Below are 70,690 nucleotides of genomic sequence, written 5' to 3' on the forward strand. Positions count from 1 at the left end.
TCCACCTACAGGTCAACTAAACAAAAGAGCTGCAATTACAGTCTGTATGATGATCCATAAAACAGGAACAAACACTGACTCACTGACTGTCTTTTACATTTTTACCCATCTTTCTTGCTTTATATCTGCTTCATCCTTTGTGAAATACTTCACTTATTTTAGATGGACAATCAAGCTTAAGTTAACCTACACCATGTCGACTGAAACATTTTCCCTTTTCTTTAGGCACTTTTTTGAAAGGACAATGGCAGAGAAGGACGGTTCATATGAAGTGATGGCAATGCGCAAACAGTGATGCACGAGCGTGTTTTTATGGCGTTAATGTGAGAGAAACTGGATTCGCAGGTGTATGTTGAATATACACATAAATAGCCAGTTTTTTCCACGTTTGGGAATTTTCCCACATCAGTTCATACAGTCCAAAACTTGTGAAGTCTTATTTCTTATGTGCATTCCTCAGATCAGATGATGTCTGCATGTCAGTGATCTCCAGTTGCAGGGCACCTTCATCAACGTCAAGTTTAGTGACTAACTCTTGCACCCTTGGGGAAATATTTGCATTGGAAAATGGGTCCCTTACAAAATGCAGCAACTCTTTGGGCATATCAAAGTCATTGCATCTTGTTGCAAAGTTTTCACTCAAGTATTTATAAAAATCAGACATTACTTGAGTGACTGTGGCCCTTGTTGATAGTTTAATAAAATTAAAGAGTGTGGGAAAATGGGGCATCCTGTAAGTGAGATCAGTCCAGAAAAGAACTAGTTTCTTTTGAAACATAGTTAGTTTTTCAATGAGATCAACCAGAGTTGTATCCTTCACCTGCAGTCACAGATTAAGTGCATTCAAATGCTGAAAGATGTCCAAAAAGCACATATTTGATACAAATTCATCATCCAGCATTTGAGACAAAAACATGGCTGCTTTCTTGAGCTTCCTGTTGCAGAGAAAACGAACAATTTATTTCATAAAATAATAATAATTTAATTTATGAAACAGTCTGTGCTGAAGACCGGATGTTGATCTGATGAAAATAATAATGGACATAGCTGAGTCCATTATTTCTTTCAACTCACCGCTGAGCCGAGCGCACAGTATGCTCTGCTGGATGAGGCAGTGGTGCAACAGCAGACCGTCGCGCTGCCAGTCCGCTCACTTTGCCAGACTGTGCGCCGTCTGTGACCAGCGTGTTGACGGGCGCCAAATCAAGTCCAACAATCCTCTGGAAAATCATTTCACCAGTCGTATGTCCCTCCAGTGGTATTAGGCCCAGGATGTCCTCTCTTGCCATCAAAAAAACAAATAAACAAAGTTGAGCTGTGTCGGAGTTGTCAGTTGATTCATCCACAGCCAGCGACATAACTTCCGCTTTCCTCAAGTCAGCCAAAAGACATTCAAAAACATCTGTGGCTAACACATCGGTTCTTCTTCCAGTTGATGCATCTAACATTGGTATTGACCTGATGCATGATATCACCTGGTCTCTCGCTTGAGTGTCCCTAACCACCTCCTCGACAGCAGCGAGCATGCAGTCTTGTACCTTGTCAGCGTCCGTGAACGGCCGCCTCTTTTTGCCAAGGATCCACGCCACGTGGAGAGAAGCCGCAGGTGCCTTCTGCTGGCGTGAGCAGGGTCGACTGAAGATAACACGGCTTCACTTGTAGTTTGTAGTTTGGGCTTTGGTTTTAAGTTTCAACAGCGGTGCGCTCATTGCAGAGCAAACACATTGGCTTGCCCTCAGCAGTTTTGGTGTAAACATATTTCTCGGCCTAATCGCTGTTAAACTTAAGATTTTCTGCATCAACCTTTCTTTTCTTCAATGTTGACAATGACATTTTGCCACAGCAGTTTAATGGAAATTACAGCTAACCAGCAACACAACAGTGCGGTGCGCAAAGGTAGTTTACGCTTCTGGTAGGCTGATACTTATGACACAAGACCAAAGATGTACTACATGACAGGAGCTCTGTAGTTCCAAGGATTTATTGTGATAAAACGCCAGTCATTCACAAGTTTTTTCCCCAGTTTCTAATTTTTAAATAAAACTGTAAATACAACTGATCGGCAGACCGGTCTGATATCATCCACGGCCCGGAGTTGGCCCGCGGGCCGCCAGTTGAATAAGCCTGGCTGCAGACTGTAAAAGACTGTAAAAAAAAAATTAAATCTTTATACACCGCCTATGGTATCCAGTAGATGGCGTTAATGCGACTTTTGGATGCAAACGTCCATGAAACACCAAAGAAGAAGAAGCTCACCGGAAGGTAAGTGAAAAAGTTGAAGCTAAATAATACACAAATTAGAAAGGACTCAAAGATGATTTAAATGCTTTGGACAGACAGGTTTGTTATGTATCGTCGTAACTAATTATATGCGAAATACAGCTAATGCCAGTGTTGCGTTGAAACGTCTTTTCGGGTGTGTTTACTTTACGTGTTCTCATAAATTAGCTAACCAGCCAGCTAACTGTCATGTTTTGTGATTGTAGAAATTGTAGAAATGACCCCAACAACAAACATCTGAAACCCGGTGAATGAGAGCACGTGTTTGTGTTAATATTGTATTTTAGTACCACTCAAAGTACCACTCAGTGGCGTAATATAATATAATGCTACCCTCTTCTTTTATTTTGTTACATCTCTAAGTATTGTAGTTTTTACTTTAACACATTAGACAATTTAGAATATAAATTAGATGATAAACTCCAGCAGTTTATAAAGCGGTTAAAATAAGCTCCACTGCAACCAGCTGCAACATTAAAGTGATAAGCACGGAAATTCATCACTGATTGTAATTCAATAAAAGGCAATATTATTCTGAAGAAATTCTGCAAAATGAGTACTTCCTTTGGTGATGTAAGTATATTTTGATGCTAATACTTAAAGTTCCCCTCCAGACTTATTGTTTAAAGTCTGTAAAAATACTCTTGTGATTAATATGTTTTTAGGCATAATTTTTAAAAAGTAAAAAGAAATCACTGGCTGGCAATCAGACTGACAATACACCCCTTTTCTGGGGAAAACAATCCAGCAAAGTCAGCAGCATAAACAAAACAACAAAAAGTAATGTACACCTACTTTAAACAAACTGGTCTGAATGAATAACGCTTTGTTTAAGAGTTGCTGTGTATTCAGTGGCACCAACAATAAATCCAAAAATGCTAATCTCCAATTTGTTCCTGCAGCCTTGATGTCTCACGTTGTACCCGTAAGTACACATCTGATGTACTGAGAAATTCTGGATCTGGCCTATTGCCTCGCCCACCAGCGCTGTTTGTACTACGTTTCCCAGTAAAGAGCTGCAAGTGTCAAGATGGCAAACTGCAGAGGAAACATGGGAGAGTTTCAGCCATACATGTTTGAGCCTCAGTCAGACCCAGACTCAGACGAGGAGCTTTTTGAGCACCAAAATCAGAGACTAGCAGATGTACCAGAGTGGTAAGTGTAGTTGGCATCTTTTATGTGTTAATGTAGTTTATTATCTCATTAACTTGTAACTGGCTGTGCCTGACAAAGCAGAATTGTTTGTGAAACATGTAATAATGTCTGCTACGATGTCACATTGTTATTACGTAATAACGTACTTGAGGTCTAATCAAAGCGGTATTCCGTCTGAATTTTTATATGTGTGAAAAGTCTGCTGTGTGCTGGAGGTTCAGGTTTGTTTGCCAGCATTTGTACTTAAAACAGCAATTGGCTTTTGTAGTAGTGACGTACTTAATCTAGTTTGCCCGGGGTGAGAGAAACAGAAGAAAAACACGTTTTTGAGTGGAGGGGGATCTTAAAATAACATTTTGAATGCAGTACTCTAACTAGTAACAGTATTTTCACACTGGCATTGCTGCTTCTGCTTAAGTAAAATATCTCAGTTTGTCTTTCGCCGTTGACACTTCCTCACAGTGATGGTAATGGAGTGATGAATACTAATATGACATGTTAATCCCACAACCTGCCGAAACGCACACAGGTGAGGATAGACTTTGATGTAACTGTTTGTGCGTCTTTGTCGTTTGTTTAGTGAAAGTGTGCGACACCCAGTCTTCACTGCCTCACCAAATGAAGCTGAGCAGGAATCTAGTGCTGCTGCTTCAGTCCAGTCAGCTAAAAATGGAGAGGTAAATATGACTGAATCATTTCATATACAAATAATTAGTTGCACAATCGCCCTGTAGAAAATTTCTAACAATTTTTTGGTAATTGGGCCTTTTAATTTGAAGTAAAAACAGCAAATATTCTCTCATTCTAGCTCCTCTGATGAGCAAATTTGTCCTATTTATTTATTTTTTTTACCCTTGTTCTGCTTTTTGTGTACTATTTCTTTTTCTGGCTATAACAAACTGCACACTACACGTGAAAATATTAACCTTCATTGACTTTCATTGGGATTTTAAAAATATGTCAAAAATATGTGCATGCATTTTAAACTCAGCAGCTTTTGGAAGAGCTGCTGCTTGTAGACGGAAAACAATTTTAACATTTATCAGACTGATTTAACGCTACTAGCTGATCAAATTTATAGATTATTATATATTGTTTTCAAAATGATAAATTTCTAGTTTTTTATAATTTATGAAGCCGTAGTGTTAAATGTGCTATATCAGTGAAACTCTAGTGTCTGTTTTTAACTAAGCAGTGTGCTGATGGGTTTATGCTCCTTGTCCCATTTTTAAGAAATCAGGGGAAAACAATGCTGTTTGTCAAGACGATGGGACGACAACCAACCAGTCACAAAATGACCAAAATAGAGGTGAGTCACCTTTACATCAGAAAAATCCTTCTTTGGTTTAAATAAATCTAAAGATTACAAGCAAATTGATGAAAAGAAATGTGAAGTCAAGTTTAACGGCAGTTTAAAACGGATCCACCCAGATTCTGAAGAAGAAGAGGATGAAGAATTTAGCACCTCATTAAGTGTAGGAGACGGACGCTACCTGGTGGATTTGGGGAGGTGAGCTGATGTTAATACCAACAAACACGACCCATTAAGAGGCTTTTGTTTTTTAAGTTGACTTCCCAACAGTATCATCTCCAGCTTTACATACCTGCATTATTTCATCGCTGTGTTTGCAGAACACAGTGAAACAAGCTCGCTGCTAATTATCCATCTTCTCTGACTCTTTCAGTCCGTCCGAGTTCATCGTTGACGAAGAGTGCATCCTCCAGCTGTTCAAGACATGCAGAGAATGCCACAAACCATGTAAATATGTTAGAAAACAAGTCAAAGGACTGAAGCTTGTGGTGAATCAGGCATGCAGCTCGTGTCCAAGTAACTATAAATGGACTAACCTGCTCGAGGACGACGAGGATTTCCAGATAAATGGAAAAGATGTGATACACGGACAGGCCAACTCGGCACTCAAGTAGTGATACGAGCTAAGGTAGCGCCATGTATGAAGTGACGCTCCGCGCAGACCGTGATTGTACAGACGTTTCTTTGAAGCAGGAAAATGTTCCAGTTTATCATCTTAACTGGCGACACGGTGGACTAAGCAGCTGGATGTCGGGGGACGTTGTGCTGCCTTTGTGGAGTTTGTCCATTTTTCTCTGGATAGTCGCAACTTCCCTGTATGTTTGTACCCTTATTTGTTTCCTGATGCCATCAAACACCATCTAATGCAAGCGAGAGGGGGGTTACCTCTGCTTTTGGTTAGTAGTGAGAGAGAGATGGTTCCCTGAGCAAAGACATTCTTCTCTTTTCGAGGAAAACTTTTATCAGATTTCTTAATATGACATTAATGTTTTGATCTGGTTCGGTCCTTGTTACAGAGTAGTTTCAGAATGCGCAGCTGCTTCGACAAGGGTTGTTGTCAAATGTCAAATAATATTGAATATTGTTTTAATCACTTGTGCTTCATTGTTAGATGTTAAGCTCAAAACCTCATTTGCACCTGCTATAAAAAGGCAATCTGTATCAGGAAATGCCATCTGGGTAATGCATGGAACAGCACACAGGATGCATTATGACCGAAATGACATTACATGTGGATGTGGTCACTGTGACTGGATATCAGCCATATGTAAATGCTATCCCTACCAAGATGAAATGTCACCAAACTCTCCCTGTTTACTTAAGCAAGCCTGGCAAATAGTACAAATAGTAGCAGTAAGGGCTGCACAGTTAAATCAAAATATTATCAAAATTGCAATATGGCCAAGTTCGAAATCCAAATCGCAGGAGCCGTAATTTTCTATACCAGATCATATCAATTATTATTCATTTGGACTTGAAAGAATGCTTTTTTGGTATAGACCCTGGTAAAACTCACATTATCATCATTTATATATTTTTTATCAGTGAAAATAAAATGCAAAAATGACATTTTCCACTAAAATTTTGTGCCTCATCTTTTTTTTTTTTGCATATTGTGTAGTCCCAGGCCCGATGTTTAATGCTTTCAGTTAAATTCAAAATACTCAACATGTCTATGTTACTGTCCACATTATCATAATCCAGCCAGAACACCTTATTGTATCATCTGCAGCCAAACTGAAACTACCATTTTGATACTTTGTTTTAGTTTGTTAGGATAGTCCTTAGACCTGATTAAAATACAATCTGCACCTCATGCAAATAACTCAAACCTTTAACTGTGATTGGCAGCCAGGAGATGAGTGAGCAACACGTTTAATGGAGGATGATGACGGGGCATTTGTGTACTCATTAGAAACAATGACAATATCAGGAGACGGTGTTTTTACATCGCAACCCTTTGTATTGGTTTTAAACTACCATGTGTTTAGTTGTGGTTGGGAGTTAAAAACAATCTCAATGGAGCTGAGGAGAAGTCGTCACAAAGACTGATTATCATCGCCCCCTGGTGATCAGACAGCACAACACCAGGATAATTAAAAATCAACGTTAAAGTTAAAAAATAAATAATTCACTGACATGGTTAAATCGTTAAAGGAAGACATCGAACATATACATGGGGAAAAAATTTAAGTAAAAAATCTGTCATTGTGGGACATTCAAACTTGTTAACTTTGCATCTGTGGTCCCTATTTGGCAAGAGGAAGAACATTTTTACTAACTGTTTGCTACAATATCAGCACATAAAGACTGCACAGTGAAGGAGCAATTTGAAACATTCTTAGTTATCAAGTACTAAAACCCATGGAAGAAGAGGACTTGGTCCAAGGTGTCGTTAAGTTCAGGTATAGCAGCTGAGGTGAAGAGGAAGAGTTAGCTAACTTAGCTAATAGCTACATTTTGTCAGTGTGTTCAGTTCATTAATAATCATCAGGACTTTTGTAAGTTCTTAAAATGTGAGTTTCCTCTTCTGTGCAAATCTGAAGGAAGATGCTGAAAAAGACCGTACCGTTCAGCTGTCAAAACGTCGTACCGTTAGCTGTGAAAGAAAGAAACAAAGTCCTCCGCAGCACGTTCCTCTGGTGTAAATGAGGCCTTGATTCAGCGAGGCTTAACCCTGTGTCTCGTTTCTCTGGTCAGTTCAGATAGCTAGTGTTGTACTGGAAGGAAGCCACCTGGACCCGATTGCGCAGCCTCTGGACTTCCAGATCCTGGAAATAATCGTCCTCGTCGTTCTGGATGATGATCTTCTGCAGTTCACCGATCTCACGCTCCATCCTGGAACGCAGCTCTCGCTTCATCTTCAGCAGGGCCTGCAAAACAACACGAGTGGTTAAGGTTCTTCATTAAAAGTGTTTAAATGTTTTATTATGTGTTTCATGGGAAAAACTCATCATCTGGACAATATCGTTTCAAATCATGACAATGACATAAAGTTAGATTCATGAGCTGCATGCATGTTGACTGTCGTGTGGTTTGAAACGTTTTAGCTGACCCAAAAAGGTTTCAGGATTGTCTTTCCTAGACTAAAGATGAAAAGAAAAACAAACCTGGTCAGACCTAACCAGGCTGCATCTAACAATTACTCTCACAATTAATCAAATAATTTTGTCTGTAAATGAGCAAAATGCTTATCCCAATTTTCCAGAGCCCAAAGTGACATCTTTAAATTGCTTCTTTTGTCGAACCAACAGTCCAAAACCCAAACACTCTTCATTTACTTTCAGAAATGATGAAGAAAAGCAGCACATTCTCACACTTTTGAGGCTGGAGGCAGCAAATGTTTGACATGATTAATCAGCAATAAAAGTAGTTGGCAATTAATTTACTTTTGAAGAATAACAGATTTATCCTTGGAGCTTTAGATCCAACAGCAGCTGGAAATGAGCCTGAACAAATACAATTCCAAAAAAAGGTTTACTGATGTGAGGATCAGGAACCAGATTGAGTAAAAACAGTTTGTTCTGTAACATAAAACTGTATTCAGGTTGGTGATTAGTGGCATTCTAGGTGTGATTAAAGACATGTTGAATGCACGTGTTGTCACACAAATCTGTCCAGAAACCTCCTGTAAGAGGATTAAAATTGTACGTAATAAGTAAAAGGTTTACCTTTTCTTGAGCTTTTTTGCGAACCTGGATCTCCTGTCGCTCTTGTGCAAGTTTTTCAGCTAGTAGTGAAAACTGAATGAGAGCAAACACGTTATAGCTCACATGGAAGTTACAAGCAGATGTAAAGTCATTTTTAAAACAATACAAAATTATGTGTGTCTTCTTGATTCTTATATGAGTGTGTGATTTTGTACATTGCATTTACTGAATAAAAAAATGACACCTTATCTCTAAGTATGAGATCTTTTCACAGAATTACGAAATTTTTTCTCATAATTGTGAGATCCTCATCACGTAATAACAAAGTCCTGATTTCATATTTCCAAGATAAGGTGTACATTTATTTAGTGATGCAGTGTACTTCCATGTGTTTGTGTCCTACTTGGTCTTTGTAGTAGTTCTCCATGGACTTGATCTGGTCCTCGTGTCGTCTCTGATGTTCCAGCCGCTGCTCCCTGGCGTGGGCTTTCTGCTCTCTCAACCGCACTTTCTGTAGTTCCAAACCCTCCTCAAAAAGCTGCCGAAACATCTACACACACACACACACACACACACACACACACACACACACACACACACGTCACCCATAAGATTAATATCAGATGATCACATAGTCTGTAATATGACCTTTAACTTTATAATAATGCTTAATGACTGAATTTGAGATGATTAAGCTCTGGAAAAAATACTTTTTATGGTATATTCAATCTTTTTACATTTTATGTAGAAAACATTTAATAAATTAATTGAAAAGTTTATGAAAAGATAAAAATTTCGTAAGTAATCCTAAATCAGAGCCTTAGTCCTTCACTACGCACCCTCTCCTCCTTGGTGCGTGCCCTCATCAGGCGGGCGCGGTGCTGGACGTGGTAGTCGCTGTGGTACTTTTTGGCGCGTGCAATCTGCTGCCTCTGTTCCCTCAGTCTGTTCTGAGTCGACTTCTGCTGCTGGATGCGCTCTTTGAAGTCCCTCTGGAAGGGAAACATTTTTAGCGTACTTGTTTCAAAGAAAAATGTGACCAGACTAAACATCTATTGTAACTGTATGTTGATGCTCACCAGACGCCTGTTGTGGTCCTGCTCTTTACGAACGATCTCCACCAGCAGGTCGTGTTTCCTCTGGGCTTCCTCTACCTACCAGACAATCCCACGTTCACATTCGTCTATGAATCCATCCATCAAATCTTACATTCCAGATTTTAAAAGGGCAGAGCCATGAAAGTCGGGCACTGCAGCACTTCTCATCACTTCTCATCACTACACGTGACAGACTGTACTGGCCACAGTCCTACCTGGATAGAGAGTTTGCTGCGACGCTGACCATGAGAGGAAGACGCGGCATGGAGTCTGTCCACCTGCTGCAACTGCTGCTCCCACATCCGACCCAGGGTGTGGGGGGAGATGTGAAGGTGGGGTAACTCCTCCAGGAGCACAGGGAGGAGTTCGTTCTCTTTTACCTTCACTGGAGAGAGAGGGGGGGTAAACCATAACATTGACAGCATAATTAAACCACACTGACATGACATATTTTGTTTTTAATTATTTTTTTTCTTGTAACAATAAAGACTATAATATCTTTATTTCCAAATGTTTTAAGGGGATATAAAAGGAAGTCTGCATCTGTATAGCAGCAATTGACATGAAATTTCAGTCTACCACCATACTACAAGACAGTTCAATAATTTTAAGGGAAAATCTCCATATTTTATGTGGATGTCCAATCAGTGTTTATTTATTCATTCAAACCTTTATTTAAGACATGGAAAATCCATTGAGGGAGACCCCCCTTTTCAATGATGCCAAGCATGAACAAAGACATTTAAACAATCAATAAGCAAACAATAACGGTTTAAACATAAATAAAATCGCATAAAACAACAAACAATAACAGCAATGTGTATATCTAAAAATAGAAATACAGGACAACAAACGAGTCATGGTGTAGAAGTATAATCGAAAACATTTACTCTCAATTAAAAACAAGATTGAACAGCTGTATGGTGGAAGAGCATCCAAATTTAAGTTCCTTTGCAGATTATTCATGTATAAGGTGCACTACAAGAGAATTACATTTTTCCTAGTTCAGTTCTGATTTGGGAAATATGGAACAACAAGCTTCTCTGCACCCAAGTAACAAGATTATGCAAGTTAAAAGAGTTAAAAGGGATGACATATAGGAAAGAAGCAAATAAATAAGTAAAAACCAATGCTGATCCCGCCTTACAGTCAAATGTAGCCAGCCAATCTTTTGGTAAAGATGACAGTGGTGGATGCTGTAAGGGTCACCGATTATTAACCTTGGGGCTACGTTATATATAGCATCAAGTGACCTTAATGTAGAGGTGACAGTTTCCCAGTATATGACATGCCCATAATCTAAAACAGATTAATAAAACTGAGTCAAGAATTCTTTTTTCTGTATATAAAAGGGAAATAATTCTTATTTCTGTATAAAAGGCCAATTATAGTTCTCAATGTATAAGTAAGTCAATATGATGCTTAGAGTTGAAGGTGAAGTAGTCAATGAAAGCATATATTCTTTAGAGGGCGGTACACAGAGGGTGCCAGCAGTGACTACATGTCCCAGTGTGCATTGCGCGCGATATTCCGAATAGAATTACAAATAGAATATAGTTTTCACAGATGTGGAAAATTGGTTTCAGCCAGCATCGTGGTTTTACCTTAAATGTTTAACGTGCTTTCACAACAATGAAAGATGCAAGAAGCAAAGAATCGGTCGCATAGCATCCTAAATGTCGCCTTTGCGGCTGAATCGGAAGCTAACTTCAGCGTTGTGCTGCACCCACCAACCGCATCACCGCGCAGAAGGAAGTTTGGCTCGTGCTCCTGACAGTGCGGGATGTAAACATTAATGGCGTCCTCCTCGGCCGAGCTGTAAATGTTAGCTGGCTCGGGTAAGCTAGCTTTTGCTTTTTTGACATTGTTGACAACCGATCGACAGTAAAACATGGGTCGTCGCTGTTCATTTCCCAACTGCAACAATAAACAGAAAACTTGGTCTGCGGTCAGTTTTCACAAGCTCCCGTTAGACGAGCCGAAACGCTACAAGTTATGGCTACGTGCTCTAGAAATCAACCCAGACACTCCGAAGAAGACCCTCCGGCGTCGCTGTATATTGGTATGCAGCGACCATTTTTCACCCGATGACTTGATCCACCACAAAGGTTGCACCCATCCGAAGCCTACAGCCGTCCCAAACCCTGTTTGTCCCGCGGACCAGACCGCTGCTGGAAGCGCTAACGTGTCTGCATTAGCGGTAAGATATCAGTAGATAGCTAGCCTATTGTCACAACATTCAAAAACACTTAGAAACTCACAACAAAATGCCCAGGCTGACTGATAGCTCTACAGGAAGTATGTACGAGGATTGTACACTGGATCTATAATGGTGGCACTGAAGACCAAAGAAGGGAGTGGTGGGATATTTGAGTTTCCTGCCACTGTAGTAGTGGAGTACTTCAAGTCATTTTTCTGCAACCAGATGTCTGAAATGTGTCTACGTTATGTCATATTTCAGCTGCATGACACCTTGGCAGCAATGGACAGACCCCCGGACCAAGTCAGAAGCACAGGTGAGTCTGCAGATGATTTTCACTTTCTACTGTGGTTTACAGGTACATGTGATGATAAATACATAACACTATAAGTTGTGTTCATGTGGTGAGCTTGTTGATGCAGCGTGGGTGAGAGCAAAGCATTTTGATGATGACAAGTCTTAAGATTTAAGGAAGACACAAAGGTACTCATATGAAGTGAGTCCACCGGCGTAACATCTGCGTCCATTTATGGTGAACTCTGTGTACTGAGTCTGAGCAGTGTCTTCTGTTGAAAATATTTAATGTGCTCAAGTGTTTCAGACTAAGCCCTTCATCAGCATGTTTAATTTCATAAAGTGACAGCAATAAATAAGCATGAAGCGTAATTATTAACAAAAGAGACTATGTATTGCTTCATAAGCCCCTGATGATTTGAATGAAGACATTTCATTGGCATGTTTTTACAAAGATCTATTGCATCCACAAAGGAAGTGTTTTTGACATCAAAATCAGGTATAAAAATCTCTGGCAGTTCATCTGCTGAACAAATCAGTGTTGCTTTTTTTGCTGTTACAAACAATACAGTTTTCATTCCTTCTTCTACTCCAAAACAAGTTTTGTTCAGCAAGTTTTTATATGTTTCCTAGTCTGGTGATATATTTGCTGCTTATGTATTAAAAGTTGTCCAATAGAGTCCACTCTTAATTTTTTTTCCTCCATACAACTTTTAACCACAACACACCCTTTTGACTGACCATACTGATATTTTTTCACAGATGCATCAGCGGAGATATGCACTGCAACTGTGGAGAAGTAAGTCAGCAAATAACTGATCATTCTCTCAGTTCTGATGAGTCAGGTAAAACATTCAGCTTTAAATAAAAGCAGTTATTCAATTAAGTGTAGCTCGACATGTGCACTAATAGTTCATTTATTGCATCAAAATATGAAAACCTAGTGCAGTTGAAGTTGCCTGACATCGTCCTTGTTTGCATCAAAATCAAAAAAGTTGGTTTTTTTTCCCCTCTTAGTTTACCACTGATGGCAGACTTGTTCGACCGTGCAAACACAGCCTTCCTCTTTTGCTTTTTCAACCATGTTTCTTGAAAAGGCTGGCTTTGCAAAATTTGTGCATATCAAAAAGCATGTTGATATCTTACTCTCTCGTAATGTTTTACAGTAGGTGTTTTTCCCTCCGATCAGAAATGTGGGCTTTACTTTTGAGCATGAATCTCTAACCCACAGCCTTGTAAATTGTTGGCTAGTTGATGATTTATAATAATAATTTTATTTGCAAAATGCTTCATCTGGCTAAAGGCCTAATTCTGACTAATCATGTGGAATATGCCGTTTACATGATCGGTATCAAATTCCCTATGTAGTATACTATTTAATACATACTACATAGTGAATAGTGAGTGAATGAAAGAGGGGACGGTTTTGAATACAGCTAATGTATCTATAATAACACCTTGTTTGTTACTGCCTCCAGTAATGTTCCATACAGCTCATGTGTCCTCATCAGACAACCGCTACACGTTTGTCTCATCTCTCTTTTCTGCCCCATAACAGACCAGCTCTGCAGCACATTGTTGATGAAGAGGCCATCCTGCAGCTGATGAAGAACTGCCCAATGTGCGACAGAAAGTGCCGCTGTACCAAATACACTCGTGGTCCTTACTTCATAGTCTACCAGAGCTGTTACTTTTGCAGCTATCAACGCAAATGGGCCAGTCAGCCGGAAGCTAGAAATATAAACATTCATAAGGCAACGCCCAAGAAGAAACCTCGGCCGAAGGACAAAGCGTCTGGAAATGCCAAGGCTCCAGCTTCAAAGCCTAGTAAAACAAGTGTTTCTGAATCCTCGGCCCCAGAGTCAAAGGAACCATCAGAGACATGAGGAGCCTAATGTCAATGCCGTCTTAGATATGATTGACTTTCATGAGTCTGAAATTGGCCACGAACACAGTTTCAGATGTGCCTTAAGATGGACCGTTTATATGCAGTTGTAGATGATGATAAACAATCCTGTACAGTTTTCTGTGGAGTTGAAGTGCCAGTCCGAAGTAATAACATTTAATTTGTCAATAAGGAACTCTATTAGAATAAAGCTGTAAAAATACACAATTAGCATGATTCTGCTCCCTTGTAGGGAGAAATATTACACTGAAATATTGCAAGATGCCACTGTGTTGCAGAAAGATAGCATTTTGAATACAAAGAATTACACAATTTAGTAAAGTAATAGAAAGTTCCATGTGGTAAATATAAACGTTTTAACTTACTTGATGACGCTTTCCTGGAGGCCTCCTGCCGTCTCCGTGCTGGTGTGGTCTGTGTGTTACGTTGTGACCTATGCTGGGCCTTCGTTCTAGCCGGGGACAGTCTAGAAACTTCGGAAACATCCCTCAGTATGGCCTCTCTGTACTGGCGCTCCTACACATGCACACACAGACAAACTTAAGTGTTAGAAAACCGGGACAAGTTGCAAACAATCGTGAGCACTCAGTAATTTAATATATTTTCCATGTTGCCTCATAATCCTCTGTGCTGAAGGCCTTTTCTGTAATGTTCTTACATAATTGCTTGTTTAATAGTTGTCTATAAAGCAGGATTGAGTCCCCTTTGCCATTTTGCACCAAGTTTTTGCCAAGTTTTGGAGGTAAATTAGTGTTTACAGATAAAACACTCTGTTAAGAGAGAAAAAAATGTCTTTCACTTTCAGTTAGACCATATCCACAAATGAGGTTTCATTTACATTGTGCAAGTGCAAATTACAATAAAATATACAGTGCACATTGAATATTGAGACAGTTATTTTTGTGTGAATGCATCCTAAAGTCTTGAATATGTTATGACTTGATGTATGTTCTACAGCCACATCTGCTTGTGAAACAACAAAAATAATTGCCCTGACAAATGTACTGTGACCATTTTATTTTAAAACCTCTACTTTTATGACTTTAACAGGGATGTGATTCAGAGAGAGGCAGGGAAGGGCTGAAAGGGCAGGTCTAAAGTGTACCCTTCTAACGAGACATCATACTAATGACTTACAGCTTCCTGGGCTTTCAGGCGTGCTTTGTCTAGATTTGCCCGTTCTTTGTCTTCATATCTTTTCAGCTCCTCCTCATAAGCCTTATTCTCCAGATACTGAATGAGAGAAAGAGAGGGACGTTTTAATTTTATTTAGATTATTATTTTTTATTTATTGTGCATGCTGCAAAAGCTCTGATATTTTCAGCATAGTAGAAATTATTGCTGAGCTCTATTCAGGTAATATGTCGTTAACTAATTTATTTAAAATACAAGAAAAACACAAAGCAAATTCATTAAAGTAGCATAAAGGGAACTTCTGATGTCATATATATTGGTATATTCTGTTAAAGGGAAAACATTCAAGAAAACATTAACTGATAATACCTTCCTATGTTTTCTGTGAGATGTTCTGTGGTGTAACTCTCTTCGCCGTGAATGACTGGAAGCTGCAAGGTTGGTTTGTCGCCCATCATTCAGACTCAAGGCCTTTGCCACAGCACCTTCTAACTGTCCCTGCTGGGAATGAGGGACCCGTGGAGGGGAAGGGGATAAGGAGCGTGTCTGATGGGTGGGTTCAGCATCAGATGTTCCTGAAACTAATAAATGTTACAATTCAATGCATTGTATTTTTGTATCCATGACTCTTTAAAGATCAGGAATGTGTTAACTGTGTGTTTAACTAGCCAAAGTGTGTGTTTACCCGTGTGTTGTCTGGGTGTCCTGCGACACTCCATGATGCTGTCACTGTGGTGGGACTGCTTGTCCTCTTCTCTGACGTCACTGGACTCCCCACTTTCACCCAGAACTCGTTTGAGCATCTACAGGAATTACACATCACACATTGTTGCGAGTATAAAACACACACAAAAAAACAGACACGTGCAGAAACAGACAAAAGAACCAGGAAACGAAATATTCATGACAATATGCTGGAACCTTGTTCAAAATACCACACCTGATCGAGTTCCTCGAGTCGATGAGAGAGGTTCTCAGACAGGTGATGCAGCTCCTCTTCTGCTTGCTTGTTCCTCTGTCTGCGATACGACAGAGGCTCCTGCACATCTCCCTCCTCTAACCTGCTACTGCTCATGGAGACGAATACAAAGACACCATACAGTGGAGAAAGTTAACAAAATAAGCATCACTGCATTATCCCTGCAAAAAATATTGTCAATAAAGGCCATTTTATTCCTTATTCTGTAGCTTCCTGCTGTTCTCTGGCCACTCACACATGGCCTATGACAGAGAAAAACTTGTCAGCTTTTTAGAAAAATGGATGAAGTGCAGTGGACCTTGAGACAATCACTGTCCACGGCATCTTGCTACCACCCAGCGAAACCAGCCGGACCAAACACCGCAGCAGGTAGTGTGACCTGAGAGCTAGGCTGACCCAACTTTCCCAGGATTGCCCCACTGCACACCCTGCTCCTTGTAGATGTTGGGTTGCAGGAAAGTGGAATGGAAGAACTAAGATTCAGGATGCCAAAATGTTTCATGTTAAAAGGCCGGTCAGATTATCTGCCCAGAGATTTCACCACTGCTTTTGCTGGTGCAGTTTATGTTCCTCCTGATGCAAATTTAATTTAAAAAAAAAGGATCATAGGAATGCACTACTGTTCTGTTTTGTTATTTTTTCTCATGTAGCAGAAAGGGACTACAACTGCATTTCAGTGTGCAACCCTGTGTTACACAATGACATTAAATAAACCTCAAACTCCACCTGTCATACCTAAGGCCTGTCCTGTCTCTGTGATCCATCCTTCTTTCTGGTTGTCTTGGTGTATAACGCAGATCCTCCTCGTCATCTTGGTCTTCCTCCTCAGTGTCTGGTGGAGAAGGGGTTGTGGCCGCCATTTCATCCTGCAGGTTTAGGAAGAGCACATCCGGCTTGGTGCGGAATAAAACCCTCCTGGGACCCCCGTTAGTCGGCTGGGATAAGATAAAATACACAAAAATTAAGTTCACTTGGTCGACATAAAGTAACACAAAACAGAAAATGAAAACATGACAGCAACAGAAATATGTGGCGCTTGTGTATTAAATCAATCCATCACCCTTAATAACATGGATATATACATGACACAGAATGGGCGTGATGTGGAAATCAGATGATTAAACTAGTAATGACAGATACATTAGCAAGGCTGATATGTATATTTACTGTAAATTTATACACATAAAAAAATGCTCTCCTCTCGGAGATATATGTACATATACATATATACACATACATACATACACACACACAACAATACGATCTCCAAATTTTACATTTTATTTTACATTTTGTTATGACTAAATGATAAATGCACAGAAAATCACTTAAGAGAGATTTTACGTGATCCAATGGCCAAAAAGATTCTGATAATATCACACCTAACCAGTGTACGCCGTATGTTGTTGTATATGTCAGTTTATTATCTTGTGTCTGTCCTTTTTATCATAGCAAACAGCGTAACACACACACACACAGGTCAAAACATGACTGTAAAGGTTGTTTACAAGGACTGCTGGAGATGACATAATACTTAAACAGTACAGTGTCTGCATGGTTTTGAGGTTGCTGTGAAATCAGTACAAGCGAAGGCTTGTTGCTTTCTTACCTCTATTGTCTCCCCCTCCACTTCTGTCCCAGCTCTGTGCTGAATGGACAAAGACGTCTCACTTGCAGCTGGAAATGGGGAAAAGCATGACATCAAGAACTGAGTTACACTGCACTCTGAAGGTGGAAATCACTTGTTAGCCATCACATGGCATACCAAATAAACAGTACAATTTGTTAGTTGCCCTGGCAGTCTACTGTCATCCAAATAATCAGTCAGAACCATCGACTCTATTGAGTGCTAGCAGTTGTATTTAATCCCTTGATCTGTGATAAACCACTTGACATTTTGATCAGAATAAGAATGACAGTACAACTTTGTTTTACTCACCAGGAGACTGGATAAGAGGAGGAGACTGGAGTCCATTGGAAACAACGGTCTCAGCTGCTGGTTTAGAGGTCTGTGTGAGAGGGACGGTGAGAGTGAGAGAGGGAAAAAAAGATGATTAACATTAAACTACAGAGATACACAGTTCAGTACTAAACATAATCAGCAGCTCATTGAAGACCATTTTCTAAAATCATCCATTACAGCACACAACCAGAGACCAGACAAAAGGCTTTAAGGATATATTGACACTTTGCAATGAGTTGAGTAACTCAAAAGAGAGAGGAAGAAAATCTTCTGTAGCTGTTTGTTGTGTACCGGTTACAGAATCAGGCCATAGGTTAAGCTGTTTGTGTGTGCAAGTGCCCATGCAAAATCAGCTCTTGTGCATGTCAGAAAGACGTGCTATTAAGAGTGTCAGCCAGTCGGAAGGCAAAAAATAATAAATACATGTATACTGTATGTGTCTCTGTTAGGAAAGAACATTTTTCCTTAAAATAAAAAAAACTTCTTGAACTTAATACAAGCGCATCTTTTAAATACTGTAGCATTATGTTGAGTTAGGTACTGCTTTACCTTGGTTAGAGAACTTCCTTTGATTCTACCAAGATCAGGGTTTGGTTTAGGTACATAAAACAAGCCTTGGCTGAGGCTTACTCAAACACAGTGAAGGTGTGGCTGGTCATGGCTGTAGACCAGTAAAGGAGTTGATCCATAAAATAAGACCACATTAAATAAAAGTGTCTCTTCAAAGCTAATGGACGGCAGACAGTCAAGACTTTCACTTCTTATGGCCTTTCAGATGTTTTGTCAGTGAGTACGATATTGTTATTGAGAAAGGTCTGGAAGTCTGAAAGGTAGTAGTTTTATTGAGATATAAATAATATGGTAATTGCAAGATCACACATGCTTATAGGGTTGTCAAATGATTATTACTATGTTTTTCTTTTTTAAAAAATTGCGATTACTCGCAGAATTTCAATAGTTTATTGCAATGAATAGCAATTTTTAATCAAGTTTTCAATGCAATCATTTTGCATTTTGGAACAGTTTGGACATCCATATTGGCATGAAAAAGCAGTTCTCACCCTGACTTGATTAAGAATCAAATGTCAGCAAAAAACTGCATGGGACTAGCATAAAGTGGGCGTGTCTGTGAAGGGGAGACTCATGGCTACCTACAGAAGCCATTTTCATTCCTAAATCTTGAGGTCAACCTTCAAAGGACATATGTGACATGACAGTGCTGTTTCTCCATCGCCAAAATTTTGCCTAACTCTGAGACCAATATTCAGCCCCCTAACTAGCACCATCAGATTCCTCAGGGCTTCTTGTTTCAAAAGATACCAGTATCACCACTCTAGCTTTAGAAATCAGACCAATACAGCCTCTTAAAGGCAGGAATGTCAGCCAGCGATTAATGCGATTAACAAAAAAATAAATAGCACATTATGTGTGGGTGTTAATCACTTTGCAATTAACACGTTAATGCTGACAGCCCTACTTATTACTTAGGCAACACTTTGTGTCTGACAGTTTGTTTGAGTCAGCATACTCTTCTCGTTGCTGCGTTGCACTAAATCACTAAAATAGGAAGCGTAAGAAAAAACATTTGTGTGCGACAGAGAGAGACTGTGTTGCACTGCTGGTACGACTACAAGAACTTTGGGAAGATAAAGTTTGCATGTCTTTTCATTGCATGCAAATAAGAGGTGAATTGACTGTTAAACAGAAATGAATGATCCTTATCATTCTGCATTATAAGACTACCTCTGCAGGAGCGGCTTCCTCCTCTGCTTTTCCCTGGCTGAGGCCTGCAGCTTCAGGGGACTGGCTGGGTGAGTTTGGCTCCATGTCGGGTTTGTGGGGGGTGTTGCTCTGGTTGGGTGGCTGCAGGGCGATGGCTGAAGGCAGCTGCTCAGTCAGTGGAGCATCCTGGGTGTCCACAGGACCAGAGGTGGGGACTATGTCTGATGTTTGGGCAGGGACAGCAAGTCCTTGGAGATTTTACATGAGATTTATTGAAAGAGTTACAACAGTTACAATTTAAAAGTCTTTAATAATGGAACGCCTTTGTAGCCAAAGAGCTATTGCTACACTTGCAATGATTAATCTATACATGTACTGGTCCTTCGACAGAAGATGACTGGACAACTGTTTCAATACTCAAATGATGGTTTTTGTAATTTTTTTTTAAGCAAAGAGGCGAAACTGGTTTTATCCCTCTTAATGTGAGAATTTGATGATTTTCTTTGTTCCACATGAAAATAAACTCCATAACTCTAAAACATACCATCTGAAGACGTCATATCGGGCTCACTTGGCGCGTTTCACTATTTTTTTTTTACATTTTATTGACAAAACAGTTATTCAAGAAAATAATGGACAAATTAATCATATTGAAAACTATTGTTAGTTGCCCCCTCAACAACAAATTTAAAAACTTGAATTTGATGAGTGAATCAGTGAATCAAAATATAAATTATACTTCAGACAACGTGATGTGATGGAATAGAAACAAGACTGTAATTCTTTCTCTTTGAGCAGACAATGTGACGCCTTGTCTGACGAACACTTATTGTTGATATTAAATTGCCTCAGAATATTTTTGTGGTTTGCAGCAAAGTCACATAACCAGTTAGGTCACAACTGTTTACTGTGACAACAACGCCAACAACTTTAATAAGTGCAGAAAAACAAAAGATGCAAGACTATTCTGTGAGATCCTCCACTACAGGAACATGAACTCCTTACACATCGTAATGTAACATTCTGGTCACAAAACACAAGGAAAACTTACATTACATTATGTTATGTTATGTATGTATGTATAAAGACAACACAGCATTTTGTCCAAATATAGTAAGAGTCACTGAGATGAGTAAAAATGGGCTCTGTTTGGGCGTCTTACCTTCTTGTTTGGGTGTGAATGTGCGTGCTGAGACTCCCAGCCCGATGAGCTCATTAGTTGATCCCATCCCCTCAGAATTCCAGGTATTGAGGGAATGTTTACTGACAGTGGACCTGAATGATAAGACACATCATTTATCAAAAGTTCACACAAGTGCTACTGTATATTAAAATGGCTTCAGCATGCTTGCTCTGAAATAATCGAACCACAATGGATTCAAAGCCAATTAGTACAAAACACCAGAGACATAAAAATCATTAGTCCTGCATGTTTAAGTTTGACTTCTCCATATCTAAGCCTTAACTGATTGGCTTTTGGCAGTGTTGCTGTAAACCATGCAGCACATGAACATATTGTTTAAAACTATCACAGCAGAGCGTGAACACACTGATTATTTAACAGTGACATACTGCTCCTCAGACACAGACTGTGTCAGTGGTTCTTCTGGTTCTTACAGTACCACCACAATACAGAAGTCTAATATTTAATTGCTATAAGTGTTTCCGAAACATGACTAGCCATGCCAAAACCTGCAAGCATGAAAATTTATTAAATATTTTTTTTACTGGCAACCACACTGAGCTGCAGGGTTGTCCATGTTTTATGTCTGTATATTTGACAACACACTAAACTCATAGTATTTACACTACTACTAGAAGATTAGCCTAACTGGCTGTTGTGTCAACAGGATGTTCAGCCCGGATCTGCTCTAAGGCATAATGACTGCTATGTGCTATGTTGTTGTAAATATTTTCTCTGTAAAAAAAATCCTTATATTTTGGTTTTGCTTTATTTCTTTTTCCCTAGTTGAATTTTCTTGTGACTCCCCTCATCCCCCGGGCCACTCGGGGAACGTAAAAATGACATGGTCACAGTCATGCGGGACAAACCTGACTGTCAGCAATGTTTTGGTTTATGAGGGGCAATCAACCCAAACAGAAGAGTTATTATCCTCTTGTTGGAGATTTCAATTTAATTTAATGCTTTGCCCTTTCTTGGGAAAAGAGCAAGGGGTGTGAAATGGTGAAAGTACCAAGTTTGAGTCTGATAAACACATATGATCCTCTCTTCTCCCATTTTAATCTCAACTGCCAATTATTAAAGAAAGGCAGAATTTTCATTTAAAAAAAACCCTTTTTGAAAATTATACAAAAAACGTGGTTTGTCAGTGAACTAGTTGGTATGAACATATTCATCATACTCAGACCATGCACAAATAAAGATTTACTGTGTGCATGTAAATGATAACCTTCCCTATTTTCAAAATAATATAAATCAGAGTGACAGACTTCAACAACTGGAGCCCACTGAGTAAAGATGATTTAACATATATATTAAAAAACTTTATAATTTATCTTCAGTGCATTTTGTTTTTCTTAGAGTTTGGAGAGTATGTGCAGTGCATCTAGGAGAAGCTCTTACTCTCCACTGGAAGACACAGATGCTCCCTCCAGATTAGTATCCTTCTTCTCAGTGGCATCGCAGCTTGTTGGCTCCTTAGCTGCACCAGGCACCTCCTCATTAAGACTGTCATTCAGTTCCTCTGAAAATGACATGAACAGTAACAAACTATTAAAAAAAACAGAAGCAATGACAGACATGATTACAACATATTCCAAGGAATTTTAAAGAGGAACAAACACATATGACTTAATTCAAATTCTGACTAACAAAATGTCACCAATATACTGCCGTGGAAATTCAATGCTCAAAAAAACCAACAAAAAAAACAACAAACCTAAAAGACTCAGCCAAAAAAAGGTATGACAAACAATGGAGGCCATCTTGTAGTTCTGAGCACAAAAGTAAACTCAAAAGCCAAATAGAGCAATTACTGACTAAAATAAGAAGCAGAAGCACAACTGGTCATTGTTAGATGGTGAAGATAGACACTACACTCTACCAATGTCGACACAGTTTAAATTAATAAAGATTTTAGCCCCAAATAACTCACCATTCACATGACAGTAAACAGACCACTGTTAGCTTCCATTGTACTCAATACCAATTACTGTATTCCATATTCAGGACATTTGGATTAGTTCTTGTCGCATCATTCGTAAGTACAGGCTCGGTGGTCATTAACTACTAATTGCTGTTTGGCAGCAGCGTGAGGGACGGCCCTCTCACACAAAGACACGTTCAGTTCTGCCAAATGAAGAGGGCTGACTGTTCTCCATAAAGTCCTGCACCAGCAGCTGGTCTTAAGCTGGTTTTAGGACACAGTATATTCAGTTCATGCTGAAGGACAGACAGGAAATCTCACCTCAGTAGAGATTCAATCAGTAAAAAAAAAAAGGAGAAGTAGAACTTTCAGGCCAACTGAGAACACCAAGTGTTAAAGGTTTCCATGTCAGTGGCTCTCTGGCCACTAGTCTACAAGGCCACTAATGAAAGTACTGTATATTAGTGGCAACGTTTGAATATGTTTAAATATCATTACCAGTTATGATAATGTAATGCTTTTTTCTCCAATATCTGTTAACATAAAAAAGCAAGTATTTTGCTGTGCACCGTTGTTATTAATGTTCTTTAATTAAGATTGACATGGCACCAGTGTCTGACTTGCTAAAGCAAAAATCTTTCTGAAAATTATTTTTGGAAGGTTTTGATCCATTATGAAGCCTTTAAACATGTGATTAAAAATTGCAAAAAACAATCAATTTGTGACATGAACAAAGACATTTTGTGTGTAAAAATACAGCTTATAAATGACTATGACTTGACAGATAATATGCATTTTAATCGCAAACAAAGAAAGTGACAAATTTAATCTGCCTACCACCATTCTGTGACTCCTCACTTATCTCCTCCTTGAGATATTCCAGGAGGCCATCAAAGATTTCCAGGAGGTTCTTGATAGACTCTCTGTCCCCTCTGACAACATTTTCTCCTGTGAACAAACAACCATCCTTATAATTACAGTCAATACTCATTAGTGTTTTTGCATATCCTCTTTAGGAATCAAGGGAATTCATGAAGCCCTAAATTAAGTGACTTGATGGTGAAAGTTTTGACCATTTCCAATCAATTACAATTGCTCCTCTCTTATACATGCAGGCGCATGATTGAATCAATACGGTTGTAAAGAGTGAAAATGTGTATCATACCTGTAATGTGCGAGAGACTGATCTGAAGGTAATCCAGGGACAATGAATCAATCACAGACTGAACGTTATGGATGTCATCTTCTTGACTGCATGGTGCTGCAATGTAATCTAAACACACACGTACACACACACATAAATAACAAAAGCATGTATTATACCGCAGAAACAATGAAATGCACACAACAATGCCAAACAGCAAAATGCATTTACACACTGCCTTGAACACATTGAGCCTTTACTTTAGCTCTTTCCTGTACTTAACAATGCAGGAAAGGGCTCAGCAACATTAAGAGTCTCATGATGGCATGTTTAATGGTCTTAGGAAGCATTCCTGACATACTAAACACACTCAGGAAATTATGCTTTAAACTAAAACCTCACAGCTTGTTAACCCTAAGTGTTTTTCAATTACTCTGATTATTTTCCATATGAATCAATTAGTCACTTGGTCTATAAATGTCAGATGATGAGAAATGTCAGTTTATTCAGTGAAATTGCTTTGCTTATCTTACAAACAATTGTTGCTATCATACAAGGCAAAGAATAACAGCAAAGAGTCACAACTGATAAGCTAGAAATGGAGAACAGCTAGTAATATTGCTAGCTAGATCTGCAGCTTGTCCTTACCTGGAACTTTCTCCCCCAAGATGTTTTCATACAGAGTAATGAAAACATTTGCATCACAGTCTGTCAGTTTCCTCAGCCTTACGTTTATGTGACACTTGCTGAGTAGATCATTTGCCACATCTACCCAATCTGTAGGAAAAAAACAATAGTCTTGTTCATATCCAACAGTAAGGTAAGCAGGAATTTAAATGTATTATACGACAGTATTTCCATACAACAGAGATAGAGTGGTGAAAGAGTTTGACAGAAAACTTAACAAAATAGCGTGAGCCGAATAATTTGCTAATAAGGAGTTCATTGTGGTGATATTCACTAATTATTTATTTACTAACTGGGTTTCTCCTCTGGTGATCATGATGTTAATTCAATCATGAATGCCTACCCGCGGTAAACTTCAGTTTCAGAGCGGGGACTCGTCTCTGTCTCATTCACACCAGCTACTGACTGCACTACTGACTGTTAAAGACTACTGGTTTGGCTGAGGAAGCGTAACATTACGTTTGTTAACAATAATGGCATTGTCCACGAATTTGGGATGACAAAACAACAAGTAAACTCTTCCCCAAAGTTACCTGCCACCTTAAAATCACCTCTGACTTGTTTCACCGCAACTTCGCCGGTTGAGTTAACCCAAACGTAGCTAGCTAACACCGCTGCTTCTGTCTGTTTGCTAACTGAAACACTAACAGAGAATATTAACATGTGAGCTTCTTCAACCATTGATTAAATACGTGTCTCCACTGAATATGTATGTACATGTTAAGACAGGCTCGGTGACGGCTGGAAAGAAAAGATAACTTGGCAGCTAACGTTAGCTTTATTAGCGTTAGCGTTACGTGTCGCTAGCTGTCCCCGGAGCGGAGCTCAGTGTCGGCTCGCCTTACCTCGCTCTCCCTCCTGGGTTCCCATCAAACAGCTGTCGACGAGAGACAGTTGGAGCTCAAAATCTACCGAGCAGCTAGGAAAGAGTCTCGTATAACCCACAGCCCCGACGCTAGCCCAAGGAGCGGGGTCAGTTTTAGTGTTTGTTGTGGGTTTCAGTCACAGGAGAAGGAACTATCGTCTCTAGTTTAAAATTGAGGTCTTGTTTGATTGGACGTTGCGCTTTGTTTCCGGAAGTTCCCTTAGACGGCTGCGTACCGCCCTCTGCTGGTCACTGCGTCTAACACATGGACTGTACATAAATACAGTACACATATACATTTTAAAATCAGTACATTCAGTGGGCAATAATAAAGGTTTCAAAAGGAAAATAATAAGAGGTAAGTAGGTTCAAAGCCCGCAGAGTAAAATACATTAAAAACAAAATAAAATGAAATTAGTTGTGCAATAAAGCTTAAAAATATCTATTAAAAAACGAACTCAAACTATTACTAAATGCAAATCTTACAACTTACTGAGCCCCTTAAGGGACATGGGGGAGAAAAAAAATTGATGGGTGAAAAAAACAAATAAGGACGAACTTTTGCGAGATCTCGCAATAATTTTGAAAAGTTCGTCCTTATTAGTTTGAGTTCGTTTTTTAATAGATATTTTTAAGCTTGATGTTGTCTTAAGATATGTACTTAGATCTGAATTTCTGAAAGAGGCATATGAGAGCGACCTCAATTTTATTTTCTAAATGTAAAATGATAAGCAAATAATCACAATCAATCAAATTGTTTGGGTCAAATATGGAAATTCCATCCACAGTAATACTGTATCTGGCTCAAGTGATATTGTCGTAAATATTTAAGTAGCAGTGTGATAAGGATGTAATGTCAGTTGACAGCTATGCTCATGTTGGGAGATAGGAATACTATACCTTTCTTTAAAATCATCATATTAATACAAAAGTCCAAAAATGGCAAAATATCAAATAGCTGTTTGACAAGCAGAATGCTGTTATTAAACCAATATTCAAAGACCATGCACTTATTTTTTTTATATGTAGCTTTAGAATGGCTGGTGCACAAAGTTAAAAAGGGTCACCTGAAACAATACTTGAAAACACCATACACACACATGATTTACAGTATAACCATATTCAAAATTGACAGCATAATCCGTTGATTTAAAGCAACTTATATTCAACAGAATGTAACAAGAAACCTTATCTGCATCACACTGTTGTCATTGTCCCCCACCTTATGAAATTGAAGGGGCATTATGATAAATTAATCCAAAGAAATTATGAATACTCTTATGTCATTTGACCTGGCATTCCCTGTAAATTTATAAAAAAAAAAAAAAAAAAACCCTCTACAGTGTACACTAAAATCAGATGAAATTTATCATGGATATAGTCATGGTCATCCTTAACAGTAAGCCTTTTTAAAAATGTATAAGTTATTATGTATTTAACAAAAAAAGCTATTAAACAATACTACCATTTGATAAAATTATGAATGTGTTATAATGTTATTTTAGGTGACTTTACCTTGAAATATGGACAGTAGAAATATAGACAGGCTAATCCATTCAGCTAACACATGAAGACAAGGTTTTTATGGCAGGTCGAAGATGGCTGGGATATACGATGATAATTTAGCACAACATTCTATGATAATTAAAACAGCTGGAATTAAAATAACAACAACAACAACAACAACAACAACAACAACAACAACAACAACGTGGAATTAAAATTAGTTATGTGAATTTATGAAAACACAGTGGCTTTAATACTCAGCTACCGAACTCTCAAGACAGCAACGGAAACGCTGATTATTAAAGTATGTGCTTGTGAAAGCTTATCTGTTTCTGTCTGTGGAAATTAGTTGCCTTATGTGCAGCTTTGCCATAATACTAAATACTACTACTAAGCTGCACTTAAAGTGCTAGTTGCACTATTTTAATGTCTGAGGCTGTTAAATATTATTGAAACTCTGATTCGGTGCTTACAGGTTTTCACCAGAAGAATACTAATTTTAAGTACGGTATAAAATGTACAAATTAATTAAATCTAATTAAAAGAAGCTCACTGAAATTCTTGTAACATAATGAGAACTAGACAAAATGGATAGTATATGTTTTATATGTCAGACCTGACTTTGTGTGAATAAATATCAGACACACATAGTACTGTAATTAGCAACCTCCCTTTGTCTCCATGTGTAGGTTTACATCCAATATCCTTGTTTACAGAATGTGTTTTTTCGTTTGCCTTTCTACTATATTCTTTACCCTAATTGTTATTATTTCTTTAATTACCCCCCCCCCCCCCCCTTCATTCATTCATGTAACTTTTTTTCCATGCTGGAAAGGTCTTCAAGTGTTTTTGTATGTTCATATAAACCGATGAAAAAAGCTGTTTTTGTGTTGACTGTCGTTAAAAAGCACCTACAAATTCTGAATATGTGTGCTTCCTGATGACCTTGAGAGTTTTTCTTAACAAGTTGCGCAATGCCAGGCAGATAAGAACTCTGTGCTGTGGTAACCACTTACAGAGAGAAAAAAGAGGAAGCAGCTTAAAGATAAGTGCAGTTCTCAGAAAACACAAGTGTTATTTTGTTGGATCAAATATTTTGACATAGGTTTATCTTCAATGACGAGGCTAAGATGACTTTGAACTATGAAAACCAGCCTGTTGCTTCATTTAGAAGTAAGTAACTTTAAGTATTTTTGTCAGAATCAGAAAGAGATTTTTATTCAGAAATAATTACACAACAAACTACGTATGAAGTAAATTTTTCAGTCTGTTTTATGAAGTGACAATGTGTGAGAGGTGAAATAAAAACAGCTCAAAGAACACAGTGCCTGGCTGCCTAATAATGATAATGGTGATTTTGCATGTATGTGTTTGATTTCTGCACACAGAGGACAGACTCTACAGATTCATTTTTGTGGGCTTTGGACTCCTATGTATCCTACAGGCTACTTGCAACATCTCTCTACGTCTTGCTCTCTGTGAGTTACCTTACATTTTCTCTCTAATTTCATCCTGCAATTATTATAAGACCCGAGATTGGAACCACAAACTCATTAAGATAATCATATGACACAAGTGTTTTCTAAATATATACAGATTGATGGATGATGAAGACTCTTTTTTTTCTTTTTTTTAGATAAATCACTTCTCAAGTGGTTAAAATGCTTAAGTTGAGCAGCAAACTGTTCAACAAATTATATCAACTCAAACATTGCTGCAACAACTTATAAGATACAAACTAAACTAAAAAAACTTAAAAAAAAATAAAATTGTAATGCTCTTAGCCCTTATACACTTAAAACTTTAAATATTTGAAAAGCCAACCTATCCAAAACACAGTTTGTACCACATATTTGTAATTGGAAAAACTTGACACATTTCCACGCTACATTTCAAATTCATCTTCAGGTTACCAGTGTTTTATGTGGCATATACTGTTGACCTGCTATCCCCCAGTTAAGATCTTTTGTCCCTCTCAAAAAAAGACAAAAATGTCTATGGTGGGAGTCTGAGGCTCAACAACAGAAGCACCAGATTGTCTCTGCTCTTACAGGTAGTTCTGATGAGAGGATACCAGATTTTGAGGCCATAATCAAAAATCTGACTAAAGAAGGAGATGATTTGAAGAAGAAGCTGAATATCTTTGGTGAGTATGAAGACAAAACATCCTCCATGACATGGAAATAAAAACATATGCAGCAACATCATAAAAATGTTTAATTACATCCTTTCAGAACTATATGTTTTTTTTTGTTGTTTTTTTTTTTTACTGAGATTTGAAAGTTGTTTTGTTATTTTGTTATCCTCTACAGATAGTTACTCCAGACAAGGATGGGTTTATTTCCACCACAGTTTCTATTACATTTCTTCACTGAAAAAGTCCTGGCAAGACAGCAGAGACGACTGCCTGCAAAGAGGCGCAGACCTGATAATCATCAACAACAAGGAAGAACAGGTGCGTAAGCCAGAGCTCTTTATTAAAATTTTTGTCTTAATTTTCTTTGCTCTCTCAATTATTAGAGGTGCGCCACAAAACAGGGGAAACCAGGGACAGCTGTAACACATTTTAAAATTTCCCAAATAAATAAAAAAAACATTTACCCTGAAATAGCAGATTTCCTATATTATCATCTTCAGTGTCAGTTACTTACTGTATTTAAGTGGTTTAATTCACAAGTTGCAAAAATGATTTAAATACAGTTACATTGACATGCTGGGGACAGCTGCAACAAGTCAAAAATAAACACAATTAATTAATCAAATACTCCACATGAAATGACATTATCCTGTACGTTATTGTGACAGTTAGTTCCTCTTCTGTATGTTGTGTTTCTATATGTTTCTTTCTCTCACTGTAAACAAGGACTTTGCGCGAAAATTCAAACAGCTCACATGGATTGGAATGAGTGACACAGAGACAGAGGGTGTATGGAGATGGGTGGACGGGACTGAACTGATCACAAGGTTCATATTGTTCACTTGTTTCTGTTTAACTAATTTTATTTCTTTTGCTCATTTATTGCTATATTACAGTAATATTACTGATGAAACCTAGTCGTCTACATTAATCCTCCTGCCACCAGCCGGCAGCAACATGCACTGCTGCTGAGCGGCACTCAGGCCAGTGAGTGAGGAAGAAATCCTGTGCTGTTTTTGTGGGGATGGAAACCATGAGTCACTTAGTTCTTTCAACGTGTTTCAAACAAAGTAGTTGAAAGATCTGTGCAGCTTTTAACCTCTTTTTTTAAAGCTAAGAATCCCATCACTGCATCATTTGCTGTAATATTCGGCCTTTCTGATGCTGCTGGTGTAAACCATCCCAGAAATGTAAAATTAGTTTTGCAGTGTTGACACACTAAGGGTACCTGAGAAGACTCCAAATTTTATTATAACAATAACAATGTTGGATTGAGGTTTGGGTTGGCTAGATGTTCGTTTGTTTTGTTTTTTTACTGTTAAAATTATCATTGTTGTTTGGTTTCAGCTACTGGAAATCTGGGGAGCCAAACAACTATAAAGGCTATGATGAAGACTGTGGAGAAATAAAGCACTTTGATTCGGAATACGGCTGGAATGATTTGCCATGTACAAAGGAAAACTTTTGGATCTGTGAGAAGGAGGTGCCTATTTAACTCAGCACTCAAAGCTGTCTCAGGCTGGTGGTCGATAAGCTGCAGGGGAAGTTGCTCAACATCATGCATAGACACAAACTTTGTGTGGGTGTGAATAATAAAAAATAGTGATGGCTGAATTCCATTTAGCTGCTTTAGTTTCAGGCTCCTGGTATTGTGCATGCTGGCTCACTGTAACAATAACTGCATTTACACTGCCTGCTTAAGATTAAAAATTTCATGCTGTTATGCCTATGCGCCGTTTTGTATATAACGTCTGATCATACAGGTGGGAGAGTGGTCTGGCCTCTGAGCCAGGACAGGAGGTAGTATCAGCGCTGTAATGAGGTCTGTCTAAAACATAAACTATGGGAAATTCAAAAAATTAATTCCAAGAAAAAGAACAGAAGCTGTAAATGTCTGTCTACAGGGAAAACAAAAAGTTCAAGCAGCTCCTTACCTTCCGGGCAGAGGACGAGATCAGCAAATGATTGCGATTGACATGTAATGCCTTTGTTATTGTTAAGAAAGTGCTGCCGACGCTATGTTATATATCATGCTAGAAGCAGACACTCGTGTTAAACGTCACACTCGTCATGCCTTTTTTGATAGCAGGATGCCATGATAATCACACAGTGGAACAAAATGATCATTTGGTTTTTTGTGTAAAAATGCAGCGGTGGTATAAAGGGAGGACTTTTCTGCAGCCCTACAGTATGATCTCTGTGTAAAGCAGTGAATGTCATGATTTTAGGACAATTGAGTAGAACAGAGAAATTAGTGTTCATTACACCTGTGCTTTCAAGTCAAAATATGGCTTTTGTTAAAAACCATGTAACATCAGTAATAAATATACTTTCTGTCATTTCTAAATAAATGATATGGTCAGTTGTCATCATTATCATCACTGAATATACTAATTATATTGTAATTGTCAAATTATTTATCCCCACTAGCATGTTAGTCAGACTAATAACAACTCTACAATCATTTCATACAGCATCATGTCTTTAAATTAATTAAATCATATTAAAGTACAGTTGCATTTACTCTGTGTTATCACTTAACCTTCCATAAATCCCATAAAAGCTAAACAGTGTTGCATACGTGTCAGGAGAGGTTTTGGTAAATCTATGATTGCTATACTGACCGTTTGATATACAATAAAACGTAACGCACTGTGATCTTAGGAATAGATTAATTCCATTTCATGAAAATGCCAGAACTTGATTTACATTTAAATAGGACTGTCTACATGCTGTGGGGACCATCTGCACATGTGAACTGCTGTGCAGCCAGATTTATATTTTTGCCTCAAAAAAATGTGTCAGTGCTGCATTTTACAATATTACCAAAGAAAGAAAGAAATTTTTTTTTTTCACACCATGGCTGTTTTTTTTTTTTTACAAGCATTTGAAAGAATCATAAAATATGAATAATGAAAACTATGCTCTTAGTTTACATTTGGCTATATTTTTCTTTGCCCACTTAATTTTAAGAGGTCCAAGACAAAATAAGGGAAAACCAGGGGTATTTGTCAAAAACCATTTACCCTGAAATAGCCAGTTTGCTATATTATAAGCTTCAAAGTATGAACTACTAAATTGGTGTATTTAAGTGGTTTACTGAACTATGCACAGGTTGCAAAATGGATTTACATACAGTCACTCCACCATAACAACTGTCCCAGTGTACTGTGATGCTTGTTACACATGCCAGAAAAGTTTGTCTAAAATATTCATAGTCAATCAACTACTTAAAAAAAGAGGGGAAGCTTTCAAACAATAATGTGGTAGTCCACACTGACAGAATCATTCAGAGTCACAGTTTTGACAAGTCTGAAAGTCGCTTCAGGCTGTGCCATGCAACGTACTGCTGTGGACGGCAGCCGTAGCAACATTTATTTAAAGACACCTTAAAAAACTCACATAACACCCACATGTACAGCTTTACCTTACACACTGATCGAGGCAGTGGTAGAACAGCAGAAATAGGAAAACACAAATGGGCCACTGTGTGTACTTTAAAGGTAATAACCAACATTTCTCCAAAGAAAGTCATCATTCATATTGTTCATCAATGACATACAGTGTGTCTACAAAATGAAACCCACGAGTGCTTCTTTTATTTTTTATTATCTGACTGATTAAACAAGAATCTTTAACCGGGTTATTCTGAATTCAGAGAACGCCAAGGTTAGTAGAAGCTGCTTTTCTTACACTGGGAGCTAATATTTATGTTCATAAAGTGACAAGAACAATATCAAGGTAAAAAAAAAACAACAATATTATACATTTATTTCCATGGTGCTTTTAAAGCAACAAACGCAACAAAACAAACTAGTCCAAAGTTAAGTAGTAAACTTAACAGTATTTAGACCCAACGAAATGAAAAGTGTACATCACCATAAAAAAACAAAGGGGGCTCTAGGATTCTGTCTGGACACAATAGCAACCAAAGAAACATATAAAGACACATTAAAATATCTGTAACCCTTAAAATTTTGCACTGAAAGGAACAACATGTCACTTAAACTGAGAGGACAAAATATGTTGTTTATACTTGCCCCTAGAACAACACAAAGAATCATATTCTGATTTGATACCATATTAGCAGGATGTCATTGTTTGTGCCTTTAAATTGAAAAAATAAAAAAAAATAAAAGAAATCCCAGTGGTAAATAAATCTGTTAAATGACGTAACAACGCTGGGTTAGAGTTTGGTTATGCCCAGACTCATAGATCCATTTTCAATTCGCAGATCCAGAAGTTTTCACTTCCACATTCTAAATCATTCCAGTTGTTTGTGTCACCATGGTAGTTTACTGCCACACAGTCTTCGTTTCTACCTTCATAATTATTGGGTTCCCCTTTGCCCCAAAAGCTGAAATGAAAAACAAATACGCTTTTAACAAAGAACACAAACCAACAATCATTTAATAAACAGCAGTATGCAGAATGTGGCCGAGTTAAAGTCAAAACAACAGTTATGGGTATATCATGTGTTGTTATCATTGATATGATCATTTCTTAACAATCCAAGGTCTACTCAGGTAATGTTCTGATGTAATCTGAATTAAAGAGTGTATGCACCTTGTTATCAGTGGAGTCTCATCCACCCATCTCCACACCCCCTCTGTGGCTCTGTCACTCAGTCCAATCCACATTGTCTTTTTATTTTTTCTTGCAAATTCCTTGTTTTTAAAGTGAAACATAAAGTTATCACATAATATTTAACCAATGTCACACACACTTAAGCACACACATGCATGCAACCACACTCACATTCACACACACACACACACACACCTGTTCCTCATAGCTGTTGATAATCATCAGTTTTGCACCTCTGTGCACACAGTCATCTCTGCTGTCTTGCCAGGTTTTCTTGATTGAGGAAGTTAAATACAAACTGCCTCCAAAAAACACCCATCCTTGGGGCAAATAGACAGCTGTCGACAGAAGAAAGAATCAAAACATTTCAGTAATCAACAAACACAAGAAGAGGGACATTGTAAAACTACTTTGAGAGTGCACAGCAAATTTAGGACTGGGAATTTTAGTCACAAGTTAATGTGAGCTTGTCTTGAAAGTAGAAAATAACAATGGAATGGCTTGAAACCTGAGGTTTATGCTCACAGGGATTATCTTCTCATACATTTACCCTATTATTTCTTAGAGGAACAAAGCTTAAATTGACAGCCCTTCTTTGTCAAGCCTATGTGATCACAGAGACCTCTGACCACCAAAATTGAACTAGTTCATTGTCTAGTCCAAGTGCACGTTTGTGTCAATTTTGAAAAAAATTCCCTCAAAGTTTTCTTGAGCTATTGCAATCACAAGAATGGGATGAACCAGGGCACACTGACCTTGACCTATGACCACCAAAATGTCATCAGATCGGTTTTTGACATGTTAGATACATTCACGAGAATGGGACAGGTGGACAACCTGAAAATATTATGTCTTGGGCCATAGCTATCCTTGGTGGGGAGGCATTCAAATACTGAGCCATTCAGATTTTGCTAGTACAGATCTTTGCTTTGGATTAGATAAATCATACTCACACTTACCAAAGTCATTCACCTTCTTCTGAAGCTTGTCTCTCTCTCTGGTCAAGGAACTCTGCTGTGATGCTGCCATTTTGAGTAAAGAGATTACGATAAAATGATGCAACGGAATCGGAGCATGTCCACAAAGAACTGCATAAGATAGTGACCCTAAAAACCCTTTGACTTCTGACACAGAGAGTGTGTTTTCAAAGTATTCTTGTGTATGGTGGGTATTAATAACTGATGATGGAGCATATATTCTTATAAATGCATGAATATATACTACACTGAACACCAACAATGAATAATTGTGATGAAGCATGTATGATTATAAATGTATCAATATGTATGTCACTTGACTTAACACATTAAATGATAAGTTATGATACAGTATGAACTGTAATATCAAACTATGAATCCTTACAGTTGATTGTTGATGTGTCTATAGATAATTTTAGGTATTTATAATGCATTATATGCCCCATCAGTCAACTTCTAGTTTATAACAAGTCAAAAGCATCCATAAGTCACATCTGTAATGTTTTGTGACTGCTGATAGAGTGAATCAGTAAGCATCACCATAAATGTCCTCATAAGGTGTTATAGATGTGGTCTTCATAGAAAGTGTTACCACAATGACTTTAAAACAGAATTTCCATATTCTAGTAATAGTTTAATGAAGTATAGTGTGTTAAATATTTGTCAACACAAACCACTCTCTCCTACAGAAACAAACAACAAAATTCTACAGGCTGAAAATTGTGACTTGGAGTCAATTTTTCTTCAATATTTAACATGAATATTGAATGAAAAACTACAATGTCATATACTCTATAAGGGTGTCACATTGGTTTATGGTGACCACAACTATAATGCCCTATGAATACATTCACAATGAATTAAAATGCATCCATGGTGCTTTATAAAGACACTTATAAACATACATTGTGCTTTTGGGAAACAGAGGTTATTGAGACTGGTCTGAGGCCTGAGGGTTTTGCTCTTGGATATATTTACGTCATTTACATTTACATTCACTTTGTGTGAAATTCATCAGGTCTGGTATGAGATTAGTCCATCACTTACCAGAGTCACTCAGCTTCCTCTTTAGCTCCTCTCTCTCTCTGGCCCAGGATCTCTGCTGTGATGCTGCCATTAAGAGGTTACAATGATTTGCAACAGAATCTGAGCATGTCCACAACAAATTACTTTAAACTGAATTTTCATATTCGATTGATGTTTTAATGAAAGGTTTGATTGATTACACAAACTACTCTGTCATACTGACTTATGGATAAGAGGACTTGGGAATCAAACCCCAGCCCTGTGCTCAGTGGATGACCTGTTCGACCCTCTGACCCACAGCAACCGTTACTTGGATTTGTTTTCATTCCTCCTTGCTGGATAGTCAAGGCTGGAGGCATTATCTCTTCAGGTTGTCCGTATATCTGTCCATCCATCCATCTCCCCTATTATTGTGAGCACAATATCTCAAGAATATCTTGAGAAAGTTAGTTCAAATTTGGCACTAATGTTCACTTGGACTAGACGAGGAATTGATTAGATTTGGTGATCAAAAGATCAGTGCCACTGTGGCCTTGTGTGTGTGAAACATCCATGTTTTCACAGACATGGATGTAAAATGTAAGGGCAACTTGACTGGTCACCCATTAGTGTTAGTAAATTGTTAACTGTGGAAAACTGTGTTATTTTCTAACCAATGAGACCACATGTTTGAATCAGGGATTAAATTAAAAAAAATTAAAAAAACTTCTGAGCCACTCAGACTTTGCTAGTATTGGTCTATAACTTTGGTTTTTTGGATTAATACTCACCAAAGTCATTCAGCTTCCTCTTCAGCTCGTTTCTCTCTCCAGTGAGGGTGTTCTGCCGGGTACCTGCCATTTTGAGTAAATTGCAACAAAATCAGGGCATGATCACAAAAAATCACAGTATTTCCAAATTCCATTAATGTTTTAATAACAGGTAGTTTGTTTAATGTTTGATAACATAAACTACTCAGTTTTACTGACTTATCGACAAGAGGACCTGGGAATTCAGTCAGTGGATAACCTGCCCTGCCCTCTGAGCTACAGACTTCAATTTGGTTTTGTAAATGTGGCGTCACTGCTCAGTGTGTAACAGTTAGTGTATTTTCCTTTCAGTGACACTGTTTAAATAAATGATTAAATTAAAACTACTAAGCTGCTTAGATTTTGCCAATATTGGTTTTTCACTTTGTATTAAATTCTTTAGGTCTGATATGACATTCGTCCATCACTTACCTAAGTCATCCAGCTTCCTCTTCAGCTCGTCTCGCTCTCTGGCCCAGGAACTCTGCTGTGATGCTGCCATTTTGAGTAAAGAGGTTACGATGATTTGCAACAGCATCAGAGCATTTCCACAACAAATCACTTAATGGCAGAATTTCCATGTCCCATTGATATTTCAGTGACAAATACAATTTGTTTCATATTTGTCAACACAAACCACTCTCTACGGAAATGAACTGGAGGTTTGTGACTGTACGCTCACCACTAGTACTTCTGTAATTATGTAGATACTCACCAAAGTTACTCAGCTTCTTCCTCAAGTCTTCTCCGTCTTCGGTCAGGTTTTTACAACTCTCCTCGATACCTAGTTGACACGTTAGCTTTTCACTTGCAAAGGAATGTTCCCAACTAAACAGACAGTTTCATTTCAAACAGAATTTCCACATTACACTAATCTATTAATGACTATTAGTCATCAAAGCAACAGTTGTAAAAACAACATCTTGTTATATCTGCTGAAATTTTCAGAAACATATTTTAGCGTACTTTTACTTTTTTCATTTTACAGATAAATGGTACATTACACAAGCTTTCTGAGAACATTTGAAGTGAGAAATAGACAATGCAGTAACAGTAATTCCAGTATTCACTTAGTCAGTCTTGTAGCTAAATTGGAGCAAATCTCAGATTCCAAATTTCCCTGGAGGCTGTTGTAGCAGCATCTGCACACCCATGATTTTGGAGTTAGATGTCCCATAATATTACACAGGTTTAATTCATAATAGTGCATAATAAAATCAGTCCTTTTGGAAGGAGATTTATATTTTTTTTTTTTATATGACAGGTAACACTTGTGATACTTGTATTACTTGTATTTTATATGCACAGTGCTGGATTGTTGGAGTTTGATCACAATACTTACCAAAGTTGATGCTTCTCAACTTGTCTCTCTCTTCAGTCAGATTTTTACAATAGGCATCAAGACCTGAGGCTAACATTATTTTGCAACAGAATCAGATTATATCAACAACTGAAGACACAGTTCACCTCAAGATTTCCCATATTACATGATTACAGTATTATTAGATGTTGAATATCTGAAAACATTATTTATTCTCTTATACAGCTACAAACCAGACAGCCATGGTATCACAAAGAAAATGGCAACATCTGTAGTATAATATTTAATTTAATACAACTTACAGAAAGCAAGACGGAGGGAAGTGTTTAGAGAAACTTGTAGCACACACAGAAGACAAAAGCTTACAGCAACGCATCTGTACAATTTTCCTCCTGTGTGCAGAAAACACACACACACACACACACACACACACACACAAACACACACACACACACACACAGAGTGCGGTGATTCATCAATATTTTGGATGTGTTTTCCCTTTCATTCAACCCCTGACAATCAGCTGTTGCTGCCGTTCGAAATTGAAGAGATTTAAGTGTCAACTGTACACATCACATCCATACTAAAAAAAATGACTGAAAAAAATTATGCAGATTCTTTGGATGTACTTCTTCAAGTCAGTCTCACCAGACACTGCAGTTCTGTCTTCACCAGTGTAACTCCTAAAGGCAGAGTGAGCATCAGTGAGGTTTCCGGTCTCCATTGTGATCTCAGATTCATCTTTGTAGACAGCCATATTTTACCCTCAGGAGTGAGATCAAATTTTTACTTGTAGTTTCTGTGATCTGCTTCTTCTTTTATACGTCACTAAAAATGAAGACCGCCTTTGTTCCTCATTTTAAAGTTCATGTCTTTCCTTCCTTGAAGAAATGAAGCAACTTTATCATATAGAGATTAGATCTTTATCATTTAGAGGCTTGCAAATTGACACTGACATGTTTTTTCTTTTAAGATTTAACACCCTAAATTCAGCAAAACAAGTATCACTATGCCTCACCCAGGAATGCCTGCAGAGCAGATCTGTACATGTATTCCAATAAGAACACTATCAATAAGAGACCTCATATCTTACTTTTTCTTTAAATACAACACTACTACACTCTTCTTAGTTTTTGGTATTATTGTTGCAAAAGTTAAACTAGTTTAAACACATAAATATTATGCGAACCTAACGGACAGTTCAGATACAAGCTCAGCAAAGACAGAGGATGTGGTCACTATAACAGTTAAGGTACCAAAATATACTTCCACCTAAAGTGTGGGAAGAACTTTTCATGTAGAGGACAGTTATTTGGCAATAAATGTTAAGAGTAACACCTGCAATGGATAGTCTCTCGACTTGTTAGATCTAAGTGCTGCTTTTGATACATCTGAATATCACATCCTATTACAATGACTAGAGCATTTAACTGGCCTTAAAGGAGCTGTATGAATCAAGTTTAAGTCCTTTTTATCAGATCAATCTCAGTTAGGTCACACAGTTCAACAAGGTTCTGTGCATGGACCAACTTTATTCACTTTATGCTTCCCTTAGGCAACTTCATCACTGCGAACTTCAGCTGCTATGCAGATGATTCATAACTGTATCTATCAATCGAGCCAGAAGAAACTAGTTCAGTCCACTAAACTTTAGGCATGTCTTAAGGACATTAAACCTGGAAGACCTGCAATTTCGTTGCTAAATTCAGTCACTACTAAAGTTATTTTACTTGTCTCCAAACACCTCCGAATCTCTGGATGATACAGTTTCTGTAAATGGCATTGCTCTGGCCTCCAGCACCACCATAAGGAACCCTGGAATAATGACTTGTCATTTATAACACAATTGTTATAGCTGAAAGACAACCCCACAACCATGAAATTATTGCATTGAGAACTTGAAAATGTTTATTAGCTCATTCATGATCTATTAGCATTTTTATAATAATAGTCACAACTTAAAACACAAAATAATATCTACTATTAAAACACAAAAGAAGTTATAGCTGGTAGAGTTGGAGGTGAGTTGGTGGGCTTTCAAAAACAGGCAATGTTTTTCCTGAAAAACAATACAAGTGTGTCTGTCATGTTAACAACAGTGTCCCCCACATTATGACTTGGTTACATCTGTCATTTAGATTTACATGAACAGGCAATTAGGGCGTTTCATATCCCATGTCTATTGATGTTTCCTTCTCTGCTGTTGCGCCCTACTGTGTAGTCTACTCAGTCAGTTTGAAATCAAGTAATAGATGTATGTACACAGAGTTAAAAGAATTCACTTTAGAAACATGTTGTAATTGTAGTAGGAAAGACAGCAAAAGACAAGCTATTGGATATCAATATTGTGCAGTGTATACTCAAACTGAGGAAAGTCATATGATGAATTTCTATATGATCTAATCCAATTTTACAACCTCTTGTTTCATTTTTTAACAATCCATTATCAAGATCTGATCCTCTCCCACAGCTGTAATCAGAACAGATTACCTCTGACCGACTGGTCCATGGTGACTGGTTTTACAGTAATTTAACCAGACTGAAGTGAAAGTAGACATCACGAGATTTCAGTCAGTATATGATCTCAACTAATGAGGAAACAGCAATCACTAGTTTAGCAATAAATCAAAGCATGCATGACCTATTTTTCATAAGTCTTTGTAACAAGAGCAGTGAACCTACTTGGGCATCTGTCTCTATGTATGTTTATGATTCATGGTCAGTCATAACCAGTTTCTAAATATGAAAATCCTATTTACACCTGAAAATGATTAGTGTGTCAACATGACCATATGTTGCTTCGTACAAACCGTAGTCCACAATGAAATTCCAAAACAATAGGAAAACACTTATATCTCATCCTGTGTTCAGCTGATACTGAGAAAGCATTTATTAGCCCTAGTGTTCTGTACTGTCTGGTGGGCGTGGATGCAGAGTCATGGTAGGACTTTCTTCTCACACATCCACACATGTGACAGGGAACAGACTCCATCATTCCAGTTTTTTTCGTCAGTATGGTACTTGGTTTCAGCACAGTCTTCGTTTTCCTTATTGTTCGGCTCCTCAGAATGCCAGTAGCTAAATGAAAACAAACACAACTAAGTTTTTATCAGAGAACACCACCCATGAAGCACAAAGTGCTCATTAAATTATCATTTAAAAAGTGTGAACCTCTCAATCAGTGGAGTCCCATCCACCCACTTCCACACCCCCTCCGTCTCTGAGTCAGTCAGACCAATCCACATGTACTTCTCAAACTTTCTTGTGAAATCCTTGTTTAAAAGAAAGGTGCAGACTATAAACAACATAACAGAAATTTAACGCAGCACACACACACACACACATGCGCGCGCACACAGACACACACATGTGCACACACACATGCGCGCACGCACACACACACACACACACACACACCTGTTCTTCTTTGCTGTTGATAATCACCAGGTCTGCACCTTTTTGAAGACAGTCTTGTCTGCTGTCTTGCCAGGTTTTCTCAGCAGAAGAAATATTATAGAAACTACCTCTGAAATACACCCATCCTTCTGAGGCTTGGTGAAACAAAGAAAGATCATGAATATCTCAAAACAAGAATTAACAAAGAGTCAAGGTGTTTTCTAAAACTCTACCTTTGCTTTTGTTTCATTTTAGAAAATAATTTCGTCATCATACTTACAGAAGCCGTCCAAATTCCTCCTCAGTTTCTCGCTCTCCTCTGTCAGGTTTTTGTAACTAGCCTCAATGTCTAAAAAAAAACATAATTCCCATTTTTTTGTTATATTAATCTATAAATCACATGGCATTTGTTTCACTACTTCACGGAATACAATACCATTAGCTTTTTTTGCAAGTTTACAGTGATCACTAGTGATTTTGATAAAATTTGTCTTTGTATCTCATCCTCTCTACTACTTTACTGTTAATCGGCTGCATCGCCACATTGTATGGCAGCTGCTGTACAGCTTACCTTCAAGCTTTCTCTGAAGATCATTTCTGTCTATGGTCAAGGCTTTAATTTTTTTTTGCAACTGCTCATTCTCGTTAGTCAGGTTATTGTAGCTGGTGTCTGACTGGTCTCTCTGTCTCATCAGGTTGTTCTCAGAGTTACGTCTTGCAACTGTCTTTGACATGTAAAAAAACAAAGAAATGCTGGAAACAGAGAGTATGAGTCCAGACAGGGAGATTAGACACAGCAGAAACACCGCTGTATCTCTGCAGCAGCTGTTCCCCACCTCTTCAGTACCTGAAGGTGAAATGAAATATTGTCACACAGTTAAATGTTGAGAGAAGCTTTTGGGATACAAAGTCCAAAGCGCGCACACACACACACACACATACACAACACAATCAGACATTACAATGACTTGAAATATTTCCCTGGAGACAAAACCATAACCTTAGTCTAAGAATTGTCCAAAAAATTATAGTACTGCAGACCACTTTACTCATGTATCTGCTATAATCATATTGCTTTAAGTCTATTGTCTGTAGTAAGTTCATTAAAAAAATTACCCACTCAGTTCTCTTTACTAACATGCAGCACTGCTGCTAAGTTCAACAGTGACATCACAAATGCAACCAAAACACACAAATCTCAACTGTTTTGTACACAAGCACTGATAACAAATGTCTCACTAGAGTAACACATTGTTTGTCATTAGACAAGGTGGTACCTCGCATTATATGTCACTGAAATGGAATCAAAATGCTACAATAAGAGTTTTGTTGCATATTGCAGCATTTTTATTTTCTTTTGCAAGTATTCTTTTGCAGAGTAATTCCAAGTAAACAAAATTCACAAATTAAATTTTCAAAGGTTTAATATATTCAATCATAAAGACATGGAAATTACAGTGCTCCATCCAAAACAACAAGTGCTGACCACCCAAAACTCAGAAAACAAATAACTATGAAATGCAAACAATATGTCGCTTGCATGACATAAAATTTAAGTCTGATGTAAAAGAGAAGATTAACATTGAAGTTAAAAGTGTTGCTTGTATTGCTTTTTAAAAGTGAACCTCAACATTGTCAAACTGCAGGATTTCTGTCTCACCTGGAACAGCAGCAGACACTTCACTGTCTTCAACAAAGCGACTCTTTGAATCAGGTTTCTCGGCTGAGGCATCATGGAGGTTCTCAGTTATCATTAAGATCTCGGGTTCCTCTTCATGGAAAACCATCTCCATGTTTGGACTGGACTGGACTTGCACTGGAGAGTGATGAAGGTGTTGGTCAAAGTGTTTTCTTTGAATGATGCTGGTCTCTGATCTGATTCTTCTTTTAAGTTTCCTTCTGCTTACGCAACAACATTATCACAGTCTTTTCTTCCTCTTTTTTTCATAAAGTTGTCTTTTTTTTCCCATCTCATACTAAAAGCTTGGACTGCTGCTCCAGTTGTAATCTGTGCAGATCCTTGGGTACCTGAAATGTTATTATCCGTCCGAGAGGCAAACTCTCCTCTGCTTTACCATTTCCGGCATTTTTTTAGTGACTCAAGCTGTCTGATTTCACCCCAAAAAACAAACAAGCAACACAACGAAATCAAATCAATTCAACACAATAAACAACAGCCTTTAAAGTTTATATGAAGTTTAACCTCCACCACTTCAGCAATCCAATGTTATATCTCTGTTATTGTTACCACATACTGGTCCTCGGCCACTTATCACCCAAGTTCTTACCTCCCTTTATAGGCTTCCAGTTAAACACAGAATAAATTTTAAAATTTTATTAATCCCATATAACGCCCTACAAAGTCTGGCCCCTGTATACATAATAGAATTAATGAGCCCTGGGTCGTCTTCTCCGGTCATCTGATCAGGGCCTTTTATCTGTTCCCTGTTCACTTTTCAAGTCCAGAGGTGACCCTGCTTTTGTGGTGGTCCATCATATCTACAGAATCTGTGGTCACTCTCATAAATCCTCCCAGTTTATTAAATAATAATAATAATAATAATAATAATAAACAAAACAGCCTTCTTCTATTTTACATGTTATTTTCTTACTTTGTTTTTCTCCCTTTGACATTTTTTGTTAAAATCACCATCCTTGTACAGTTTTTATGACAACATGCAGGGCTACTGTATAATATGTCATTTTGAATATTAAGTCATAATGTCACAAAAAAAGTTTGAATATTTGGCAAACATACATCTTTTCAGTATGAATTCTCACGTCTGATTTGGAGCAGCTTCTTCTGGGATGCTACCATATCATCACAGAAATAATTTGTTACGCAGTCGACCATAGGTTGCAGGTGGATTTTGGCTGCCAACATAAAATTTACATAAAGCCCATTATAATCAGTTTTGAATGCCAGACTTTGTCTCAGCTGTCTGGAGAAAACCAGGTCCCTGCTGAACTCCAGCTGCTGCTTCAAAACACTTTCAGTTTTTGACTCAGACTCATCATGTAACTGGTTGAATTTTGGTGAATCGTGTAAATTTAGGTAATCAGCATCACTCACTTGACTCATAAATAAAGACTGCTCATCTGTCTACTATAAAAACTATAATATATGTAACTATTGTAACATATATTAAACAAACATATAAATACAGCTATTTTAATAAATATTAAGGTAACATAATGAGGATGAACTATGAATTGTGTTAGCCTGAATGCCAAAAATATATTCATGAATAAATGTTGATGTTTATGGACATTAAATTTGTTTTATATGTTTAATAGAATGTTGATAACTGAATAATTGTTTTAGATTTTGTGATTATGATATTACTAATTTTCTATGTTTTTTACCGACACCCTTACATAAAATGTATTATTTATTTTATTTCTGAGAAGTCAGCAGTATGAGGAGTCCATTACAAAACCCTTACAGGAATTTTCAGTGAATATTTCTGCGCTTTCTTCACTGGCCTCGCAGTTCAAGATCCTGTTCTTGTTTAGAATGATGCATTCTGTACTTTTATTCAAGTTCATTCAACACAACAGAGGCAATCACACAAATAATGTTCAATAAGGCATTGCAGGCTAAAGCTAAAGAAAATGTCTCTATTAGTTATAACAATTTAAAAAACTTGAATTTGCTTTGTTGTTCATTTCATTTTGCTGCTAACTGAGAACTTCTGTGTAACAGCTTAGTATCAAGAATCAAGAAAACTTTATAATCTATCACATAGTGACAGAAAATCACCTTTGGTTTAAAGCTCAAAAACACAACATTCACATCCATGAGATGCACATTAAACATACTAAAAGTTCAATAAGTTATTAAAAGCATAAGTGAAAAGCAGGTTAAAAAGTAGTGTTTATCTGGTCTTATTTAAGATGCCTTTTGCAGTAGAAATATACAAGTTCTTCTGGGTTCTTTTTTTGGCGAGAAGTACTCTATTCTTGTCCTTTTCAGTGGTAAAGTTATACCAGGATATGATGTTGAATGTGAGGACTGATTCAATGAGTGACCGATATACTGTAGTTAATATGTCGTGTCTGACATTACAGCTCTTCAGCCTCCTCAGAAGGAACAATCACTGCTGCTTTCGTGTAGGTGCTGTCTGTGTGTTGTGTGAAGGACAGGTGGCGGTCAGTCTTAGGTACCGAGAGACATTGACCTGTTCCACCAACTGCCACTCCAGAATGAGCGGCCCAGAAAGAGGGTGAGACTATTCAGGAATTCAGGTGCCTGACGCCCCCCACAATATAGCTCCTTGGTTTTAGAGATGTTCAGCTCCAATGAGCTGTTCCTAAACCAGAGGGCCATGGTGTTCACATACGGCCTGTAGGCCGACAGGAAGCTTTCACCTGTCAGACAGGCAATCAGAGCCATGTCATCTGCAAATTTAATGAGTGTCAGTCCATCACTACTACAGCTTATTTCGTTTGTATATATGGAGAAGAGGATGGGTGACAAGCCACACCCCTGCGGGACCCCAGTGTTTAAAGCATAGTCACTGGATTTAAAAACACTGAATCAAACATGTTGTGGTCTGTCTTTTAAGAAAATTAGGAAAAATTGTTTTTGCATTTGAGTCACAAAACTGGCACTCTAATGCAGAGAAAAGCACCGTACACCAAGAACATCTCATCAAACCCAAATTTTTATTGAGGTTATCAGGGGTCATATACTTATATACACTTAAAGGCAGCCAGCAAAAATAGTTTATCACAAAAGAAACCAAAGTCCATAAATACAAGCAGAGTCAAGAGTAGGTAACCACACATGAGAAAAAGGCTGGAGAGCATGAACACGCAACAGCGACAATTACAATGTGGCAGCTGAATGGAGGAAAAACTGGGCTTTAAATACATTAGGGCTGATTACTAACTACACACAGGTGAATAAAACAAGACACAGGTGAAACACATGAGGTAATAACAAGAGGTGGGAGAACTCAAGAAGTAAAAGTGGCACTATACACAAGGAGAACACTTTTTAAATTAATTTTTATTAGATTATTTTTTGTACTTTTATTGCCTTTAATGGACAAGACAGTTTGAGTGTGAAAGGGGGTGAGAAAGAGGAAGCAACATGCAGCAAAGGGCTGAGGCCGGTATCGAACCCGCAGCTGTTGCAGCAAGGATGTACCTCTGTATATGGGGCGCCGCTCTATCCACAGAGCCACCAGGCGCCCCAAGAACACATTTAAACATAAAACATAAATAGACATACCCGCATGAACAGAAACTTGACACAAGATCACATTTTGTACAGTTGCAGAATGGTGTTGAAGTCTATGCACTGCAGCCTGGCTGTGTTAAAACCATTTTAATTATCATAACCATTTTGCTAAAGTGGAAAACTGAGAATTCTGAACTGACTATGGTCATAGAAACTTTGGGACTGACAGTAATAGTCCTTTTTTTTAGAATTTCCCAAACAACATGATCTTATATTTCATCCTTCGTCCTATTTTGACTCTTGGGCGGAAGCCCCCAGCGTTATTACAGTAACACCTGGGGCAGCCTTTTGCACTGTGGAAAAAGGGACATACGGGTTGACTCGTGAGCTTTGGCAACAAACCCACTTGTTTAGGATTAGTTAAAGATTGTCGTAGACGTGTCCAATGACTCATGCAACTAATAACTGACAAATGACTGACGTGACAAATTAACTGAACAATAACTTTCAGTTTCACATGTGATATGGTCTCCTGGGTCAAAGTCCTGTACTTGTTGGATCCACCCACCTCTTCTAAAACCCCCCCACTCAGCCGACCTCCGCGCTTTTTAAAATACATCTGTTGTTCTGAACATCTAAAATGCCGCAAATGGGTTTAGATTGGAGTTTGAAGATGAGATTGAAAGCGCCATGCCTCTTCTACAGATGCTGAAGAGTTCCCACAGTGTCACTAAGATGCCACTGGCAAATTGGCATATTTTGGGGCCCTGGAAGTGAGATGAGGCTGCCCCTGAAGTGCCTCAGATCTTGGATTCAGGATTCTGTCCTTGACGAAGGAAACAGTGAGCCACTGTTGAATCTCATCATCCTGCCTGAAGAGTGAAATGACTTTTCCATCACTATCTCATTTTGATTCCAGTATAATAGGACTGTGTCACAAGCTTCACATCCCCTTTGCTTAAATTTAATCAGGTGCAGCCTGAACTAAAACTGACCCAGAAATATAACTGAACTAAGAACTGAAAATGTATCCAAAACTGACTTAACTGACTCAAATGTGGAACCTACTGTCTAAATTTACAATTAAGGAAACCTGAACATATCAAAGGAGGAAGTGAACCTTGTGAACCATATTTACTAAAAGAAATTTTGCTGACTCAGGCTGCAATATTTTTATTTTGTCTAAAACAGGGTCTCAATACAGTTTAACCATGTTGAATCTACCCTCTGGCTCCAGTGACTGATTTTGTCCTTTGCTCATCCACATCCTGACATCGGGCCAATATTCATTTCACTGTCCTGTTTCTGAGAAGTAGAGCCCATTGCCCTTAAAAGCTGCATTTCCAGACTGCATTTCCACTACCACTGGTGGCTAACAGACAATCTGACGGAGAGTGGAGGAATGCATCGGTCCTTTTATCTTGCAGCAGTACAGGCTTGATTACATGATCAACAGCAGGTGAGTAATGAACTGCAGGTGTGTGAATAATCAGTGTGCCACACTCCATGACCCCGCCCTGCTCCACACAAACAACACTCACACACAGACAGGGGAGTAGACAATGGACAGACACACTCACATGAGGGAGAGGGAAACAGAAAAAAAAGACATAGGAAATAAACACTGAGCCCTAATGAAAGCTCACAGAAACAAATCTGTACTGTTTTTCACCTGTGTACAGAAAACACACACACACACGTACACACACACACACACACACACACACTCCAATATTACCAGCAGGGGACTGCCATGTAACCCTTTGTGGCCATTTGGGGGGAAAAAATAAAAAATTTACTTTTAAAGTCCTCTTTCATAAAATTACTGCTAATGTGCTTTTAAAATATTTTTTCAAAGACATTTTTAAAGAAAAATCCTAAGAAAAACAACAACAAAAACATCTTGTGTGTGAATGAGTCATTAAAATGACTGCTCCAGCCAGCAGGAGCAAAGCTGAGTATGGAAATTATTACTCACACACCCTCGGGTCCTCTGTCGGCTGATATTAAAATACAAAATCGCCAAAGAGTTTAAGACATGATTTTAGTATGATTTAGAGCATGACCAAGAGGGGACTTCAAAAATGTCACCTGTTGGCTTTTTTGAGCCCTGTTGGGGAGTGTGTAACTATGGCTAGGTCAACTGTTATGTGTTCACAAGTGCACACACACACACACACACACACACACTAATACATACATAGTGGAGCGCTTACAATTTCTGTTGCATTTAATTAATTTAAAGTCTATAGCAAAACACTGTAAGAGTGGATTTGGTGGAAAGGCATATAGTAGGTGATGCTAGTGAATCCTGAACAAATGCACTGTAAACCCAAATAAGTTCAGAATGCTCAAAACGTTTGTGGTAACTGATTATCTTTACAAAAAAAAAAAAAACCTTGCCAAATGTTTTAGGAAAATTATTTTTCAAAAATTACAATTTATTGAAACTTAAAAGTTTACATTTTACCTGTGCACTATAGGTAAAATAGTGCACTATACTTAAAAACATCGTTCACACAATTCCACACAATTATTTTGATGCAACAGTACTACTGCAAATTAACCTAAAAAATATGCTCATTTCTAACTTGCATGTGTGTGCATAATAGGCTTAGTATTGTTTTTATTTATTTTGGCTCACAAGTTTAGCTTAACCTTTGCAACAATAATGCCAAAAATTAAAAAGAGTGTGGTAGTGTTGTATTTCAAGAAAAAGTAAAATATGAGGTCTCTTTTGGAGAGTGTTCTTATTGGAATACATGTACAGATCTGTTCTGCAGGCTTTACTGGGTGAAGCATAGTGATACTTGTTTTGCTGAATTTAGGGTGTAACAAACCACATCCTCTGTCTTTGCTGAGCTTGTATCTGAACCGTCCGTTATGTTTGCATAATATTTATGTGTTTAAACTGGCTTAACTTTTGCAACAATAATGTTGTTGTATAATAATAAATAATAAAAAAGTTACGTGTTTTGCTGAATTTTCATCAAATTCATAAAGGTGGTCTGCATTTTTAGCGATGCATAAAAGAAGGAGCAGATCACAGAAACTACCACTAAAACTGCCCTCAACCCTGAGGGTAAAATATGGCTGTCTACAAAGATAAATCTGAGATCACAATGCAGACCGGAAACCTCACTGATGCTCACTCTGCCTTGAGGAGTTACACTGGTGAAGACAGAACTGCAGTGTCCAGTGAGACTGACTTGAACTGTTTGAAAAATAAAAGTAACATCAACAACAACATAGTAAGTTATAAAAAAAAAAAAACCCACAAGGTATACAGACATTCAGAGGTTCAAGAAAAAAGTATATCCAAAGAATCTGCATACTTTTTTCAGTCATTTATTTTAGTATGGATGTGATGTTTACAGTTGACATCTTCAATCTCGAACGGCAGCATCAGCTGATTGTCAGGGGTTGAATGAAAGGGAAAACACATCCAAAATATAAATATTTTGTTAACCCAAATAGTGTTTCTGTGCAGAGTCGCAATTCAGGGGTAATAGCACAAAGAGGAAATGTATTGTAGAGTTTTGTAGTTTTTTAAGCAGTAAGAAGAGTTTGGAAGATACTTGCATGCTTTGTCTAACTAAGACTTATGAGGGCAAATAACAGCTTCATTAGACAAAGAATGCGTAGATGCACACAAGCACTGTGGATTTTTTCCCAGATCACTTAATTTGAAATCAGTCAGTTTTTAAAATTAAACTATCCTTTAACAAACCAATTGGACTATATATTTTTTATGGTTGAACACTTTACTGTTCTCTCTTTTATATACTGTATTGTCTTCTCTGTGCCCCTTATTTCACCTGTGTCAGCCTCTATAGCAGTTTTAGAGATAGGTACAGCACCCCAGAAGAAAAAAAAAATCACCCAAATTTTTAACAATTGGTCCCTGCCAACAGATTTCAGTTCACAAATAGGACTTCCTAAAACTGCCATTGTAGCACTGTATTTGATGAGAAGATTATGGAAAAGTCAGTTGTTGGCTGATATACAGTATGCTCAAAAATGGTCAGACAGTGTGTTTTCCACAATATCAGAAAAGCCAAGATGTACACTTTTTAGAGCTATTATTTAAAACAAATGTTGCTAGTTTATAGGATGATTTTCTGTGATGAAACTGAGGAACGGAGACACCAGTTGAAGCTTCAATCAGGAAACGTTTATTACAAGCACTCGGGTCAACACAGGAACGAAAGAAACATGCAGGTAGATGTTCGACCACAATCAGGGAAAAGACAGTGGTATTTATGCAGTTGTCATGACATAGATGGTTGGTATCAATTACTAACATGTCAGGTACTAAGGTTCTTCTGAGAAGGGAAGAAGGGAGGAATGTGTTTGTGTTACTAAATTTGCTGGCACTGGTCCATCTCAGGCATCTGTGGTCAACTTGCAGGCACTTAGACTTCACTATATATGGGCAGGTATTTACTTGAGGTAGACAGAGTCTCGAACTATGGAGGATGCAAAATCCTAAAAATACATACTAACACTAGTTTGAAACCACTAACTTATTTTCAATGATTCTCCATGTGCATGAGATGATTCGATGCTAAAATATAGTCTCTGAGGGAGGAATTATTCACATGAAAGATGCAGGATTTTTGCAAACTATCAGTCAAAGCAAACAGCAGAAATGACTCGGAAATGACTGGGTAGATAATCATTCTTGCCCTGACCTCTACTGGTTAAATGTTTCTGTACTACTGTAGCAAACTGCTGCCTGCACTTTATCTAATTTATAAAAACATATATCTATATCATTACATTGAAGCAGCTCTGAAGAAAGTCTAATATTTAAGAATGTCAGGGATGAATATTAATTTAAAAAATATTTAAATATAAAATAATTATTGACATTTAATTTTTGTTTTTTGATGTCCAGTTGCTACTGTTCTCATATGAATCTCTACTAATTGACCGTCTGACCCAGGAGTCCCTCAACAGCTGACTGCATTGGGTGTTTTTTTTAACTGACGTGAACCATGCACATACTCCCACCAACACACACACACACACACACACACACACACACACACACAGATACAAATGCTGTGGCCCGTCAAAGAAGGAAATCATTTTACGAATCCACGTGTCTAAAAATTGGCTTGACATTTCAGTGAAACTGCTGCGATACTATAACTTAAAGAAGGCAACGCAAGTCAGGTGTTACTGATGATATAACAAAGCACACAGACGTATTTTCAAAGGGACACACGTATATTCACTCCCTCTAAGTGGAGAGCAGCCAAATTTTAACCACAGCATTTGTATGACTCCTTCTTTGTACCTTAATGCTCATTTAAGAGCTTATACACTAACACTCTCATTCCAACACCTTTCATTGCTCACACTGCAGTTTGCACCTTTATCCCTCTCCTATTTTTCTAACTCATTACAGCACCTCAGCAGCTCCATTATAGAAACTCAGACCAGAAGTGCAGTTTTGCTCCCAGCTACATGAAGGATTAAACCTCAGCAGCAGCTTTTCAGCAGCCAGGACTCGCGCCACAGTTTTTTCAGGAAAATCATGCTTTGCTTCCCTTCAAGCTCTCCCTGAAGATCAGTTCTTTCCGTGGTCAGATCTTTAATTTTTTTTCTTGCAACTGGTCCATTGCTTATTTGGGATTTTTTAACTGGTCTGTAACTGTTGTCTGTCTTTAATTAGGTTGTTATAACTGGTCTGTAACTGGTCTCTTTCAGTTAACAGGTCCATCTCCATCTCCAGCTCGGTTTTGCTCTTGGTAACTGCATTTGACACATAAAAAAAAAACAAAGGCACACTGTCAACCAGTACACTCTTCTTATGGTTTTTGTTTTTATTTTGCTGACAATGTACTCACATAGGCCAACCAACGTTATGAGTCCTGCCAGAAAAAGAAGACACAGCAGATCCAGACACACAGCAGCAGCTCTGCAGGATCTCTCTTCACATCTCCAGCACCTGAGGATAAAATGCTTTGCTAAAATGCAAAGATTGCTAAAATTTGGTTGGTATCAAGTGTTTTGTTTTGTGCTGAGCTAAATTATGGTAAAGAGAAATGTCTGGACGGTTTTGAAAAACTGGTCTCAGTACAGAGAAATGAGAGTTATCAAATAAAAAAAAATTAAAAAACTAAATGTTGCTTTTATTTCGGTGTAATCGATTGGGTGAAATAGCTGCAGGCCAGAGCATAAAGTTTCAGCTGGTATGCAATGTAAACAAACTGTTTGGACAAAGACATTTTTCCACAGAAGTGATACTGCAAACCAAACAAATCTAATCAGTACACTGCTATTAGATTTTGTGCCAGCTAAACGGCTGCTGTTGACATAGCTCCTGGTTCTCGATTGATTTATGATTTTAAGATTACACCTTCCTCTTTGAAGGTCAGTCTGCTTTATACACAAGGAGCGTATTTTTCTTAGCTACTGAGAGCTTCTGAAATGAACTCGCATAGACAATTATTTTATTATTACACAGTTTTGAATAAACAAATGCAAACAAATGAAATTGCATTTCACATAAAATTATATCTTACCATTTTATGTCACAGTATTTTTGATTGATTGTTTGATTCATATGGCTTCATGGATTCATTTTCTCTGCAGTATTTACCCCTCATTATTTAATAACATGCATTCTTTTATGGCTACTCAGAAGTGAGTTTATGATATTTTTCTTCCATAATATCTGTATAATATTATAGTCCAGAGTCTCTGGAGGTATCAGAGAGCAAGTATGTCTGCTGTTGATCTTCCAGAGACCAATGCCACATGTCAACAAAAGCATGTGGATAGATCGATAGATAGATAGATAGATAGATAGATAGATAGATAGATAGATACATAGATAGATAGATAGATAGATAGATAGATAGATAGATAGATAGATAGATAGATCAACTTTATTGTCTGTCCCAAACGGTAACAGAAATTCTCCTTTGACAGGTTCAATACAATACACACAGTTCCCATAAAACACAGTTAAAACACCTTAAAAAACACACTTAAAAAAAACACACAAAGGCAGACAGTCCAAAAACAGCAACAGGTAAAAATTATAAGTCTCTTTTTATGGGTTTATGGACTTTATTTATAGTTTTCTGCAACAAAGGTATGTGGTTAGGTTTTTAAAAAATCATGGTTTGGCGCGACATTCAGATAGGAAGTGAACAGCAGGCTCTTGGGTGAAGGTCCAGGGTTTGTTGGACCCATCCGCCAACTCTCCTGCCAGAGGGACCTTCAAGCCCCTAATACAAGACGTCATCCAGTGAGGTATCATATGACTGCGACAGGTTTTGTGTGGCTGTGTAATTTACACCATCTGGTGAAGTATCATGCCACCATGAAAGGTGGAAAGGTGGCTTTTAGCATAAGTGTCTGATGCTAAAATCACTGACAAAGGGTTTGTATTTGACGATTGCAAACAGGCTGATGCGCTGGTTGTTTTACAAAGAATAAAAGTGAAAACAGGTTTCTGCATTTCGCTGAACTGGCTTATGCTAAAAGCCACCTTTCCACCTTTCATGGTGGCATGATACTTCACCCGATGGTGGAAATGACACAGCCACACAAATTAATCACATGCAACATAATTTTGCATTTTTTGAAAACGGTCACAATAATCTATGGAGATCTGACACATCCTTTTTTTTAACATCTTCATCTAAAATCTGGAGAGGAATTCATCAGAGAGGGAAAAAAAGATCACAGTCATGTCAGGGTTGTGGTTACACATGCAGCTCCACCCAGCATGTAGTGGAGCCACCTGTCAGGCGTATCCAGGGGTGGTTACTGTGTATAAATACATGCAGCAGATAAGCAGCAGAAACTCTTGAGACACATCAAAAGGCAGACAGTTGACTTTTCTGTTAACTTCAACAAACCTTGTGACAATGGCTAACATGTCTGGAGAATGGGGTGAGACAAAGAACGCAGATGGAGGAACTCAGATGATTTGCGATTCGGTAAGCTTCAATCTACCTTTGTTTTTTTTCCCCCAACCTCTGCTTACAACTCGTTTCAGTCTAGATTTACATCATATTTTATTTCATTCACACACAGGTGAAGAGCGCAGTGGAAAAAGAGACAGGCCAGGACTATAAGGAATTCAAAGCAGTGAAATACAGACAAACTGTGAAAGAACTGAACTTCCTCATCAAGGTAAATACTATTCTGATATTTGAAAGACAAAGTTTGAAAACCTCAGTTGTGTGTTGTATGATATACAAGTTGATTTAATTGTGACAATCATTTGAACCTAATGTCATGTCAAATTCATGGCAGGACAGCAAAAAAATAGTTAAACACATCCCTGGTGGTAGATGATCTTCACTGTTCAGCAACATAAGAGATGAAACAGATGACTTTTTGTTCTGAAGTCCAGTTTACCTCTCTTTCTCCTCTAGGTTCATGTTGGAGGAGAGAACTACAATCATCTGAGGGTCTACCAATCGCCTGTGTTGACACACTGCGCAATGGGGCCACCGACACTGATTGGTGTACAGCAGCACAAATCCTTAAACGACCCCCTCGTACCTTTTCAAAAATGATCACACGACCTGTTTCCACAGTTAAATACTCACAAGCTGCAGTCTCATATTAAAATGCTCTGCTTCTTCATTCTGAAATGGTTTGACACTGACTTTGAATATATTTACAGACAGAGATCAGGATATTTGGTGTTGGGAAGCAGCAAGCTGGATGCACTACATTTTGAATAAAGCATTAGAAAATCTACATGCATTTTTTGTCATTTTTATTTGCTTTTCTATTGTCAGTTTTGATTTTTAAACTAAACATCTTGACTGGAATACAAATACATTAAAAAGGGTAAATAAATCAATTTAGTTTACCTAAACCTCATTACAGATCTTGATTTTTAACCTTTTCGAGTTGTGAGTTCAGATTACACAAACAAGAAAACATTTTTTTGCTGTCAGTAAATTCACGTGTCCTGGAGGAGGAGAATGCGATATATCTATACTTAAGAGATTACAAAATGTGTGGAGGTTATTAAAACAAACAAGGAAATACACTCACACAAATTCCTGTCTGCAAACTTTCCTGAAGAAAGCCAAAATAAAGAAGACTCTGTGATGCTTTGAGCTAAATGCTGACATATCTGTACAAGATTTTATGCCAATCCAGCCCAGGGTTGTTGAGATATTTCAGATATTTCAATGTGTTTATAAAATTAAGTGGATTGGACTGTAGCACTACACTGCATGTGCAAACACTGAGTTTCTCAGTTTGATGTGTGAAAAGCTGCAGGATAGGGCATTCATTTTCAGCTGGCAGGCAGTGTGGAAAAAATGGGGTTGGACAAAAACATTTTATAAGAAAAACAAACAAATCTATTCAGCACTGTTAGATTTTGTGCCAGCTAAATGGTTTCTGTTGACAGAGCTCCAGGTTCATCACCGATTCATCTAGGCCTTTTTGATTTATATAGAGCACTACACCAATCACAACAATATGAGCTATGTTTAAAAAAAATGCCATCACAGTGATCACAGTGATTAATCCAAATTCCAAACATTGTGGCCAAAACCTGTTTCCTGATATAAAGTGTGCCACAAAACTTTTTTTTTTTTTCAGATCTTTTAACCTGTGCTTTTCCTTCCCTCCTTTCGCTTGATGTGGTCAAAAACTATAACCAACACTTGAATTTCGGAGGACAGAGGAAGAGGAATTTCGGAAAATGAATTTTTAGGCTTAGACGTCCTACTAACACAGTGTTAAAGGATGTGAAATCATAATTTCAAAGTATTTAAAAACAGGAAAACATCACATACCAACACACCCAACTTTTATCAATTGTTCAATCAACACCAAAAATGACTTTGCTCCCATTTTCCAAAGGTTTAAAGATCAAAGACTTTTTTTTTATTTACACTAATAAATTTATCTCGTAAGATTTGATCACAAATTTCTTGATATCTGTGTTAGTGAGCACTTCTCATTTTCCAAGACAAACAAACCACCTGACAGGTGTGGCGAATCAACATGCTGATTAAACAGCATGATTACTACACAGGTGTGCCTTGGGATGGTCACAATGAAAGGCTACTCTAAAATGTGCAGCTTGATCACGTAACACAATGCTACAGAAGTGCAAGTTTTTGTGCCTTTGGCGCTGACTGCAGGAATGCCCACCAGAGATGTTGACCATAAACTGAATGTTGATTTCACTACCATAATCAGACTCCAATGTCATTTCTGTGAACACACACCTGCAGACCACACATAATCAGGACATCCACATGCAGCGTCTGAGACCAGCCACCCAGACAGCTGATGTAATAATTGATTTTCTTCACAAACTTTTAGAAACTGCTTGTGTATGTTTGTCTGCGTGCTTGTCATCCACAGAGTCTGGACGCGACAGCACAAAGGCATTACGGTATGGCTTAAGCTATGGACAACAATCACAGGTGCATTTTATTGATTGTCATTTTATTACACATAGATACCATGATGAGATCCTAAGAATCATGTCCTCATGTTGCAGCATGAGAATGCACGGCCCTGTGCTCCAAGGATCTGTACACATTTCCCAGAAGCTGAAGCATACCAGTTCTTATACAACCTGCATATTCACCACACATGCCACCCGTTGAGCACGCGCGGGATGGTCTTGATCTACATGTACAAGAGCAGGTTCCAAATCCTGCTAATATCCTACAATTTTACATGATCATTAAAGAGGAGTGGGATGACTTTCTTCTTACTTTGGGGCATAAAAAAATTCTGTAAGCACAAGTCAAGTCAAATTTTAACAAATGTCAACTGCACATTTTAGAGTGGCAATCCCACAGCACACCTGTGTAGTCATGCTGCTGTTTGATCAGCATGGATAGATAATCTTCGAAAAGGAGAAGTGGTCACTAACATTGATTTTAACAAATCTCTGACTAAAATTTGAGATAAATACAGTATATCTATAGATCTTTAACTTTTACCACAGAAAAATGGGAGCAAAAACAAAAATGTTAAAATTCTTGTTCAGTTTAAAGATAGCACAACCCTGATCCCTCAAAAGTTAAAACAGAATATTTGCAAATGTTTTAGACCTAAATTCAGAGACAAGATATTAAATGTTAAAACCAATAAAAACTGTTTGGATTTTTTTTGTAAATATACACTCACTCTGAAGGTGATGTCTGCAACATGTAGGGATTGTGGTTGTACATTCACTCTCGTTAAAGAAAAATACAGTGCCAACAGATGTGCAAATGGTTTTTATAGTTGGCCTTGACTACAATACTGTTCACCTGGTGGCAATTTCACTGACTGTATGTTTTGTTGTTGTTGTTGTTGTTTGTTTTGTTTTTTTATTTTGTAAAATGTAAGTCCAGGGTGCATTCACTCTACTTTATTTTGAAACACTTATTTGTGCTGCATTTCATTCTTTTTTAAAAAAAAAAAAAAAAGGTGCAGTGATGGTACTCAGTGTCATACAGTTTCCTCATAAGCTGGAGATATTTCACACAGGTCATGTTGTGCTGCGCAATTGTGCAAGTGTCATGAGTGTCTTACATGTAGACACAATTTCAAAACATGCTATGGACGACATTATGCAATTTTCTTTCTCTGTCTTCATATTCTTAGACTCTGTCTCATGCCTGTTTTGTTTCATACTTAAAATGTTTCACTTTTCGTCATTTTGATACTATTGATACAGACACCTTCTACCATCACACATAAACATCACTGCTTGTACTGTTTCATCCATTATTTTGGCTCACACAGGAATAACAAAGAGGACCGCTTTCAGTTCTATTGACCCTTTCAGTACAATTTATCAATTTTGAGAAATTATACTGTATACTAGAATATATATATATTTATAAAGCATAAATATTGTATTCTTTCGCTTGTTCAAATGAAAACAGATTTTAGGGTTTCATATATTCTCAAGATTCATAATTGTTTCTTCCTCTATTTGACCTATGTTCTAAATCTGTTCACAGTGTGGTAAGGGGTATATTAGCTCACTCTTGAGAAAGACACCCACAAAAAAGGGAAAGACACATTATGGCTTAAAATACTCCAAACTGGGCTTCTCACCAAACATTAAGGGAACCAGGACAATGCAGCAAATGGAGGTAGTCGAATATGTGAACGAGCGACCAAGACGTGAGCAAGAAAGCAGTGGGGATATAAATCAAAAAGGTAATACACATCATTGTATTTTCTATGTACTGTTAAACAACACAGGTTAACATGGTTTTTGTCCTCTATCAAGAGTTTTTAGCTGCACTGGTAGCAAGACCTAACAATCCCATCTCCTGGAAATTGCATTGATATATAATACTAATGTGCAACATACTGATGAAAACATTCACTGACTAAAAATTAACAGCAACATGTTGCTCATATCAATACAGTGATTATAGTTATGTTTATACATTCAAAGTATTGAGGTTTGCCAATAAATGTGGTTTTGTTTAAATATTGATAAAAATCGATGCTGTCTTGAAGCATGAGAGATTTAATCAAAAATCAATATCTTTGCCTAACCGTAACCAAAGTTTTTTTTTTGTTTTTTTTTATGGCATGACAACATTGAGAACATTTGAATGCTGGTTTCTGGTATCACAGTGCTGTACTGTAGGTCTTCATAAATTACATAAAGTAAGGGAGCAGTGGTACCATTTCACAGAACTTTAAGTTCAAAGATTACACAACACAAGGCAGTTAATCTAATATATATTTGGGGGGACACACCCGTAGTGTGATATAAGTGTTACACATGCTATATCACTGACTGTAATAGATTTTGTAAAAGGTTACTGTGTCAAAAAAAATGTCAAAAGAAGAAGTGCCTCCTCACAGTTGTGCCTTTGTGTACCAATCAGGTTGCAGTTACAGTTTAACACTGATGCTTCACACACATCTTCCCCCCAGCAGAACAGATGATCTATACCATAAGCTGAGTTTCAAGGTGGACACCAAAAATTTGTGTCACTATTCAGTATCTGACCAAATGTCTCCCCTTCTGTTCTTGAGTAATGACATTGTGTAATGGCCAGAAAAATGTTTTTGAACAGTGTGATGGCATGGTGAAGATGACTTTTGACCTTTTGGATATAAAATGTCATCACTTCCATCATTATATCCTATTGGACATTTTTTACTAGACATTTTGTCATAATGAGTATATAAATACTTGAATTATGGCCAAAAATATATTTTGTGAGGTCACAGAGACCCTGACCCGTGATCTTCAACCACCAATTTCAATTCAGTTCTTGTGTCCAAATGGACATTTGTGCCATATTTAAGGGAGCTCCCTCAAGGTCTTTTAAAGCCTTAATAAGAATAGAGAAGAGATGTGTTAACAATATAATAAACACACACCACACTTGATTTTGCAGAGAGAAGACTCTGTCAGCTGCTGTTCCTCAGCTTTGGCGTGCTGTGCATCGTACAAGCCATTCTCAATGTTTCCCTACGTCTTGCAGGTGCGTATGTTTTCTGAACATTACATAACTTGAAATTTGTTAAGACAGTTGCGTAAACAACAAATTGGCAAATTTGCACATTGTGATGTATTCTGAAATGTCGCAGTTAAACTTGATTTCCCAATTTGGTGTCAAATTAAATCTCAACAACATTTTTGATTTAAATTTATTTAAACATATTTAAAATGTGACTTTTTTATACTTTCAGTGTACTCAAGCAAGGACTCAACCCCTTTGGACTGCAACACAACTCGTTTCTGTGACCAGAACAACGAGAAGACAATGCAAAAGGATTGTGAAGGAAGGAGGCCAGATCACTGCAACAGATTACAAGAAAAATTAAATGCCTTGACCGAAGAAAGAAATCACCTTCAAAACAGAAACAATGACCTCCAAAACAGAAACAATGACCTCCAAAACAGAAACAATGACCTCACCAACAGAATAAGGATCGTGGAGCAGGAGAGGGACAGGTTGAAACAGAGACTGGGGGGTGAGAACAAATCAGGCCAAGATTTCTGACCTGAACTTTTGGTCCTCTTCGTGTCTTCCTTTGGAGTTCTGTTAGTACTTATTGCTCCCCAGTAAATGCCTCACAGTATTATTTGTGACGAGTCATTTGTTAATCTCATCCTCCAGAGACGAGTCGTTGTGCATCCACTCAGCAGTGTCCTCCAGACTGGACTGAGATTAACTCCAGATGTTACTTCCTCTCCACTGAAAGGAAGACTTGGGAGGACAGCAGGAAGTACTGTCAGAGTACAGATGCAGACCTGGTGGTGATCAACAACGAACAGGAGCAGGTACAGTTCGGTAAATTTGTGTCTGGATCTGACTGCATCTGTGTATGCCCTTCTTAAATTCAAAGGAGAACTTTTGATGTTGAAGTTACATTGCCTATGAACGCCGTCAACAGAGAGCCTTGTACCAACTGAATGGAGATGCTGATCTCTTGTTCTGGATCGGACTGAGAGACACAACTGGAACCGGTGGATGGAAATGGGTGGATGGATCTGCACTGACCAAAACGTGAGGCCTTTAAAATGTATGTGTGTGTATATATATATATATATATATGTATGTCATTGTTATTATTTTTCCATCTAAAAAAAAAGAAAAAGCAAATCCTCAAAAATTAATGACAGTGACTTGGATTCAGCATTGGTAGGTTTACTGCTGCCTTCAACTGGGAGTTAATGAAATGCAATACACCTTTACACTTGTTTTCTGTGTTGTGATTTGATATAGACAGAAGGCAGAAGCACAACTATCAAGGAAAAATGTCCAAATCAACAAAAATCTGTATGTCTACAATTCGGGCAGGCAATGAATCACAACATATTATTTATGGAATTAAATTGAGACCAAACATTTAGATTTGATGTTTTTGACATTTGATGTTTTTTTAGCCGCAATGAAGGTGAAAATGGTAGTCAATGATGAGAATCAGTCATAACACAGGTTTTTCAATAACTGACAATTTCCACAACCATAAAAGACCATTAAACATACAGTCCTTAATGTGCACAGAAAATATTAGGCTGATTGGTCCGGTAGTTGGGATAAGGTACACACACATGCATACACACACTCACTCATGGACACACAACCATATGCATGATCTTCCTCAGGCTTACACCAAGTGGAGCTGATAAAAAAAATCAATTTGATTAATATGATTAACCTTACAGGACTCATAAGAGAGAGAACACCAACACTGTGGGACAGGGGAGTTATCTGAAAGTGACACACTGACAGGGGACACTGTGTCAGTCCTGACATGTTAGCAAAACACTCATTTCAGTTTTGTTTTGAGAAATGTATTGGTGTTACACAAACTGCTGTCAGTCCAGGAATCTAACATGAATACTTAAACTGCATCTCTTTGACCTCCCTCACTGAACTGTCATTTAGGTTTTGGCAGTCTGGCCAGCCAGATCGAGGTGGTCCCAACAATGTAGAGGACTGTGTGGAGATGTATCACCGTAAACCAGTCCAGGCCAACTGGAATGATGCCCCCTGTCGATCCCAGCGACGCTGGCTGTGTGAGAGAGATTCATTTCCACAAATGTGTGTGTGTGGCTGAGAGAAAGAGAGAGAGAGAGAGAGAGGTGTTTGAGGCAGCAGGTGTAAGCAATCGGACCACAGAGGAAATCAGCAGTAAAGTTGTCAAGTAGTAGTAAATGTACACTGTAGGTTTCAGATTGTCCATGAATAAACACTGCAGCTCCTTAAGAACCAATAGAAGCTTTTGTGTACCTTTTTTTAAACCTAGATCAATATTGTTATTATTAATGTAGCGGAAAATTGTCATCTTTTGCGTACCCTCATATCTCAGTCTCAAAACACAGCTGATATGACATCACAAGAATTTGATCTATCTCAGCATACAAAACACATGATCATATATGGATGATTGGAGCGATATTTCAGAAAAATCTCAATCACAACTCAATACAGTATGGCAGTCCATTTGACTGGCTGTGAGTTTGAAAACATTTGCTTCTGGAAATGGCGAGAAGTTTTACATCGCAAAGAAGAAGAACAAACCACATCAAATTTGGCTACATTACAGCAGCAAAGTGAAAATATCTGACTGGTGGGATGAGCTCCATCACGCTTTGTCAGTGAAATACGATGAAACTATTATCTGGGAGAAATAACATTGCAGGAGTGGCAACAACTTACTGCTTACTTTTAAGTTTGTAGACTGTCAAAACACCAGGGACTTCGAAATATATCCCTGACGACATCTGATATGTCGTATTGAACACATATTGCAACAATATAACATATCAACAGAAATTTTATCAACATGAAATATATTCTTGTAAGATTTAACAATTTAACATCTTAGATTATTACAGTGAGTTTGGTAAAGAAATGAAATATTTATTACAATGACAATTCACAGGGCATTCACTTGAGATAATTTTTTTTTAAAAATGGAAATTTAATGAGTATAATGCACCTGGGGGACTTATATTAAAATTATCATATGCTTACTTTTGAATATCTGAAACATCGCATCACAGTATAGGAAATACAGATTTCTGGAAATATCTCCAGCTCAGGCACTAAGTCATTTCAGTTCTGTGATCTGACCATGACTGAATCACTGGAATCCAAAATTTACTATGTGTTCGCCAAAAAAAGGTGGTGCATCAATTTTCCATAACCTCATCAAAGAAAATATATTAGACAACAGCAGTGAAAATGATTCATCTCCCGTCACTCTTTCCTCTTAAAAACAAGTAAAGTAACAACACACGTGATTCTGTTAAAACATTTCACTGCAGAGGAGCTGCTTATCTCGGCCCTTTAGAGCTGTTTGGATCAAGAATCACAACAGTATGTGTTATGCTGGGGAAAAATGCCACCACTCCAAATTTCAAAAAATCTAAATCTAAAATCCAAAACCTGTTGCCTGATACGTGTGCCACGACAGAGAAAAATCACCACTTCAGAGTTATACAGTTCTATCTGCGTTCTGAGCAGTTCTGAGATATTGAGCTTTAAAGTGTTTCCCAGATAGCCTAAACTTAATGAACCTTTTTGTTTTCTTAATAAAAAATCCACTTAAAATCACCGCACACAAAAAAAGATGTTAAAAAGATGTCACAGATGAAGAATATATGACTGACTCAATTTTTACTCAAAAAAATTCAGAGAGAACCTTATAATTCTAAGGTGACAAAATATACTAATGGTTATTTCAGATGATGGTTATCCTTTATGAAGGATCATCAAAGCTTTTCTTGTCTGGTCTTTTCATCAGTTGAACCAGTGTGTTTTTTTTCGTCCATCTGTCTCCCGACATGGTCATAAACTATAACTAAGACTCACAGTTTGGAAGAAAGAAGAAGTGACATTTCTCAGAACTAACTTTCAGGTTTAGACATATGGCTAACTCATTGTTATAGGAAGTGAAGTCATAATGAATGTAAAGCACAAGAAACCACGAGAGCATCATATGCCCACTATGTTTAGTCTGGTGTAGATAGTATTTACTCTGGGTACAGGGACTTATAATGCCAACAGCAGTTTCACAGTTATGCAGATGATAGTTTCATTTAAATGTAGGTGGACAAACACTGTTAGATTCTTGTCCAGTTTCAGAGAAAAGGTTTTTTTTTAGTCTACACAGTGACCGAAAAAATGTTAATCTATGGTGTATTAATAGGCTATGATGTGCTTAATTTCAATTGCTCTTTGTGCTCAAGTTTATTAGTTAAAATTTACATTGTAGCTATTTTATGGACACAAGCATTCCTCTGTAGTTTTGTTGTTTTTAAATATTGCAGTAAGTTTGAAAAAAAAAAAGCACACAACATACTTCTGCACCAGTTTCCTGTGAGGCATGTGTGCCTGTTGAGATATATCACAGTTTATTTGGTGATACACAAATGTGGAAGTGTAATGTGTTACATGTCGACACAACTTAACACTATGTATACCATTGAGCCATTTGCTTTCTCAGCCATATTCTTATACTCTGGCTCATGCCTGCTTTATTTCATATTTACAACATTCTATTTAAAATTATTTGAATGCCAAAATGGATAAAAAATAAATTATACTAATATTGCATAACAATAACTGCCTGTACTGTAATTTCGATCCACCATTCTTCTGGCTCAAACAGAAAAATGTGCACAATAGTAACAAAGAGGTCTGCTCAAATTTCTTTTGAACCTTCCTCTGCTTTCCTTTCATACTTTTCTCATGGGTGCCTGAATGACTTTTAAGGCAGTTTTGACAAATTGTACTTTATCTTAGAGTGTAACTACAAAGGTAAAAGGAAGAAGAAGAAATGCCATGTATCAAAGGTTTGATTCATGAAACTATAAATAGTGTATTCTTTCACACATTCAAGTGAAATGGGTTTTAGGGCCTCATATATTCTGTTTCCATCTAACTGTTTCTTCCTCTATCTGACCTATTTTAAATCTGTTCACTGTAGTAATGGGTATATTAGCTCACACAAAAAAAATACGGAACACACAGTTTACTGATCAGATGACTCTGAACTTGACTTCACACCAAATATTAAGGCAATCAGAACGATGCAGCAAATGGAGGTAGCTGAATATGCTAACGAACGACCGAGACGCAAGCAGAAACGCAATGGGGACGCAAATCAAAGAGGTAATTACAGGCATAATTGTATTATCTAAATACTGTTAAACAACACAGGCTGATATACTTGTCCTCTATCAAGTGTCCTCTATCAAATATCCTAAAAATTAGTTAAGGTTTATTTCCTAAGGTTTAAGCAATACAAGCATGTGGTTAAGATTTTTTTTTGAACCCATGACGGTTTGGCTTAAGATTATTATATTTGTTACTGATATAATAACATAATATAATGTCAGTTATGTTGTGGTATTATTATTGACAACCATAGCTGGTAAACGTTTGAAATTGTTAACTGGTTCAACATCATTGTAGTGATGTGAACAACTAATCTGGAAGTAATAACTGACAGAAACGATTGTTGAAGCTTCAAAAATGAGCCCCAAGTTATAAGAAAATGTAGCTATCCAAGCCATTAGCATGTTAACAGTGGTAGTCACTTTCTTTTTTCTTGCTAACTTGTCTTCATTTAGCCTAGAATATGTCACAATAAAATACATACTGTTTATTTTGCAGACAGAAGACTCTGTCAGCTGCTTTTCCTCAGCTTTGGCGTGCTGTGCATCGTACAAGTCATTCTCAATGTTTCCCTACGTCTTTCAGGTGAATTTAGTGGCTTAGCATTGTGTAACTTAAAGCTTGCTAAAATAGTTGAATATACAACACCACAATTTTGCAAATACACACATTCTGATGTTATTTGGCATGTTGTAGTGAAACTTTTTTTTTTCTCATAATGTGTCAAAGTAAATCTCAAGATTTTTTTTCTTTATCTTAATTCATTTAAACATACTGCACTATAAATTTAACTTTTTTTACTTTAAGACTGCTCAAGCAAGAACTCAACCCTCTCGGACTGCAATACAACTCATTTTTGTGACCAGAACAACGTAAAGACGATGCAAAAGAATTGTGAGGGAAAGAGGCCTGATCACTGCGAAGGATTAGAAGACAAAGTCAGCGCCTTAACCGCTACAAGAAACGAGCTTCAAAACAGAAACAATGAACTCACCATCAGGATAAGAAATGTGGAGGAGGAGAGGGACAGGCTGAGAGAGAGGCTTGGGGGTGAGAACAAATCAGGCTATGTTTCCTGGCCTTAACTTCACAACATTCTCATTTCCTCCTCTTTCAGTCTATTTTGTCAGTTAGGTCATGGTGAAGTCTCCGGCTGACTACCCAGCACTTCTTGTGGTTACAAAGAAACTAATGTTGCTCCTGGGAAAGATCAAAAGCATCAACTATGTAATAATACATATGGCAAAAAATGTCCCAGTTAAGGCCGATTTATGCACAATAACGCAAATATGTTTAGGGCACCTAAATAGGCAGCAGAAGCAGCCCTGTGAATATGTCTCTGTAATTGATCACTGTCTTTTTCATATCTTCCTGAAATTTCACCAAAGTGTATTTTATATGACTATATAAGTGTGCACTACATCCAGTTAATTTAAAGCAGAGAGGAGCATCTGTATCATTTGTTGCTCACTCATCCTGTCCATACAGTACGGACCTCCCAGATTTCTCCAACCTGTTTGTGCTGTATGTTTGGATTATTTTTTTTAATTACTTTTAGTCAAGAAATCATTTGATTGGTTTATCTTACCCATGCATCTCCCTCTTTTGTCCGTCCAAAGAGCCAGGTTGTGACAAAAAGTACTGAAAATCATTCTGTCTGCATTTCAAAATACCCTGGTATACCATAATGACCATGATACCACCCAAGCCCACTGTACAGTTCTAGTTAAATAGGCTTGTTATATTCTGAAATGCAGCTACAATTTAAACAGTTTCTGTTTTATGGTCACAAATACATAATAAATATTTAGATTTATTGTCTTTAAATTAATTGTCAAATTTGGAGCTGTATTTGTACTTACAGCTCTTTTTTAAACACCTCACAGTATAATTTGTGACAAGTCATTTGTTAATCTCATCCTCCAGAGACGAGTCGTTGTGCATCCACTCAGCAGTGTCCTACAGACTGGACTGAGATTAACTCCAGATGTTACTTCCTCTCCACTGAAAGGAAGACTTGGGAGGACAGCAGGAAATACTGTCAGAGTACAGATGCAGACCTGGTGGTGATCAACAACGAACAGGAGCAGGTTCGGTTCAGTAAATATGTGTCTGGGTCTGATTACATGTGTGTATGCCTTTCTTGATGTTGAAGTCATAGTTACATTTTCTATGGTCTGAATCAATAGAGAGCCTTGTACCGTATGGATGGGGATCCTGATCTCTTGTTCTGGATCGGTCTGAGTGACAAAACTGGGTCCACCAATGGCTGGAAATGGGTGGATGGATCTGCACTGACCAAAACGTGAGGCACCTTTAGAAAAACTTTGCTCAGCAGAGTGACTCTAATAAGAAGTTAAACCTTGTTATCACAGTAATAAATGCTGTTGAAGTACTATATATATATATTTATTGATATTTATATATATATGCATATTTAATAGGGTTATTGATTGATCCAGGTCCAAATCTTGATAATTGAGTGAATCTCACATTAGTGTTAGGGACGTATAAGGGAGCAGCATTCGTTAGCAACTCTCTGCAACTAATTGGACCTGCAGGAGGTGGAGCAGGTCAACTACCAATCAGAAGAGTGGCTGTTTGATCAGGAGGTAGAGCGGGTCATGTAGATCAGCAATTCGATACCTGGCTTATCCAGTTTGCATGCAAAAGTATTCTTGAGCAAGAGACTGAACCCCAACTTGCTAAGTACATGGGAACTGCTTAACCAAGAAGAAAGTGCCATCTTGTATGGTAACCACAGCTACCGGTGTGAGAATGTGTGTGTCAAAGGACGAACGTCCCATAGTACCAAAGTACCATAAAAGTGTTTTAAGTGATCAGAAGACTAGAAAGGTGCTACACAAATGCTAGTCCATCCATAAATTAACATTACTCTGAGCGACCTGGTTTAATGGATACAAAGGCCGCTGTCACACTGACACACAAACTGCTGCCAGTTCAGTTATTTTTTGTGAACATTTAAATTGCATCTCTGTGACCATCATCCCTGTATTCTCATTTAGATTTTGGCAGGCTGGCCAGCCAGATCGCAGTCCCACCAAGGTAGAGGACTGTGTGGAAATGTATCACCTCAACCCAGTCTACGCCAACTGGAATGACGCCCCTTGTCAAAAGCTGCGGCGCTGGCTGTGTGAGAGAGATCCATGTCCACAAGTACATAATGTGCCTGTGGTTGATCCAAAGAGACAGAGAGAGAGAGAGAGAGAGATCGAAAGAGAGGCTGAGAGAGAGATGATCCCAGAGCTGCAATAAATTAGCCTACACCGCTGCTTAAGAAAATAGTGCTATGTGTTTGTGTGCAGGTCTAAATGACTTAAATTGCTTTTGCATGCAGCAGAACTAAAAAGTTCATATTTGAAACCCTTCTGAATAAAAATTGATTGTGTCAACTGTAATATGGAAAAATAATTTAGTCTAGAGTAAAAGGTAACTGTGAATTTGATGTATGTTGAAAAAACTGCTAATTTTGCAAGGTGGTGATACTTTTGGAGCCTATCATAGTTTACTTTGTGGGATAGGCTACTTTTTATTGCTTGGAGATATTTTGTATTTTGAGCTAAATCTCATTAACGCATTGTTGTTTGGTAATTCATGAGTTTCTTCAAGAGATTTCATCCCATTCAAGAGGCTTCTTCAGCTCTTAACTGCTCAGAAATGAAGAGGCATACTGGATGAGAAGTGAAATGTCTTTAAGAAACTCAAACAAGTCCATCTGCCTGCGATTTAGCACCTAGAATTACCATTCGCTGGATGACTGAGAATCTTCACCAACGTGCTGTTTTAGATAATTGTCTTTAGTAACTTTTAGTGGGAACCTCCATTTGGTATTTATTCAGTTACAACAATCAGTTAGGATTGTAAGAATAATGTAATTTACTTTAATTCCCATTCACCTATAAGGCTCATTGTCTTATGTAGTGTATACAGAATAATCTAAAACATTTTTGTCATTGTAGTGAACACAGGACAACAAATAAAAGATAATATCAGTTGAAATTTGTGTTCTCAGAATAGATACTTTTCAGTCAGCACCACTTACTCCTTCTATTTGTTGTTGTTTGTAACACAGGATCACAGGCGCAGAAGGTGGGACAGCTGAGGTAAAAACTTCACAAAAGCAAGAGATTAAGCAAACGAAAAGATGATCAGACACAGCAAGTGCTGTTAAGTCCCTAGGTCTAGGTATTTATTACAAATGCTCAAATATATGTAAAGCCACGTCAAAGCAGCAGAGTAAAAATATCTAAATGATATAATATAATATAATAACACTGCGGGAGTGGCAAACACTAATATGCTGCAGAGAAAAAATTGTGCACTGTTTCCAAGTTTGAAGACAGTAAATACACCACCGACTTTAACATTCAGCCCTTATAAACATTCATTATTATGAAAATATATGGGCAACATAAAACAATCAACAAGTTAAGTGACATTATTTAGCAAGAAATGTAAACAAAAAATATAGAAAATGTAAGATTAATGTATAATGTACATTATGTATAATGTATATATAATGTATAATGTGTGTATATATATATATAAACTGTTATCAAATCATTAACAGCTGTAAAGCACATTACATCGTCATCTTGTTGCCACACATTGATAGAGGGCCCTCCTATTTAAAGAAGTTTAGGAATCAACTCTCCATGATACGTTTGGGTTGTCAATTGGATGAAGTCTCACAGACCCAGTAGTTTCTTTGAGAACAATGGGCATCGTTCCATTTTAATAATGGATCATGGCTTTCAACATACATCTCAGCACAGTCTTCTGCATATCCAAGTGTTCCCCCATTGTCAGGCTGTGGAGAGTACCAGTACCTGTGAGAAGATAATTGAGCAAGTCACTTTTCCACATAATTTCACACTTATTTATATTTTTGATTTTTTAAAGTGGTTTATTCTTTATTATGTTTTTCTTTATTTCATGTTTATGTACTTTGTGGACAGAGTTGTCCCATCCACCCATTTCCAGACACCCTCCTCATCTTGGTCAGTCAGCCCAATCCAAATTATTTTGTTGAATTCAATGATGAACTTCTGTTTGAACAAGAAGATAAATGAGAGATGATAGCGAACAGACACCACTGGAGCCCTGATATTGCATGTGACAGTGATCACTTGGTTCAGCAATGTGTGCATCTTTTTGTTCAGATTAATACACAGCTTGATTTGTGATTTTCATCGTTAGGACCCTCCCTCTTACCTGTTCCTCCTCACTGTTGATGATCACCAGGTCAGCTCCTTTGCTCTGGCAGGCCTCTCTGCTCTCCTTCCACGTCTTCTTTTCAGTAGATACGTAGTAATGGCTGGTGCCATACTTAACCCCCCCTGTAAAAAAAAAAAGTCAACTTGCATTTGCTGGCATAAAGAAGTATTTGAAGCTGTACAGACTTAAAAATATAAATTACTAACATAAGAAGTAGTAACTCAGTCTAGCAAACTAAATTAGTTTAAGAGTCATTACAACTAACATCTTTCAATTCAGTTTACTAACAAAATTTCTGTTTACTCTTGAGTCTTTGTTGTGAAATACAGAAAAGCCAACTTTCCGAGCTGGCGTTTGCCACTTGAACTAGACTCCAACCCTCAGGCTGTCTTGAACTACAGCTGATTAGAG

At 37.7% G+C, this 70,690-nt stretch overlaps 7 protein-coding genes across 10 annotated transcripts in view; 4 read left to right on the forward strand and 3 right to left on the reverse strand.

Annotated features, from left to right (window-relative positions):
• The first annotated feature begins 2,248 nt into the window (after positions 1-2,248).
• On the forward strand, positions 2,249-6,316 carry LOC121942385. Of its 3 annotated transcripts, none has more exons than XM_042485574.1 (6): positions 2,249-2,262; positions 3,183-3,435; positions 4,016-4,112; positions 4,669-4,744; positions 4,867-4,945; positions 5,121-6,316. In XM_042485574.1, exons 2-6 carry the CDS (start codon positions 3,311-3,313, stop codon positions 5,359-5,361), a joined length of 618 nt encoding a protein of 205 aa, XP_042341508.1. In that variant the 5' UTR covers positions 2,249-2,262; positions 3,183-3,310; the 3' UTR covers positions 5,362-6,316. The 3 variants fall into 3 exon arrangements, with proteins under 3 accessions (XP_042341508.1, XP_042341507.1, XP_042341509.1); XM_042485573.1 differs by lacking the exon at positions 2,249-2,262 and adding an exon at positions 2,275-2,340; XM_042485575.1 differs by lacking the exons at positions 2,249-2,262; positions 3,183-3,435 and adding an exon at positions 2,280-2,340.
• Positions 6,317-6,606: 290 nt separating this feature from the next.
• Positions 6,607-25,666, reverse strand: LOC121942174 (centrosomal protein of 95 kDa-like). The gene is made up of 21 exons (XM_042485311.1): positions 25,476-25,666; positions 24,592-24,720; positions 23,965-24,072; positions 23,637-23,747; positions 22,277-22,397; positions 20,855-20,967; positions 19,714-19,940; positions 17,947-18,016; positions 17,617-17,684; positions 16,743-16,942; positions 15,969-16,095; positions 15,714-15,831; positions 15,398-15,609; positions 15,032-15,127; positions 14,260-14,410; positions 9,710-9,879; positions 9,477-9,551; positions 9,237-9,389; positions 8,801-8,947; positions 8,419-8,490; positions 6,607-7,620 (listed from the first exon to the last, which is right to left on the reverse strand). The coding sequence occupies exons 1-21, from the start codon at positions 25,498-25,500 to the stop codon at positions 7,444-7,446; spliced, it is 2,670 nt and encodes an 889-aa protein (XP_042341245.1). The 5' UTR covers positions 25,501-25,666; the 3' UTR covers positions 6,607-7,443.
• On the forward strand, positions 10,692-14,088 carry LOC121942175 (THAP domain-containing protein 5-like). The gene is made up of 4 exons (XM_042485312.1): positions 10,692-11,694; positions 11,956-12,010; positions 12,751-12,787; positions 13,547-14,088. Exons 1-4 carry the CDS (start codon positions 11,386-11,388, stop codon positions 13,872-13,874), a joined length of 729 nt encoding a protein of 242 aa, XP_042341246.1. The 5' UTR covers positions 10,692-11,385; the 3' UTR covers positions 13,875-14,088.
• A 2,412-nt stretch (positions 25,667-28,078) lies between the features above and the next one.
• On the forward strand, positions 28,079-31,380 carry LOC121942469 (CD209 antigen-like protein C). 2 transcript variants are annotated; one of them, XM_042485684.1, is made up of 6 exons: positions 28,079-28,174; positions 28,390-28,479; positions 29,055-29,147; positions 29,314-29,456; positions 29,865-29,965; positions 30,486-31,380. In XM_042485684.1, the coding sequence occupies exons 1-6, from the start codon at positions 28,132-28,134 to the stop codon at positions 30,631-30,633; spliced, it is 618 nt and encodes a 205-aa protein (XP_042341618.1). In that variant the 5' UTR covers positions 28,079-28,131; the 3' UTR covers positions 30,634-31,380. The 2 variants fall into 2 exon arrangements, with proteins under 2 accessions (XP_042341618.1, XP_042341619.1); XM_042485685.1 differs by lacking the exon at positions 29,865-29,965 and having other exon boundaries at positions 30,486-30,601.
• Positions 31,381-32,463: 1,083 nt separating this feature from the next.
• On the reverse strand, positions 32,464-43,026 carry LOC121941683 (C-type lectin domain family 4 member F-like). The gene is made up of 14 exons (XM_042484513.1): positions 42,894-43,026; positions 41,805-42,080; positions 41,514-41,582; positions 41,255-41,388; positions 41,009-41,109; positions 40,797-40,915; positions 37,232-37,300; positions 36,949-37,011; positions 36,499-36,561; positions 35,750-35,812; positions 34,685-34,747; positions 33,921-34,063; positions 33,705-33,805; positions 32,464-33,495 (listed from the first exon to the last, which is right to left on the reverse strand). The coding sequence occupies exons 1-14, from the start codon at positions 43,024-43,026 to the stop codon at positions 33,348-33,350; spliced, it is 1,545 nt and encodes a 514-aa protein (XP_042340447.1). The 3' UTR covers positions 32,464-33,347.
• Positions 43,027-64,953: 21,927 nt separating this feature from the next.
• LOC121941685 (asialoglycoprotein receptor 2-like) lies at positions 64,954-67,671 on the forward strand. Its single transcript, XM_042484514.1, has 5 exons — positions 64,954-65,035; positions 65,540-65,626; positions 65,849-66,091; positions 66,968-67,131; positions 67,603-67,671. Exons 1-5 carry the CDS (start codon positions 64,954-64,956, stop codon positions 67,669-67,671), a joined length of 645 nt encoding a protein of 214 aa, XP_042340448.1.
• Positions 67,672-69,609: 1,938 nt separating this feature from the next.
• The window catches only part of LOC121941943 (CD209 antigen-like protein E), a 5,109-nt gene continuing 4,028 nt past the window's right edge, over positions 69,610-70,690 (reverse strand). The window contains exons 4-6 of the mRNA XM_042484974.1: positions 70,277-70,401; positions 70,010-70,110; positions 69,610-69,891 (exon numbers count right to left, since the gene is read on the reverse strand). Coding sequence (XP_042340908.1) covers positions 69,735-69,891; positions 70,010-70,110; positions 70,277-70,401 — 383 coding nt within the window. The 3' untranslated portion in view covers positions 69,610-69,734. The remainder of the gene's footprint in view (positions 69,892-70,009; positions 70,111-70,276; positions 70,402-70,690) is intronic.

The sequence above is a fragment of the Plectropomus leopardus genome, chromosome 4 (assembly GCF_008729295.1).
Source record: "Plectropomus leopardus isolate mb chromosome 4, YSFRI_Pleo_2.0, whole genome shotgun sequence".
NCBI lineage: Eukaryota > Metazoa > Chordata > Actinopteri > Perciformes > Serranidae > Plectropomus > Plectropomus leopardus.

Excerpts from the sequence above, each read along its gene's own strand:
- LOC121942385 (XM_042485574.1), top strand. The coding sequence starts at position 3,311 with ATGGCAAACTGCAGAGGAAACATGGGAGAGTTTCAGCCATACATGTTT. Across the intron at positions 4,113-4,668 it reads AGTCAGCTAAAAATGGAGAG|AAATCAGGGGAAAACAATGC; the intron begins GTAAATATGACT and ends CCCATTTTTAAG. Across the intron at positions 4,745-4,866 it reads ACAAAATGACCAAAATAGAG|ATTCTGAAGAAGAAGAGGAT; the intron begins GTGAGTCACCTT and ends GGATCCACCCAG.
- LOC121942175 (XM_042485312.1), top strand. The coding sequence starts at position 11,386 with ATGGGTCGTCGCTGTTCATTTCCCAACTGCAACAATAAACAGAAAACT. Across the intron at positions 11,695-11,955 it reads CTAACGTGTCTGCATTAGCG|CTGCATGACACCTTGGCAGC; the intron begins GTAAGATATCAG and ends GTCATATTTCAG. Across the intron at positions 12,011-12,750 it reads GGACCAAGTCAGAAGCACAG|ATGCATCAGCGGAGATATGC; the intron begins GTGAGTCTGCAG and ends ATTTTTTCACAG.
- LOC121942174 (XM_042485311.1), bottom strand. The coding sequence starts at position 25,500 with ATGGGAACCCAGGAGGGAGAGCGAG. Across the intron at positions 20,968-22,276 it reads TCTGTGTCTTCCAGTGGAGA|GTCCACTGTCAGTAAACATT; the intron begins GTAAGAGCTTCT and ends CTTATCATTCAG. Across the intron at positions 19,941-20,854 it reads ATTCACACCCAAACAAGAAG|GACTTGCTGTCCCTGCCCAA; the intron begins GTAAGACGCCCA and ends AAAATCTCCAAG.
- LOC121942469 (XM_042485684.1), top strand. The coding sequence starts at position 28,132 with ATGACTTTGAACTATGAAAACCAGCCTGTTGCTTCATTTAGAA. Across the intron at positions 28,480-29,054 it reads CTCTCTACGTCTTGCTCTCT|GTAGTTCTGATGAGAGGATA; the intron begins GTGAGTTACCTT and ends CTGCTCTTACAG. Across the intron at positions 29,966-30,485 it reads GGGACTGAACTGATCACAAG|CTACTGGAAATCTGGGGAGC; the intron begins GTTCATATTGTT and ends GTTTGGTTTCAG.
- LOC121941683 (XM_042484513.1), bottom strand. The coding sequence starts at position 43,026 with ATGGAGATGGTTTTCCATGAAGAGGAACCCGAGATCTTAATGATAACT. Across the intron at positions 37,012-37,231 it reads GAAGAAGCTGAGTAACTTTG|CATCACAGCAGAGTTCCTGG; the intron begins GTGAGTATCTAC and ends TCAAAATGGCAG. Across the intron at positions 34,064-34,684 it reads GAAGAAGGTGAATGACTTTG|CTGTCTATTTGCCCCAAGGA; the intron begins GTAAGTGTGAGT and ends TTCTGTCGACAG.
- LOC121941685 (XM_042484514.1), top strand. The coding sequence starts at position 64,954 with ATGCAGCAAATGGAGGTAGCTGAATATGCTAACGAACGACCGAGACGC. Across the intron at positions 65,036-65,539 it reads TGGGGACGCAAATCAAAGAG|ACAGAAGACTCTGTCAGCTG; the intron begins GTAATTACAGGC and ends TTTATTTTGCAG. Across the intron at positions 67,132-67,602 it reads TCAACAACGAACAGGAGCAG|GAGGTGGAGCAGGTCAACTA; the intron begins GTTCGGTTCAGT and ends TTGGACCTGCAG.